This window comes from Panthera leo, chromosome D3, assembly GCF_018350215.1.
Source record: "Panthera leo isolate Ple1 chromosome D3, P.leo_Ple1_pat1.1, whole genome shotgun sequence".
In the NCBI taxonomy this organism is placed as follows: Eukaryota; Metazoa; Chordata; class Mammalia; order Carnivora; family Felidae; genus Panthera; species Panthera leo.
Window position 1 is genome coordinate 17,222,381 of NC_056690.1, and position 70,264 is coordinate 17,292,644.

Sequence of the window (70,264 nt, forward strand, 5' to 3'; positions counted from 1 at the left end):
CTTGGATGGTCACCGGGGTCAACTGAGGCCCTCAAGTCAAGTTCAGGGGGCTGAAGAGAGAGAGAGGGCGGGCCCCCTGCTCAGGCTCACGGACTTCTGGCCAGACCCACCTGCCCCCGCCATCTGGAAGGACAAGCGCCACGGCCCCTCCCAGGGAACCCGGGGGCCGCGGGGCCGGCTCATCTCCTATTTTCCCTTCCCACAGGGTAGCTCTGCCCCACCAGTTATTTTCTTGGCAGCTCAACACCAGAAGTTCATTCTGGTGCTAAAAATAGGCTGTGTTTAGACGCTGCGAGGCTCCGGCTGGAAACACGAACCGCAGTAACCAAATGCTGCCATTCCTGCAGAGGGGGGACGTCTTGCCCTCACGGCGGTGGGAACCCCCGCCAGCCCTGGGACGGAGGCAGGAGAGGAATCGGGTCATCCGCCACATTGAGTAGATGGGGAAACTGAGGCTCAGGGGGTTGTCATGCAAAATGGAGACGGATGGAGACTGATCGCTCATAGCACCAACTCCAGGCCTCTGGGGTGGGCATCTCACCGGACCCTCCCAGGGCCCCAGCAGGAAGACTGTGGTCGGCTCACAAGAGAAGAGTGGAGCTCACAGAGGCGCGGGCCCCTGCCCGGCTGAAGAGAGAGGGAGGGCGGGCCCCCTGCTCAGGCTCATGGATTTCTGTAAGGCTTCCTGTAAGTGACAGGACCGGGGACAGGATGCTGACGGGATTATGGCTTCCAACGTGTAACAGGCAAGTGGAGACGGGGAGGTGGAGGCCAACACGTGCCCCCTTCCCCGGGGGCATTGTCCATGTGCCATCTGTGGGCTGGGGAGAGCCATGGCTCTCACAGGTTGCTGGGAGGGAGGAGTTTGTGAGAACGTGTTTGTGAAGTCTTTGAATGCAGCGTCCGGCATATAGTAGGTGTTCAATAAATGGCCTTTTCATTTCATTTCCGCATTCGCTTTGGGGTTAGGATTTCTGTCTAGAGAGAGAGAAAGAAACAGAGAGAGGCTTGGGGATGGGGAGAGGATGACAGAGGGTGGTGAGAAGCAGAGAAGTCTCTGGGGTTCCCTTGGGGGGGGGCTGTGGCTCATCGGGGCCCCCTGAACTCCAGGACCACCCAGAGCTGTGAAACGAAAGGCACTCCCTTCACAGAGCCCTGAGTGTCATTCTCCAGTGTTCTGGTGACAGGGTTTAGGTTTAAGCCCCCAGGGGAGGTCAGTCCCCTGACTCTTCTCACTCATTTCCTGCACCTCTTGAGGACCTGCTGTGTGCCAGATGCTGGGGCTAACACGGAGAGAGAACAAACTGGACGCCCCCACACCCATGTTGCCCAGGTTCCAGGGTGTTCTCCCTCCGGGTGCCCTCCCTCCCAGCACTGGCAGGTGGCGTGGGTGGCTCAAGTCAGCACCGCCCCCCTGTCCCCTGGAGGAGCCCCCCTCCCCACAGTCCCTTCCCGGATGGGTCCCCTTCACTCCCCACACCACCAATGTCTCTGTCTCTTTCTGTTCCCTGCCAGCTTCTAATGAGCTCATTATCCTCTTAAAACCCATTTGGCACCCACTTAGAGAAAAGATGTGTTGAAATAGAAAAGAACAAGAAGGGAACAACAAAAAAGGACTAGACCCAGAAATATCCTCAGAGAGACAAAAAGCCACAGGGAACACAACAGCCAGAATCTCTGCCGTCTCCACGGCAGCAAATGAGCTGCTGCGGCAAATGCCTTTGAAGGCTGCTCACATGTGCCCTTGAGAGGAGTGGGGTTAGGGGGTGCTTTTCTTGAGCACCTACTGTGTGCCAGGCACTCTCCCTACATTTTTAAGTGCAGACCTCCCAGCAAATATATTTGGGGGGAGGTGTCTTGATTCTTACACCCACGTTACAGGTGAGGATCTTCATGAGAACAGGTGTCTTGACCCAGTCCCACAAGCAGGCGGGTGGAAGAGACGGGATCTGAACCCAGGTCAGTCCACCTCCAAAGCCCATGCCCTCGTCTGCTTCTGGAAGGGCTGGTGTCCTTCTGCCCATCCCCACGATGGCTGCTGGCTTTTTCTCATCCTGGCCCAGCTGCAGAAACATCTGGCGTGTGTGTGATCTCCACGGAATACCATGGGTCACCACCCACTGCCTGGTTTAAAGTATCAGTGTGACCTTGAAACTTCAGTGGTTCCGCACGCACGCAGATAGAACATAGTCCAGACTCCTGGACTTGGCATTCAAGTCCCCCCCCCCCCCCGCCCCCGCCGCCACCAACTATGTGGCCCTGGGCAAATTACTTAATCTCTCCGAGCCTCGTTTCTCTCCTCTGTAAAATGGTTACAGATCTCCCTCATAGAAATGTTACAAGGATTCAGAGTATGTATGTGTTCAGAGCAATGTCGGCTCTGTGAAGAGCTCAGTAAACATTAGCTATTAATTGCTGTTCTGTATCTTCTACGTACATCTCCTACAGGATTTAGCACGATCTAGTGCAGTGATTTCGTACAGTGGTGGTTTAAAGTTGCTGTCTCCCTCAGCAGACTCTGAATTCTCTGAAAGGGGGACTCTGGATTATTTATTTCGGTATCCCAAGCACACACAGTAGGCAAGCAATGCACATTTTTGGATGGATGGAAGAATGGGTAGGTGGATGGGTGGGTGAGAGCGGTGTGGTTGCATGGGCTGCAGCGGTCTGGATGGACGGGTAGGTGAACGGGTGGATTAATGAACAGATTAATGGTGGATGGATGGATGGACGGGCAGATGGATTGATGGATGGATGAAGGAATGGACAGTGGATGGATGGATAGATTGTGACTTGATGGGTGGGCAGGTGGACTGATGGATGGGTTAAAGCGGTGGACAGATAGACGGAGCGATGGAGAAATGGGTAGTTTGGCCCCACAAAAATTTGGAGCTGTTTTTTTTTTTTTTCACTTATCTATTCCAAGTGCCTAGCACAATAACTGCATAGTAGGTACTTAGCACTTAGTACCTGAATGAATGGGATGGCGTATGGACTACTGATGGCATCTCCCCTGAACCACAGTTAAACTCCCATGCCACTGCATTCCAGAGGGGCTGTTACCATTCAGATCAGCCATTGGCTGCCAGTTAGTCCTGTACATTGGCCAAGACTGTCACGAGGCCCCCTGCTGGTGATAACATGAAATCGCACCAGGAGTATTCGGTTTTCTAATTTGTATTCTGTTTTCCTCCTGGCTGATGATCCTTAACGTTTACTCATAAAGCGGTGCCCTCGGCCCTCCGTGCCCATCACCATGACTGGAGGGCACCTTGTTACACCTGTAGACTTCCCCTTCTACCAGAAATCTGGGCTGGAGAGGTCCAGAATCTTTGTAGTTAACCAGGTTCTCAGGTGATCATGCATCAGATGCTCTGTGGACCACACCCTGAGGGGCCCTGTCAGAGAGTGAGCAGTGTCCCTGGGAGGCTGTGGAGGTGGGTTGCTGCTTCCGGGCCTATCTCTGAATCCCCAAGTGACATCTAGTCCGTGTAGGACAAAAGCCGGGTCAAGAACGCAGTGGTTAAGAGCTGTGGTTTTGCATTTGGACTGTCCTGGGTTCAATTCCCAAGTCGACCGCTCACTGGCTGTGCGGCCTCAGGTTCCTCATCTGTGAAGTGGGGAAATTGTTCCTCCCCTAGGAACCCTGGGAAGACCATGTGAGCTAACGCATGTAGGGGGCTCGGCACAGAGCTGGGCGGACTGTAGGTGCTAAATAAATGCCGAGTGATGGCTATGTCGCTAAATCAGATTTCTTTTCCTTTTCTTCCTTGGGTAGAGGAGAGGGGCTATGGCTTTGATCTCTCCCACTGGAATGTGAGCCCCGTGAAGGAAGGGCTTGGTCTCTCTGCTTCACGGCTTTATGTCCGGCGCTTAGGACAGTACCTGCTACATAGTGGGGCTCGCTAAGCATTTGCTGGAACAACAGCAACAAAAAAGAATGAATTTGATCTGGTTCCGAATCAGCCAGGTCCAGCAGGCAATTCGGCAGGGACCCTAGGAAGTACTTTTTAGGCTTAAAATAATTCACATATCAGTGTACGTTTGACAAATATATAGGAAACGTGGGCCCTAAGAACTTGCGCTTGTCCGAGGTAAAGTGTGTCCGAAAATGAGGGCCCAGGAGGAGACAGGCCCCCAAATTCCCACTTTGGCTTACAGAAAAAGGCAGGTGTTCTAGAAGACCCGGGACTGGGCCTCCATCCAAGCACTTGCTGGGTGCTTCAGGCCATTGGTTCCCTCCCTTCCTGGGGGCTCTGCATTCGCGGTGAGAAGGCTTAAGAACGCTTTGAGCTCTGGCCTCCGTGAGGAGGCTTCTTAAGCCCGTGTCCGTGCTGTTTTGCAGGTGGCAGTCCTGAGCCCTAATGCTTGAGCAGATGGAAACCCGGCAGCCTCTGTTTCCACGAGGTGGATACACCGAGCGTGGCCCCCAGCTGGCAAAGGGGCCAGAAAATGGCCCTCGGTGAAAGAATCCAGCCCTGACAGGCCGGAAGAGCCAAGAAAAGGCGCAGAGTGAGCTGCAGTGCTGGTGACCGACAGAATCCCCCTGCGACTGCCATTATCCAAGTTCTTTGGGAGCTTTCTGACGTGAGGAACAAGATGTAGGAAAATGGGACTGACTCCTGGGTGTGGGGTCCCTTCTGTGGCTCCGGGAAGCTCACCTTGACCTCAGGAGGGCTCCATTCTCTTGGCATCAGCCAAGCATCACCTTTGCGGAAGGAATAAGACTGCAGACCCCCAGGGGTTCCATCCCGAAGGGAAGCTTCGGGAACGCAGCCCCCCTCCATCCCCTTCCTGAAACCCCACCCCCACCCCCCACCCCCCCGCCAGCCAAGCCCCAGCGAGCCAGTCCGGAATGATCCTGCTATGGCCAAGCTCTGGTTCAAATTCCAGCGGTACTTCCGCAGGAAGCCTGTGCGTTTCTTTACCTTCCTGGTGCTCTACCTGACGGCCGGGAGCCTGGTCTTCCTTCACTCTGGCTTCGTGGGCCAGCCCGCCATCTCCCAGAGCCAGGCCAGCCCCGCCGCGGGGGTCCAGGCCGAAGGCGCCGAGCTGCCCTTCTTGGGTGACCTGCATCTGGGCAGAGGCTTCCGGGACACGGGTGAAGCCTCGAACATTGCCCGCAGGTACGGACCCTGGTTCAAGGGCAAGGACGGGAGCGAGAGGGCCAAGCTGGGTGACTACGGTGGAGCCTGGAGCCGAGCCCTCAAGGGGAGGATCGTCCGGGAGAAGGAGGAGGAGCGAGGTAAGAGGGGCAGACAGGGAAGGTGGCCAAGGGGAAGGGAGGGGGTGAGAAGAATACAGTAACCGCCACCAGGTTTCGGTGTTGAATAGGAACCGGCTGCCATATAGTCACGGCTGTAGACGTGCCCGGGGGTTCGCTCTCATCCCCGTTTCAGAGGAGAAATTTGAAGCCCAGAGAAATTAAATAGCTTGCCCAAGGTCACACAGCTTATAAACAGCCAGGCGTGGACTTGAACCCTACATCTGCCAGAGTTCAAAGTCTGACATTTCCTCGCAGCCTTTTTTAGTCTTGTTAAATAAATACACGTGGACATTGAAACAGCATCTGCTGAGCACTTACGATGTGCCAGGTACTTAAGCACTTTAATGTGTATTGAATTGTTACCACAACTCTGTAGAAGGTGCTGTTATTCCCATTTTAAGGATGAGGGAACCGAGGCACCAAGAGCCCACGGTGACATAGCTAGTCAGTGGCATTGCCCGTGAGAAGGCTCAGGAACTCTGTGAGCTGTGGCTTCCACGGCATGCCGTGGCTCTGCTGTACCGTGTTGCCTGTCGGCCCATCTTGACCGATCTCTTGGTGATGGCAGTTGGAGGGCATCGTTGCCCTGGAGGTATTTCCTCGCATTTTCTTAGCCTTTCAGTCGAAAAAGGCTTTCTTCTGTGAGCGCGTTACCTTACTCGGTTTCCACTATACCTCATGAACAAGGGGTGTGACCCTCCACCCAGGTAACAGATGTGGAAACTGAGGCTTGGTGAAGGGAGACACTTGCCCAGGGCCGTACAGCTGGGGAGAGGCACATCTGGCCTGAACGCTTGGCCCCTGGACCGTCTTCCAGAGTCTGCCGACGTCCGCCCGACTGACCAGCATGCGGGGGAGGAGCCCGCAACCCTGCAGTTCTTGAGATGAACACACATGGCATGTTTTGGGAATCCAGGCCAGATGGTTTGGGAGGATCCAGCACCAATCAGGACAGAAGGAAAACCTCCCCAGCCTTTGTGTTCCCTGCCATATATCACACTTCTGCTGTGATTCAGCTCATGGAAAACCCCTTCTTCCGCCATGGAGGGAAGTGGGATTAGTGGCACGGACTCACACAGGGGAGCACGTTCCCCGGCTTCGGTCCCACCCTGTACTGGGCTCAGGAGCCATCCAGGGGACCCCACCTTCCCACGCTCGGGGATCTCCTAGAATTCTGCTTCTTTAAGAACCCGGCGTTCACAGGGAGGTGGAAGAGAGTGTGGGACGTGGCAGAACAGATTGGGGGACTTGGATTCATGTTCCACTTCTGTCCCAACCAGCCATGTGGCCCAGGCAAATAGTTTCACTTTCTCATGACTCAGTTTTGCTGTTTGCAAAATGGGGATAACGACCCCTCCCTTCTGGGCGTCTCCTGAGAGCTCACTGGGACACTGGTTAGGAAAGTACCCAGCACAGTGCTTGGCACGTTGTGGGTCTTGGAGGTGATCGGGAAGTCCTCGTGGATCTGCTGGCGGGAGGGACCCCATCTTCTCGGTCCAGGTGAGGTACGAGGTGCTACACAGAATGGAGAAATTGTGAAGTGGCTTCTCTTCACCCACCCAGCTGTATCTCTCCCTAGCCACTCTGAACTCCTAGTAGTTTACAAATCCCAAAGTTCGTCACAAGCCTGCACCTTAGGATATGCTCTTACCCCACCTAGGATAAATTCCAGAGCCCCCTGTTATGGCCACCGCTCCAAACTTATCTTGTAGGGCTCTGCATGCCACCCCACCCCCGCTGCCACCCGCACCACCACACCCTGCCCCACTGTCCTTCTTGCCATTCGCTGAATGTGCCAAGCCTGTTCCTACCATAGGGTCTTTGTATAACCAGTTTCTTCTATCTGGGATGCTCTTCTTCCGTATCCTTGCGTGGCTCCCTTCCTCCCTTCCTTTGGGTCCCCAGTCAAACCTCACCTTCCGAGAGAAGAGGCCTTCCTAACTAAAACAGCCCCACTTTGTACCTGGTCACAACCATATTTCCTGGTTTTATTTTTGTCACAGACCTTACCATCATCTGAAAGCGTCTTGTTTATGTGTTTCTTCCTTGTTTGTAGTCCGCCTCCCCTACCAGACTGTCAGTGCCATGAGGGCAGAAACGTTGCCTCTCCTATTTCCCCCAGTCTCTTCATTCAGCACCAGGGACAGCACCCGGCACAGAGCCAGTGCTCCATACTTGTCTCAATACTTGTGGAATGAAGGAATGATGGGATGGACACATGAATGAATGACCCTTCCTCTGTCTGGAGTGCCTCCAAGGGTCAACGCCACTCTTCCTTCTGCTCTCAGCTTAGCTCGCCTCCAGGAAATTGTCCCTGGCCCCCCACCTAGTATGGTCCCTATCAGGGCCATTAGGTGAATGGTGATCACCTGTGCTTTTGAGGTCCCGGATGGAGTGGGGATGGAGTGGTGCGTCGATAACCAACAACACTCACAACACCTCCCGTTTGTTGTGAGAATAAACTGTCACAGCCACTTCTACCAGAAATGACTGCCATTTCTTGAACACCTACTCTACGCCAGCTGCTGTCCTGTTTGCTCTTCATGTATTTGAATGGAAGGATCTATGGAAAATGCTTACCGCATCTCCTGGTTCATGATTCTAGGTCACTTAATAGTGACCTGGTAGTGAGTTACTATCAGTAGAAGTAATAATAGCTACTGTCTATTGAGTGATCATTATGGGCTGGACCATGTTGTAAGAGCTTCATTGCTTTAATTACCACCCAACTCAGAGAGTTAGACACTATTGTTATTTTCTTTCACAAATAGGAAAATTTTAAACTCAGAAACGCAGGCTACCCGGGTAGAAGTGAGGAACTGAGATCTGAAACAAGATTCATTTAATTCCAAAGCTTGCAGGCCGCCTCCTATGCCACGCTCACCCCTCTGCCCCTGGAAATCTTATGTATTTTTATAAAATGTAAAGAGAGAAGCAAGAGAAAATAAGAAAGATGCCCAGAGCCTAGAGCTCACAGCAGGCAGCCTTCGGAATCAGGCGGCGTTATTAAGAAAACACAAATCCAGCCTGTCCTTGATTAACTTATTCAGAGTTCAGCGAGGAAAGACAACGTATTAGATTAACGCTAATAAAAACGAACGCTTCTCTGACCTGACGCTGAACACATTTGGTTTTTCTCTGAAGCTGGCAAGGGCTCTGCTTGATGCAGTGATGCGGGACTTCAGCTGTAAACGATTCAGAGCCCATCACAGGCCAGGAGGGGCGGGAGGAGCTGCCTCCAGGCTAGAGGTGGGGCTGGGGCTGGGGCTGGGGCTGGGTGGGAAGTCCACTCTGAGGTGGAGCGACACCTACTATGTGCCATGCACCTTGCTGGGTCCTTGACCTCCCCCGGCCTTGGGAGAGCCTGTGCTTTAAGCAGCCAAATCAGGGTGCACCTTCCAATTCTGCAGCTTGCTGACTGTGCAGCTTTGGGCAGGTCACTTCACCTCTCTGAGCCTCAGTTTCCTCTTGGGGATAAGTCCATAAGAGTAGATGGCTGTCGTGATGATTGTGTAAGACAAATCGATTATGTGCTAAGTGCCAGGCACTCTCCCAAGTCCTTTGCATCTCTTATATCACATAATTTTCGTAGCAACCCAGTGAGGTCACTATTATTAACTCCATCTTGTAGGGAGGAAACTGAGGCACAGAGAGGTTAAGTAACTTGCCCAAGGTTGTTCAAGCTGGAGGAGGGGGTAAACTACTAATTGAACCCTGGTGATTTGAGTCTTACACCTGAACCTTAACCATCATATCACCTCACTTCTCGGGGCACAGGAAGCGCTCGGCTCAGAGGCTGGCACACAGTAAGCACTTAATACATGCCAGCTGTTGTCATCAATATCGTAATTCTGCAGAAGAAAATGCAGAAGCATACAGGTGATGTGGCCTGCCTGAGGTGACACAGCCAGTCACAGGCAGAGCCAGAAGCCAAATCCAGTTTGATTTTGAAGTCCGAACATGAAGGACTTGGGGGAGGGTCAGTCCGTATTCTTGGAAGGAACGTCCGGGCACTCGCTCCCCGTCTTCTCCAGCTGAAGATGCTGTTGCTGCAGGTGTCGAGGGTCTGGTCTACGTCAGGGACTGTGCATCCAGATCCTCAGCTTCACATCAAGCAGGAATTTGAGCCCCGTTCACAGATGGGGCTCAACAGAAACTCAGAGAGGTTAAGTGATTCAGTCAGTGTCACACAGCTGCTAAGAGGCAGAGGAGACTCCAGCCCAATTCTGTCTGAGTCTAAAGCTCTTACTCTTTTTAAAAAAATTTTTAAAATCTTTATTTGTTTTTGAGAGAGACAGAGTGCGAGAGGGGGAGGAGCAGAGAGAGAGAGGGAGACACAGAATGTGAAGCAGGCTCCAGGCTCCGAGCTGTCAGCACAGAGCCCAAGGCGGGGCTCGAACTCATGAACCACAAGTTCACGACCTGAGCCGAAGTCGGACGCTTAACCGACTGAGCCACCCAGGGGCCCCAGAAGCTCTTATTCTTAGCCACTGAGCTATATAATCTCTAACTCCGTCAATCCATCCATCCATCCTGTATTTATCACATGCCTACTATGTGCCCTGCCCAGTGCTAGGAGGTGGAGACACAGGAATGACCCAACACGGCTTTCCCCTCTAAGGAACATTCACAGCCCCTGGGGGAAGACAGGCAAGTAAAACCATAAGTTATATGTTCAAAAAATAATTTTTCCTAATTCTCAAAATCATCCATGTTCGTTGTAGAAGAATGAAAATGTATAGAAAGAGATCAAAATAAAAATGGCCCAGAGCCTCATCTACCAGCAGCACAATCAACACTGTTGGTGTCTTACCTTCCTGTCTCTCTCTTTTTTTTTTAAATGTTTATTTTTGAGAGAGAGAGAGAGAGAGAGAGAGAGAGAGAGAGAGAGAGAGTGGGGGAGGGGCAGAAAGAGAGAGACACACACAGAATCCGAAGCAGGTTCCAGGCTCCGAGCTGTCAGCACAGAGCCCGATGTGGGGCTCAAACCCACAAACTGCGAGATCGTGACCTGAGCTGAAGTCGGACACCTAACCGACTGAGCCACCCAGGTGCCCCTCTGTCTCTTTCTTTCATGTGCGTATTTCCAAAGCACATATTTTGTTTCTACATATATATAGCGTCGTATCTTGCCTTCCCCCCATGACAGCACCTTTTCACTGTGTTAAAAATTCTACGGTAAGTCTGTTTTTTCTAATTTGAAAAAGTAAATTTTCCAGTACCTGGAAAATGGTTCACAAAAGCGTTGTGGTAGGGTGGGACAGGGCATCTGGGATCCCAAGGGAGGGATCCCATTCAGTCATGGGGGTGTATCATGGCTGCCTTCCTGGAGGAGGAGATTATGGAGCTGAGTCTCTAGTATCTGTATGCTTTGACCAAAGGGAAAGATGCATCCCTTCTGCCCCACAGAAGCCCAGGCACGAGCAGAAAATTTCATTATCTGCGCCAGGAAACCCAGAAAGCACTGGAGTGGGTCATCTTGAAGGATGGAGAATCCAGGATGGCGGAGAAAAGAAGTCTTCCTTGAGTTTCTTGAGTTTCTTGCCGATCCTGGTGCTAAGGCTCCGTGAATAGATTAATCCTGTTTATAGTCCGTTTTAACAGTATCCCTTGTATTAGTGTTCCAGGGCTGTGGTAACAGAGTACCTCAGAGCAACAGAAATGTGTTCTCTCGCAGTTCTGGGGGCCAGAAGTTCAAAATCGAGATGGCAGCAGGGGCGTGCACTCTCGAAGACACCCAGGGAGAACCCGTTCCATGCCTTTCCCCTGGCTTCTGGCATCACCAGCAACTGTGGCCATTCCTTGGCTTGCTTCAGCAAAACTCCAGCCTCTGTCTCTATTTTCACATGCGTCCTCCTTGTGGCTCTGTCTTCAGATGGCCATCTTTTTATAAAGACACCAGTCACAGTGATTGCCCTGCCCCCACTCCGACATGCCCTCATACCTTAACAGATCGCATCCGCAGTGACCCTATTTCCAAATAAGGTCGCACACTGAGCTTCTGAGCTTAGGACTTCAACCTGTCTTTTTATCTACTGATTTTTGGTTGGTGGCGGCAGGTGGGGGGAGGGGGACACAGTTCAACCCATATCACCTCTTTCTTATTCCCACTTCCCAGGCAAGAGAACGGTACCTCCAAGAGCTTGAGTCACACCGCAAGGCCCCCGCAGTGTCAGGATTGGAACCCACATCCGGTTGACTCCAGGGCTGGCTGTCTTCTAGCACAGCGTAATGCCTCCTGTTTGTGAATCTACTCACAAACAGTAAATCAGAGAAATACAAAGCAGTGCATGTTTAGTTATCCTTCTAACAGATTACTTTTGTTGTTGAAGAGAGCAAAATTTCCTGAAAGGGCAGATAAATTGAAGCAAAAGAAAGAAAACGAAAGGAAAGGGGAAGGGAAGGAAGGGAAAGGGAAGGGAAAGGGAAGGGAAAGGGAAGGGAAGGAAAAGAAAAACCCCACAGTCGGGAGTGCTTTTTTCCAGATGCCTGTGCTCTCCCGGGCTCACCCCTCACTGGTTCCTGTGCTGGACATAAATGGGACAGCTGGGGACGACTCTGCCATTTCAGCGATATTTGGATAGCTGCGGAGATGAGTTGATAGATTGTGTGAACTCAGTCATTTATCCCCCCTCGAGTGGCCTGTGATTTTCTCCCTGTTTTGCATACCTAACCTCCCCCCACATCTCGGGGGAGATTCTGCCGCCACAGCAGGATTTGAAGGCAAGGTGCTGGCTGAAGCAGGTTGGCGACAAGTGCACTGATGAGGTCAGCAGGGTGACAGATGCCAAGGGTGGGGATGGCCGTTGTGTTGGCCACAGCCTGTGCAGAAGGGTCTGTGGGGGAAGGAGGAACCAGCCCTTGCCAAGGACGGGAAGGAAACTGATTCAGTGTCCATTTCCTGACCCGCGGAGCTCAGCCAGTTCATCAGGTCACAGCGTGTGACACGCCTGTGTTTCTCCAGGACGTTAAGGAGAGACTGTGTCTCTTTCCCCCCCTTCCTGTTGACAGATGAGGAAACGGAGAATTGTCTGTTCCTCTAAAAAGGCTTTGAGCACCTGTTGTGCGAGACATCGAACACTGATGTCTGGCCTGGAGGGGGGGACAGAGAGCGGGTGGTACAGCATTTAAAATCCCACGCTTTGAGGCAGATGGCCCTCAGGTCAGATCCCAGCCGGCTTCCGAGGGACCCTCTCTCTCCCACCCTCCCCTGGGCGCTCTCTCTGGTGGGGACAGAAGCGTCCTCCTCCCAAGCCGAGACTTGCTGTGGCACATGGGAAGGGGCGGCTTTGGCACAGACAGGCATGGGCGTAGACTTGGTCTAGACCCTCATGGCTGGGTGGATTCGGGCACCTTAGCTGGAGTATTGATACGTGAGTGCTACACTGGTGGCGAGGGACAAAAACCCGTCCTGAACCAGCTGAAGCTAAAGAAGGACACGCATTGTGTCTTGTCAACCAGCTGCAGAAGGGACTGGAGTTTCAAAGGAGCGATTTGTGCCCTTTCTCTCTCTCTGACTTTTCATCTCCGCTTGCCTCTGCCTTCCCTGCACCTCCCCAAACAGACAGGCTTTGGTGCCAGGGACCGCGGCTTCGTAGCTCTGGGCTTATGGGCTGCCGACGTCATAACCCAGGGGAAACAGATTGCTCTCTCCTGTCTCTGATCTGTGAGAATCCAAAGTGGGGGCCGCGTGCCCTTTCCCAGAGCAATCGATCAGTCACTGGCTGGTGGGAGGGACAATGTAATTGTCGGGTAAGGTCTATTAATAGAAAAACAGGAAGAGGGGGCCCTTTGAAGATGCAGTCAGTATCGTTACACTCCAGAGTGGACACGTGCCTGTACCTGCGCGTATACACGCTCACTGGTGTGACTGATTATAAAAATTCCATCTAGCACGATCCACTGCCCCACATACAGCCAAACGCCCCTGCCCTCGCCCTTAGCTGAGACCACCCTTAGCCACAGCACATCCAGCTTCAAGCCCGGCCTGTCTGGGGCTCTAGCATTTCTCTGAGTCAGCCCTCAGTGTGGCTTTTAGTGATCTTGGGCCAAAAGGAAGTGGACCCTCCCCCCGTGTGAAAGGGCTGGAGAAGAGACCTGGGCTTAAATTTCAGGCGAGACCCTTACAGGGTGTCAGCACCTGGGCAGATTCCATAGCTTCTAATTCTACTGAGCAAAGAGGAGGAACAGAAGTAAGGTCAATGGCGAGCAGTCAGAACATACCCCATGTGCCAAAACTCCAGACTCGCTTCTAAAGCAGGCAGGTGTGACGGTCATTGGAATTAGTTTCCTCATCTAGAAAATGAGTTCACAAGTGTGTGACAATATTAATTTTAAAAGATAGTGCTAAGCGAAGTAAGCTAGTCAGAGAAAGACACCATATGATTTCACTCATACGTGGCATTTGAGAAACGAAAGGTCAAAGGGAAAAAAAAGGAGAAGCAAACCAAGAAACCGACTCTTAACTACAGAGAATAAACGGATCGTACCAGAGGGGAGGTGGGTAGAGGGATGGGCGAAATAGGGGATTGGGGACCAAGAGGACACTTGTCACGATGAGCAGTAATGTACAGATTTGTTGAATCAGGGGCACCTGGGTGGCTCAGTCCGTTAAGCGTCCAACTCTTAATCTCGGCGTAGGTCTTGATCTTAGGGTTGTGGGTTCAAGTCCTGTGTTGGGCTCCCCACTGGGCATAAAGCCTACTTTTAAAAAAGGAGGTGGGGAACGCCACCCAGGTGGCTCAGTTGGTTAAGTGTCTGACTTAATTTCCGCTCAGGTCATGCCCTCACGGTTCTTGAGGCCAAGCCCCATGTTGGGCTCTTTGCGGACAGCGCAGAGCCTGCTTGGGATTCTCACTCTCCCCCTCTCTCTGCTCCTCTCCACTCGCGTGCTCTCTCTCTCTCTCAAAACAAATAAGTAAACTTAAAAAAAATTCTTTAGGGGTGCCTGGGTGGCTCAGTTGGTTGAGCGTCCGACTTCAGCTCAGGTCACGATCTCACGGTCTGTGAGTTCGAGCCCCACGTTGGGCTCTGGGCTGACGGCTCAGAGCCTGGAGCCTGTTTCGGATTCTGTGTCTCCCTCTCTCTCTCTGACCCTCCCCCGTTCATGCTCTGTCTCTCTCTGTCTCAAAAATAAATAAACGTTAAAAAAAAAATTTAAAAAAAATTCTTTAAAAAAAAATTGTTGAATCACTGTATTGTACACCCAAAACTCCTATAACACTGTAGGCTAACTGAACTGGAATTAAATTTTTAAAAACGTTTAAAAATTAAAAATGAGGAATGGCCCCTAGTAGAGAGAATATAGTAGGTGCTCAATACATGCTCCACCCACACACACACCATCTTTTGATCTGACAATAAAGACCTCATGCTCCCAAAAAACCTTTTTCCTCCTCCTCCTCTCCCTCCCTCTCTCCTGTCCCTTCCTCCTTCCTTCCCTCTTTTATCTTTTCTCTCCCTCCCCCAATCTCTTCCCTGCCCCCACCCCTTCTACATACATGGGACACTCTGCCCTTTAGTGAACTATTGACCTAAAGTTAGTGTGACACGCTCACGAGAGGGGCTGCCTCCCAGCTCAGGTGTGAACAGCACCCACACCCCAGTCCAGGGGCTGGGATTCCCATCTGTGACGGCAGGGACATACATTCTTGAACAAGCGCAGGGACAAGACGTGGGCTTCTCCAGAGCTGTCACCATCTGACGTCCCCGCTCCAGGGAGGCGAGCTTTCTCTTAAAGAGGGACTGTTCTTCAGTCAACCATATCACCTCTGTCTTAGAGAAGAAATTCAGAGTGATCAGGACGAGGCCCATCTCCAGCGGGGCTGACAAATTCTGCACTCAGCAGGGCCGCGCTGGGGGGCACGACTGCCCAGGAGCGAGCCCACCCCCACCCCCAGACTTTTCTGGGCCTCTGTTCAGTTGTCCAAGAGCATGAACGTGGCAGTGCTCCCCACTGTTCATGTGAGTCCTCGCCAGGATCTTTGGATTTCAGAAGATGGGAGCAGTGGTTCAGAACATCGGTACTGCAGCCCGATCGCCCAGGTCCACCCTGGCTCCGCGTGGGCGCCACCAGCTGTGCTTCCGTGGGCAAGTGACTTCACCTCCCTGGGCCTCAGTTTCCTCTTCTGTACAGAGTGGGAATAGCAGTACTTACCTTGGAGGAGGATCACTGTAAGGATTCAGTGAGACGGTAAGTAGAAACCACTTAGCAAAGCACATGTCTAGGTCATAATAATTATAAGAACATTTGGGGAAAGACTTGTATACACTGTGAAGTGTGGTCTTCATGTGAGAATTACTGTTTACCATGAAGTGCAGGAACCCAGTTACTACTTTAAGAAAACGTTGTGTATAGTTTCTATTTGTTTAAATTTTTTTTTTTAATGCTTATTCACTTTTGAGAGACAGAGAGCGAGCAGGGGAGGGGCGGAGAGAGAAGGAGACACAGAACCCGAAACAGGCTCCGGGCTCCGAGCTGTCAGCACAGAGCCCGATGCGGGGCTCAGACCCACGCATTGTGAGGCCATGACCTGAGCCGAAGTCGGACGCTTTACCGACCGAGCCGCCCAGGCGCCCCTGTTGTGTATGGTTTCTTACTGGTGGTTTTACATCATGTAAAGTCTTTCTTTGGATGAAAGCACTCACGTTGGCCCGCGTGTTGGCAAACTACGAAGCACGGCACGACACAGCGAATGGCCGGTTTCTTGTTCCACTCATCGTACCTTTGTGCCTATCGTGTGTCAGACGCTGTGGTAGAAACATTTACGCAGATCCTTCCGTTTCGACCTTACTGGGTTAGTATTCTCTAACCCGGTGCCTTTGAGATATCCCAGTCCACGTGTCCAGGGAAAAACAGACATTTTAAGGCAGCTTGTAGAAATGACAACATGCTCTCAGCCATGTCAAGCTCTTCAGAGCTGTCTTACTATGGGTCTCATCTGCGTGGCGCTTAGGGAATGACCTTGGCTTGGCTTCCCGCCTGCTTTGTTGTCACCAGTAGAGCCCAGGGGCTTGGTCTTAACCCTGGCTACCCAGAAGAGTCCCTTCCTCCTCTGCTGGCCTGCGCTGCCCTTATGAATCAGGGTCAGCCAGCACACATGACTTTTAGTCTCTCGTTTCTGCTTTTCTGCTCAGAGGGAGCGGCTGGTACCAAAAGGTCAAGAAAGCCACATAACCGGAGGGACGCTGGTTGCCCCTGGTTTGCGAAACCCTTTCTGCTTTGTCCCCAGCCAGACCTGATTTTTCTCCTCTCCCCAAAGCCAAGTACATCGGCTGTTACCTGGATGACACCCAGAGCCGGGCCCTGCGAGGCGTGTCCTTTTTCGACTACAAAAAGATGACCATCTTCCGTTGCCAGGACAACTGTGCAGAACGGTAGGGCTCCGACGTCCCAGGCTCCATTCATTTCAGACCCCTTCCTTCCGTGGTGTTCTTTCCTTTCCCGTGGAAGGGCACAGTGGAGGATGAGCCCGTGGCCCCGTGGAAAGAGTGATACGAGGGTGTGTGTATGTGCACGTTCACGTGTGAGTGTATATGCGCATGCACGCGTGCAGATGAGCAGGACTGTTCGGGAGGTGGTTTGTGGGAGTTTGTGATCGTGGAGCCGTGGGACGCTGTGGCCTGGGTGGGAGTTTGTATGTACAGCGTGCAGAGTCAGCGGGTCATGTTTGTAAGCTTAGTGCACACACGGAATGGTCTTTAAACACTAGCGGCTGTGTGTGCAGGAGACTTTGTGAATGTGTGTGCGAGGGTCCGGACTTGAGCCTGTGTGTGGGAAAAGCCCACAGGTGTGAATCTGAGTGGGCGGCTTGTAAGATGCCCACGGGAAGGGTGAGGTGGGAGCCTGGGGCTCAGGGGTGCGTAATCCCTTGTTCTTCCCCCAGGGAGAAACACAGTGTTTCCCAATTGAAGAAGAAAATGATGTTCTTGAGGAGAACACTCATTGGGGGAGGGAGCTGACTTTCCAAGGGTGGATGAGGCCCCAGAAGACTGGCAGGTGGCGATGGGACCCTCAGTCCAAGCCCGGGCCCCAGCATTGCCGCCTTGGACCTGGAATAGCTTTTTTTTTTTAATTTTTTTTTTTAACATTTATTTATTTTTGAGACAGAGAGAGCATGAACAGGGGAGGGTCAGAGAGAGAGGGAGACACAGAATCCGAAGCAGGCTCCAGGCTCTGAGCTGTCAGCACAGAGCCCGATGCAGGGCCTGAACCCACGGACCGCGAGATCATGACCTGAGCTGAAGTCGGACGCTTAACCGACTGAGCCACCCAGGCGCCCCGGACCTGGAATAGCTTTGAAGAGGCTGCTGCCATGCTCACTTTCAGACTCTAGCCGGCTGGCCCTGAGGTCACCAACTCTGGAGGACCTCAGCTACATGGCTGTCGTGGAAATGAGCAAGTGGGTGGCCGAGGGACTCCTCCCTGTGTCCTTCATGAGGAAACACTATCCCCTTTATAGTCATCTGCCTGAGCCCAGGGCTGTCTCCAGCTTGGGAAGGTCTCTGAGCCCTTGATGGTATCGATTCATTAATTTATTTGTCAGACCGTGGGGAGACCCAGGTGAATTCCACAGCATCCATGGCCCCATGGAGTCACAGCCTTGATGGGGAGACAGACATGTGGACAGAGAAGGGCAGTAGGGCGGGGTGAGGGTTCAGATGGAATGAATCGCAGACGAGAAATGCAGAAGAGGGCCCCCAGCCCGCCTGGGGTGTCAGGAAGGAGTCCCGGGAGGTGACAGCCAAGCATCAAAGGACGAGTCAGATGAACTCATTTAATCCCCTTCAGTTCAGCAAATGTTTATCGCTGCCCACGTGTGTGTGAGGTGTTGGAGGTAGCCCTGCCCTCGGGGGTGGGGGGGGCTCCCCAGCTAGTTGGGAAGACAGAGGCACGAGCAGGCTTGGGCAGTAGAAAACCAACAGCTTACACGTGGTGGGCATTTCCCTGTGCCAGGCACTGTTCTCGGCACTTTGCAGATATTATCAACTCCCATCCACCACGAGACCCCAAGAGGCAGGAATGTTGTGATCCACATTGCACGGATCGAGGAAACCAGGGTATGGAGACCTCAAGCGTGATGGGTGCTGGGCTGAGGGTGCCGTTTAAAGTACAGGGGGCCCGTGAAGGTTGAGGGAATGGAGGGCTCAGGAAGAGTTACAGAGGTGAGATCTTAAGCCAGGTTTTGAAGGATGAACAGGAGTTTTCTAGGTAGTCCTAGGAGGACAGAAATCACAGCACACTCAAAGATCAGAACTCCTGAAACATCCTAAATAGCCAGCATCCTTGCACAGGCAGTGGGGAGGGGGTGCACAGAAGGTCCAAGGGGAGTTGTCTAGAGGGGAAGCGGCAAGGCTGGCTGAAGCCTGCTGACACGGAGCCTTGAATGCCACCCGAAGCATCTGGCTTGGCCACAGGCAAGGGGGGAACCGCTGGGAGGCGTTCATCAGGAGAGTGGTGTCCATTCATTCGGCAAATACTTATTTAACATTTACCCGATGCCAGGCATTGAGAATGAGGCAGTAGGTAGCAGGGCGGGGGAGGGGAGGGGCAGGGAGGGTGGATCTAGGGCAGGGTCCTCAGCCCGGAGTGAACACGAACATCACCCAGAGTCTTGCAAAAACAGATTGCTGGGCCCCGTTCTCACTTTCTGATTCAGCGGGCTTGGGGTACAGCCCAAGAATTTGCATTTTTCATGAGTTCCAAGACTGTCCAGGCTCTGCGGGTCCTGGGACCATGGTTAGAGCATCGCTGCGCCGATTTTCACACTCAGCTGCACGTTAGGGTCACAGTGCCAATTAAATTAGACTGTCTCGAAATGGGAGCCAGGTGTGGCATTTAAAAAATGCTCCCTGGGTGATCCTAATGGCCGTCCATGTTAAAGAACCCCAGATAGGAGGGTCGGTAGGCTGAGCCAAGCCATCTGGAAGCTTATTTGCCTGCGGTGGAGGCCCCGGGGGGCGGGGGCTGGTTTAGAGAGTGGAGAGGTATGATCTGTTTTAATTCTGGAAAGATCCTCCCGGCAAGGGCAACAGGAGGTTTATCGGGATCAGTAGTCTGGGGCGCTCCCAGGGACACCCCAGTGGCCTGAAGGATGGCAAGGCTCACTCCGTTTCCCTTCCCAAATTAGTTATCTGTTGCTGGGCAACCAATGATCCCCAAATGTAGTGTCTTAAACCAACAAACGTTTATCATCTCACACCATTTTTGGGTGTCAGGAAATAATGGCCCGGGAGTGGGATTAGCCAGATGATTCTGCCTCAGTGTCCCCATGGGCTTGCTCTCAAGGGACTGCGGAGACCTGCGGCCTCTGAGGGCTTGGACAGGGCTGGAGAATCCCTTCCGGAGACAGGCACGCACCTGGCTGGTGGCCTGAGGCCTCGGGTCCTCACCACACGGACGTGTCCTTGGGGCCCGCTTGTGCGTCCTGACGTGGCAGGTGTCTCCTGTCCAAGGGAGGGGCGAGGAGGAAGCTCCCACCGGCTCTGGAGTTATAACACCCACTGGAAGTGGTTTTTTTTTCTTCTCCCTTGGAAATTGTTCCTTCTGTTAGTGGGTCCAGTTACATGAGAGGGGTCCGGGGTACCCCAGAGCAAAGGCTTCAGAGAGACGGGAAGACTAAGACGGGTGGAAGCAGGCTGGCCGAGCCCCAGGATTTCGGTGGGGTTCAGGCACCGAGACACCCGTTTGGTTTAAGCTGCTCTCCCTGCACCCGGCCAGGCGGGTGTGTGGAGCAGGCAAGGGCAGGTGCCACCCGGAGTCGCTGAGGCGTGTGGGGGCACGAGTCCGGGCGGGTCTGTCTCTCCAGCTGCCCGAGGGTGTCCAGAGTCATGACCTGAGCTGACCGTTCCCCTCCGGCCAGCCTTATGTGGCCAGCATTCTGCAGGCTGCTGCCAGAGGAGCCTTCCTGGTTCCGCCTCCGAGGCCAGAGGGGCTGATGAGGGCTTGTCCTAATCCTCTCCCTTCGCCCCTACCCGCTACAGCCAAGACAGGCCGTGGCGTCTCATCTGTTTACAGAATGAATGTCCAGAGAGTCCTTTTTAGGAAACGATCCCAAGGCCAAGGGGAAAATAAGTCAAAAACCCTGCAGTGCCTGGAGTTTTGTTTAGTTTTAGGAAAAGGAATGTTTTTCCTTGGCTGGATATGTGACCTTGGTTTTGCCATCTTCCAAGGGGATACGAGAGCCCCTGCCTCCTCCCTTCCTTCCAGCTTTTCTCAAGGGACATGGAGGCATCATTTTGGGGGATGTTTCCTGCAATAAAGGGGCTGGACTCTGGAGCACGGCTCTAGGCAGGGAGGAGCAAGGGAGTGGGTTGGGACAGAAGGACCCTGGGCTTGGAGGGGGGGTGTGTGTGTGCGCGTGTGTGTGAAGTGTGCCACGTGTGGAAGTGTATAAGGTGGGTGTCAGTAGGACACGGTGTGGCTATGGGGGGGGCGGTCCCTGGGGGTCCTTGTCCCCAGAGCCCTCCAGTTGCCCCAGGTCTCCACTTTGCTGGGTGAGCCTCCGTGTCCCCGGGGTCTGCATGGTGGTAGCTGCCCTGGACTGACAGCAGCCTTCCCCAGGGGTTACCTGTATGCCGGGCTGGAGTTCGGCGCGGAGTGCTACTGCGGCCACAAGATCCAGGCGACAAACGTGAGCGAGGCCGAGTGCGACATGGAGTGCAAGGGCGAGCGCGGCAGCGTGTGCGGCGGCGCCAACCGCCTGTCCGTCTTCCGGCTGCAGCTGGCCCAGGAGTCTGCGCGCAGGTGTACGTGAGTTGGCCCCGCCCCTCTCCGCAAGGCCGCCTGCTCCCTGCCCTGCGCCTGCTGGGGCTCCCCAGCACTCCCCGCAGCCCTGCGCCCGCCCCACCTTCCACCGCGGCCCTTGCCGAACGCTTTGATCCGTGGAATTCGGATGTTTCCGTGAGCTGTGTCCCCTCCCTCCCACCCAGAGCGGCCTCCTGTCTTCCCGCCTCCTCCCCTGTCTTCCTCCTTGACAGAGTGAGCTGGAGCCTGAGCTCGGCCTGCCTTCCTGATTTTCTGAAAGCGTATTGTCTCTAATGATGCAGACAGAGATAATGACAAAAGCAGACACTTGGTCCTTTTCTCAGTGCCTTATGTGGAGTAGCACATCCTCACGGTGACCCTGGAAACGGGCTCTATTATTCTCTAACTCCCAGTTTACAGTAAAGGAAACTGAGGGTCAGTGTCACATAAGCAGCAGAGGACTTAAACCAGTTACAGGGCTCACGTCTTTCATGCTCTGCTTCGGTCTTATTGGACGTGCTCTCCAGTTTCCACACGGAGGGAGGGAGGGGAGTGAGCATGGACCCTCTTCCGCAGACATTGTCCTGCGGTCCCCCTTCTGGAACAGGTAATGTCTGTCTAGCAGGAATCTGCTCTGTGCCAGGCACTGTCCCAAGCCCACGACAGGCCCGATTTCATCTCTCTTCCTTACAGCCTCCGTAAGTGGTTACCAGTGTTAATCATTCCCATTTTGCACTGAGGAAACTGAGGCTTATCGAGTTTAAGTAAACCTGCCCAAGGCCACACAGTCTATTTAAAGGTGATCCGCAAACCTATGAAGATTGCTGATGACCTTGACAGGAGATGGAGGGCTGGGTTTCTCCCGATTACCCTTCTGATGCAGTCCCTGAGGCAGGGACAGGAACCCGCAGCCACACCTCTGACCCCTGGGCCAGCGTTTCACATTTGAATGTGCCCGTGAACCCTATGGAGATGTTGTTACGGAGCACGTTCGGGTTCGGCCGGTCAGGGTGAGAGTTTGCATTTCTGAGGAGCTCCCAGGTGATGCTAGGCTGCTGGGCTAGGGGCCACACTTTGAATAATAAGGCCTCAGACCTCAGCAGAGGTGACGCTGCCTGCCCAGGACACAGGTGGGTTTGGCGGAACGTAGAGACAGGCTTTTCCCATGGGAATGCCATTGTTGATAAAAATTCGTGGCGGGTCTGCTTGGCCATGTGTTCCGTTTCCCAAATCCCGTGTGTTCGAAGCCCCACTCGGGCTTTTGCCGCGCAGTAGGGTGGCGCGTGTTTCCAGTTTGCATAGGTGCGGGTTGCTGCCGGCGGAAGCACCATCTGCCTCCCCATGGGGGCCTCAGTTCACCCCCGGGGCTGGAGTCCTGGCTGGCCGAGGTGGCGTGTGAAACCCAGGCGGGAGAATGGCCACACAGCGAGTCCCTCGTTTGGCCGCTAGCGTGACAAGGTTTTTTTTTTTTTTTTTTTTAATTTTTTTTAACTTTTTGTATTTATTTTTGAGACAGAGAGAGACAGAGCATGAACAGGGGAGGGGCAGAGAGAGAGGGAGACACAGAATCTGAAACAGGCTCCAGGCTCTGAGCTGTCAGCACAGAGCCCAACGTGGGGCTCGAACTCACGGACCGTGAGATCATGACCTGAGCTGAAGTCGGACGCTTAACCGCACACTGTCACAGGCCATCGAAGATGTTCAGTCCGTTGAAATATACAAGCCTCGGCACACAAAGACAGTAGATTCTGTACAAGGGGGTATGTTTTGCCCTTGTAGCAGTGGGGGGCCTGTGTGGGTGCTGCAGAGTAGCCCCTGAGGCTGGCGGGGATGTTCCTGCACCCCTCCGCTTGCCCACCTCGGCAGCAGAAAAGTTAGCCAGGATGGTGTTTTGTTTCCTCTGAGAAAGGAGTCTTTTATATTTATGTCCAAGAGGGGAACGTAGTCATGTCTGCTGAGGGTGGAGTCTAGGCTTCTCCAAGTCCACCACAGTTGTCCCGAATCATCACTGTACAAGATTTGAAGCTTGGGCACCTTCAGCTGGAGATTCCAGAAGAAAATTGAAGCCTTATTAACCTCAAGGCTGCTATGGCTGAGATAAGAACAGAAGTGGCTTGGATAAGGAGATGGATGGTTGACGATGTGCCAAATTGAGACTCTTGGTGGGCGCCCAGTTGATACCATGGTGTCTGGAGAGAACATGGAGACCATTCATTGAACCAAAACACTTGATGAGCATCCACGGGGATTAGGCATGGAGAGGATGAGTGGAGAATAAAGCACAGTCTCCACGGTTGGGGAGCTCATGGTCTAGTGGAGAAACAGATCTGGCACCAATGGGGTCTGTTCAAGCATGGGGGTGTATATATGGGGGAATGGCAGGGGCTCTGTCTTCAGGAGCCGAGGGAGCGACATTTGGGTAGGATCCCATTTTAAGGAGACTTCTGGATGAGAGGGAGAGCCATATATTCCAGCCATGAACAAAAAGTCCAGGGTCAGCAAAGGTCATGTGTTGAGTGCCCTATTGGAAGCACCTTCCTATATGCTGATGTCCCGTTTTACAGCTTTAGAAACTGAAACTCTGCACAGAAGAAGGCTGTTTGATTAGGGCCTTGAAAGATGCATGGGATTTTTTCCTGGTGTGGAAGAGGAGGATATCCAGACTGAAGTTGCCAAGGGGTGGGAGGGAAGTCTAGGCAAAGGGAATGGGGTGTGCAAAAGCCTAAAGGTAGCTTTAGGAAATGATGGGAAGGCACGATTTTTCCAAGGCCGCAGTGCTTCTTAGGGACTGAGCTTGGGCTGGAACCCAGCTCCCTGACTGCTAGTTTGGGTGCTCACTCCCTACAGTGCTGTAGACACCTTGACCTCTTGTAAGGGATTCTGGACCTCATATCCTCTCTTTTGGGAGAACTCCTTGGATCTAGCTTACCTCCTTCTTTCCCTGACCTCTGATCTCTCCTTCTGCCCCATTTGCGGACTCGAAGCAAAACAGAATTGCCAGTGTCCTTGTGACTGGGTCAGAACCCAGTGGCACCTTTGGTTTCCCATTCCTGGGCACGATTTATACACAAGTAAATCAGAAAGGGAGGCCTTCCGAGGTACTGGCACACGATAGTAGCGAGTATTATACCAGGCAGGGAAATGAGTAAACACACCAGGAAACAGGTATGGTGGAAACCGGATTCCCTTTGTAGAGTCATTAGTTGATACCAGCAATGTATCTTAACTGCGTTTCCCTGAGCAGTGGCACAGAATTCTTAATGATTAGAAAGATCCAAAGGAGGTTTCTTGTCTCCCAAGCACCACTGGTGGGGCATACACCTTGCATAGGGAGGCAGCCTACTTGTTTCCGAGGTGATGGAATGCTCTTACAGTAAGTAGTGAGAGCATTAAAAGGTTAGCAGAGCAAATGTCTGCAGGCACCCTGCTATTCTTCCTTGACACAGACTCTCAGGCACGTGGACTCTTTGCCCTTGTTACAAAAGAACCGAGAAATGGACTTCCTTCTTGGTTGGATTACATTTTTCACAGCAGTTTGCTAAATGTGTCAGCAAGTGTAGCTCTCCTCCCAGGGGCAGAGACCTGCCAGCGATTTGAGAACGTTACAGCTTTACAGGATGTTGCAAGAAATTTCATTTGCTTGAAAGATTCTTGCAAGATCTGTGTTAGAAGATTCCTTAGAACTACATTGAATGTGTTAGATACACGTTGGGCCCATTGGGTGGCTGTCCATGGTGCTGACCGTCCTTTCGTGCAGCCTAAAGCCCCCAAAACTGCAGGCAGGCCAGATTCTCCCAGGATTCAGCACCTTTTCGTCTTGCTTGCTTGCTTGTTTGTTTGTTTTCTGTCTTGGTGGAAGTATTATGAAGCTTACAGTACCATGGAAAAATAGATCCTTGACTTATGGCTCACACTTTACACAGTGTATTTTGTATACTGTTAGTCTTGGCAGTTTTTTGTCTTTGAAAGTTAGAAGGGGAATTTCGTGCAGTACTCGTGTTGTGCTCACTGATCCTCCATTCTGGTGGCTTCTGCCAAGGGGAGCCTCAGATGTTCGTGGAAAGTCACACTGGATGGATGGACCATGCCTAGCTCCTCTTTGCCAGTTCTGGGGGTCTCTCCTTCACTTTAATAGGTGCCCGGGACCCCTGAATTTTATAATTCATATGAATCTTCATGAGTTCTGCTGTGTAGGGTCGAGGAGATGACAGCTAGAAAAATTTCCTCCTTCTGCATCCTGAGGGGGGAGAATTGGTTTGCTCTTCGCCCCTAAGCAGAGTCCACAAAGGCTAGCGGGGCAGCGTAGGTTTTGAAATCAGGCAGACATCGCTTCTATCCCAGCTTTCTCACTTACTTGCCGTGTTGACTCTGGCCACGTTGTTTCCTCTCTGAGCCTCAAGCGCCTCATCTGTAAAATGGGGACAGTTCCAACCTTTAAAGATTGCTGTGACCACCAAGTGAGATGAAATCGAGAGAGCACATAGCCGTTGTGATGCCCCTTTCTTCCTAGAATGAAAACTCCTTAGTGTGCTTCACGTAGCACCCAATTCAAGCCGTTTGAATTTGCAACAGCCCTCGGGAGCCTTTGGTGCTGCCTAAAAATAGCTGGTTTGAATTCTTCTCGGACAGTTAGGCTCTTTGTGTAATTCAATCTCTCTCTGATTATAGGTGGCCGTTTGCAGCTCCCAGCTCCCTGCCTTTCCTCCTCGCTGGCATCTTTAATGCAGTAGAGCCTGGCCTAATTACCCAGGGGGTGGTGGCCTCTTTCAAACCAAGGGGAACTCTTCCACGCCTGTCTTTAAGCTGATGCCTGGTGACATTTACCTCATTTTTGTGAAGCCCCGGAACAAAGAGATGATAGGACTTCAGAGATACTTGCAGCTGGTTCCAGGCTGTTCTTCATCTGCCCCCAGCAAAGAGAGTTGATGAACAGTTGCTCTGTTCACCTCTTGCTAGTAAAAGCCTCAAGCTGCCGAGGTCATGCACCATCCCAGCTGGCCTGGCAATGAAGAGCTGACATTACCAGAATGTGGGGCATGGGCTTTTGTGACGCTGGGGCCCCTGCTGCGGGGCCGGAGAGGGTTTCTGGGAAATTCAGGTGGCTGGTATGGGGTCTCTGGAAACCCCGACCGTGTTAGGATTGGGCAGGCTTCCCACAGAACGGCAGAGGGGTGGGAAACCAAAATGGGGTGTCGGATAGGATTGGGGTCACATCCCAACTCTGCTCCCCGCTGGCTGTGTGACCTGGAAAAAAGCAGTTGAATCTCGTTACATCTCCGAGGCCTCTACCTGCAAAACAGGATAATAGTATGGTCCACCTCACAGGCTGCTGCAAGGATTGAGATACAGTGTGTACAAGATGTAGCACAGCTGATGTGATTACCATCCTGAGTGTGTAGTAACATTGGCCATGAGGAAGACATGACCCAGGGCTGCTGCTGTTGTCCAGGGGGACCATTCTCACAGAGTCTGGGCTGTGAAGAGCAGTGGCCCTGAACTCCACGTGGGGTTTCCCTGGGGGATTACTAGTGCTCCGAGATCCAAAGATATTTTAAGTTGGGTTCCCCCAGAGGCAAGGATGGGAACCTTGGTTTGCTTGGGAAGTGACCCCAGGATGCATCTCTGGGAGGGATGGAGAAGTGAGACAAGGAAGGGAAAGAGCCGAAACAAGGTCCGCTACAGGGCAGGGCACGCTGAGGACAGCCGAAGTTAATGCCACTGGGGAGCTCGGGGAGACGGCGGTGAACGTGCTTCAGAGGTGTCCCCCTGGAGGGGCAGGAAGCTGCAGCGTTTACCCTCCCGCACACCCCCATCACTGGCTGAGGGTGGCCCCTGGGGACATGGCCCAGCCTGTTTTCACCAGCCCTAAGGCAGAGTCCTGGGTATATATTGTGGGTCGCTGTCCATCTGTATCTGGACAGGGAGCGCCAGGGGCCCTGACATCGGGACATTGAGAGCGTCTGCTCTGTAAAGTCTAGCCACCCTTCACGCATCATGGACAAGCGGAGGAGAAAGGAGCAGGGAGGGCTACTGAGTCCTGGTTAGGTCTTAGGCACGTTAAATGCCATCACATGGGACCTCCACTCTCACCGTGCAGCGCAGATGTGATCCCTATTTACAGATGAGGAAACCGAGGCTTAGAAGGTGAAGACACCTGCCCAAAAGGACACTCAGCTTAGTAAGTACCTGACCCAGGTCTGTCTGAATTTATTTATGTAGTTAGTTATTTATTTAGTTAGTTTTGAGAGAGAGAGAGAGTGCATGCGATTGGGGGAGGGGTGGGGAGAGAGGGAGAAAGAGAGAATCCCAAGTGGGCTCCTCTGCCTGGAGCCCCGATGGCAGGGCTCAGACTTCCGAACCACGAGATCATGACCTGAGCCAAAATCGAGAGTCGGACGCTTAACTGACGGAGCCACCCAGGTGCCCCCGTTTGAATTTAAAACCAGTTCTCTTTCTGCTGGGCACCAGAGCTTTCTGCAAACGGGAAGGCATCTGTTCATGCTGTGGGAGTGCAAAATTCTATCACAGAAGAGTGTTAGGAAGGTCAAGGGATCCTGACTGGCCACCTCTCCTTGCTTTGCAGACCCAAGTAATGAGAAGGCCTCACCGCTGATGGGGAGGACCACTTGTCCATTTTACAGATGGAGGAAAGGAGGGGCGTGGGAGAATTAAATGTCTTCTCCATGTTCTGACCACCAAGCCATAATAGACAGCAACCTGCAGAGAGAAATGGACTGCAGAGTGCTCCCCCGATCCCTGAGAACCCCACCTTCCTGCCGGACATCAGGAAGCCCTCTGCGACCCTGCGGTTCCCCCCCCCCCAAAAGCGGAATGGGCAGGACTGTAGGAAAACCCCACATCCAACAGGCCAACTGCTCCTGGAACCACCTTCCCGCACCTGGTCCCCTCCTTACCACACCCTTGGACACACGTGGCCCAAAGAGAGACTCGAAGCAATGCCTCCTGATCCCACTCTGGCTCCTTGAAACCTCACCTTATTTGGTATTCAGGGCATTCAACTCAGCCCTCCTCTCTAAGCTGGTAGGGTCAGGGACTCATTAGCAGATGCTTAAATGTCAAAGGGAGACAACCTCCGTGGAACTGGGCTTACGGTCTTCCTTCCGCCTTCCCACTCTCTCAGTCTGGCGGCCTGCAGATGGCCTTCGTCCAGGCGTCCAGGCCAAAAGGAGGAAATCACCTGGAGAGATGGCAGGGAAGAGGTTCCTGCCCCCTTCCCACTGCTTTTCGGGTTAAGTCTTAGGGCAGGAGGCAAGGAGACCGGTCCACCGACCTTCACCTGCCCCTTCCACTCTACTTCCGGCTCGCCAGACTCAGGCGTATCCGTCTCAGAGTGAACCACCCAGTATTCGCATCTCCATTTTAAAGATGAGAACATCGAGGCTCCAAAAGGAGAGGAAACTTGCCCAAGGGCGAACACCGAGGAAGGGGGTAGCCGCCAACGGGCACTATGGGAAGAGCTGCCTGCGTGACAGGCACAGACTCCGAGGTCCAGGGAAGAGAAGTAGAGGTGGCACCAGAGCTCGTGTCTCCTGGCCGCTAGGCTTCCGCTCCTTAGCTAGGCGGCTCGTCCCGAGCCTGTCGGTTCCAGGAAAGTGCTATGGCCTTTTGGTGTGGTGCCAGACTGGTGCCTCTTCTGGAGCCCCTGGGTCAGGGCCGACCCCCTCAAGGCCACCTGCAGACGCATGCTGATGTAGCCCCATCAGCCAGAGCCCAAGAGCCAGGCCCCCCCAGCTGGGGGTGTTGAAAGCAGGGTGTTTGGCCAGGGGGGAGGTCCAGATGCACGCGTGTGGGCTCACGGGACCTTGAGTGATGCCCCGGTGACCTCAGCTACGCAAGGTCATATCTGCAAGAGGATGTAGGGGTGACTCCTAGCAGTGGTGACCCAAAGACCACCTTGGGCGGGGCGCCAGCTGTCACGTGCCCACGGGCAGACACACTCCTATGCAGAGACTCACGTCAGGTTCAGGGTTACACAGGACCGAAACAGATCCCAGCAGTGCCCCGGCTGCGCGCTCCAGGCATGGGGGTCCCTGTGCTCTCAGCACCCCGGGGAGATCCTTGTGATCTTGTCTCTTGTATGGTACAAGCATGAAGTGGCCTCGCACTGGGGAAACAGACATGCTTGCAGGATCTGAGGTCCTGGCTGTTCAGGGAATTTTTGAGAAATGCCCGACCCCTGGTGGCATCGAGCCTGTCTGGGGGGGAAGTTGGCTGCGGCTTAGCCCGGCCCTCCGCTAGGAGAGAGAGAGAGAGCCCTTCTCCACCCAAGCTACATGGTTGCCAGGCAACCCAGAGAGATCACCGAGGATTGCATCTCTGCCCCGTGGTAGAGGTCCCACGCACAACCACACGGTCACGTACAGATGCCCACCGTCAGGAGACAGCCTACACCCTCAGGGTCCTACATTCCCACGAAGACAGAGCCACGTGGCCGCATTGGTGGGCTCGGTGCTCAGCATTCACATGCCCAAACAGATCGGTTCTCTCGTTACCGCACGTGTCCACAAGATGCACACACTGCCTCCTTGTCACACACATTATGCACACACGTCCCACCTCCCAGACTACAACCAGGCCCACAGGTAATCTCGCAGTCAGCCCCTCCCGCCCCGCTGATGGGCAGACGGATGCACTCACCCCACGGGTGTCCATACACCGCCCCCCCACCCCCTGCTTCTGACACAACTCTTTTCCCCAGCACAGTCTCAGAAGGGTGGGGGTGGGGATCCATGAAGGAAGCACCCTTGAGGGCAAGAGATCGTGGGCTTCGGATCCCTACAGTGTACCCAGGACTGCCCCAGTCCCAAAGGGGCCACTCTTAGCCTCCACCCCAAAACTGATTCCCGTAGCAACCTTCACGGCCTCAGCCATGACCCGGGGGAGATGGTCTCTTGATTCGCGTCCTGGTGGGAAAGAGGAAGGTTAATTTGAATATGGGTTTAGAGACTCAGAGTCAAGACCTGGGCATTTTTTGGCGCTCCAAGAAATCCGACTCCAGTGTCCAGATGTCCCAGGGCGACAGCTTTGACTTTGTGAATGATTAAGTGGAGCGAGCGTGAAGGGCAGGATCCTGGGACAAAATAAATGGCCCAGTGTTTTGAAAATGCCGATTCAAGGCCCGGGGGTGGCTTCTAAAGAGAGACAGCCCAGAGAGTGTGAGAACTCTGAGCTCAGACATTCCTGGGTTGGAATCCAGAAGCTGCTACTTGTCACCTGTGTGGCCTTGGGCAAGTCACTGTCCCCCTCTGAGCCTCACTTTCCCCTTCTGTATAATGGGGAGAAAGAGACCTTCCTTGTAGGGAATAGGGGACCAAGTATATCAAGTGTTAGGGTGTGTGGGGTAAGAGCCCAACTCTTTTTTTTTTTTTTTTAATTTTTTTTTTTTCAACGTTTTTTATTTATTTTTGGGACAGAGAGAGACAGAGCATGAACGGGGGAGGGGCAGAGAGAGAGGGAGACACAGAATCGGAAACAGGCTCCAGGCTCCGAGCCATCAGCCCAGAGCCTGATGCGGGGCTCGAACTCACAGACCGCGAGATCGTGACCTGGCTGAAGTCGGACGCTTAACCGACTGCGCCACCCAGGCGCCCCAGAGCCCAACTCTTAATATCAGCTCAGGCCATGACCTCCCAGTTTGTGAGATCGAGCCCCACGTTGGGCTCTGTACTGACAGCATGGAGCCTGCTTGGGATTCTCTCTCTCCCCCTCTCTCTGCTCCTCCCCTGCTTGCGTGCACACGCTCTCCCTCTCTCTCAAAATAAGTAAACACTAAAACTTCTTTTAAGTATATCAAGTGTTTAGACATTGCCTGGCGCACAGCCTCCGATAATACCCTCCAGAGTGGAGGAGACGTGTCACTTAGATTCCAGTATCCCCTCTGCCTCTTTGAGTGGCACAGCTGACTTGGGTCGAGTGGTTTCAGCCCTCTGAGCCTCGTTTCTTCATCTGTCAAAATGGGGATCCTGAGATCACAGGCCGATGTGCGTGTTCAACAAGGCCACGCCTGGGAGCGCTCAGCCTGGTTCCCGGAGGATAGCACGCGACTGATAATTCAGGAGCCACAATCGTAATGGGGATACTCTGATATTACTATAAGCATCTCATTATCATAACAGCATCGTTATTATTGGAAGGAGCATGGACTTGGGAGACAGAGAAACCTGGCTTCCATTTCACTCCGTCATTTGATCGCTCTGTGCCACGGGAAGGCAGCTTCCTTGAGCCTCAGGCGGCTCGTCTGTGAAACGGGAGAGGCCCCAGCATCTACCCCATCTGGGTGCTGTGAGGGTTAAGTGGATCCCAGGCTCCCAGCAGGGAGCCTGGCATCAGTGGGGACTCAGTGAATGGTAGCAGAGTTGAAGAGAGAAGGCAAACTCCCTTGTTTCTAAAAGCAAGGCGGGGTCTCTCTGCCCTGTGACCCGAGTGGGCTGACAGCTAACTGAGTTTTCTGGGTAAGTGAGGGTCTGTGCACCTGCTTTGGGCTTCCCACCTCACTGCTGCGAGTCTTTGGCTCAAATGCCTGGCTCCCTCCCTGACCTCCCCTTGGGTAGCACATTCTCTGAGCATCATCGAATCTTCCTCGGGATGACTCATGAGTTTATGGGGCTTCCCTCTGAGCATCCTGGGCCACGGGATGGGAGACTGTCGCGTGTTCCCCACACAGGACACTGGTGGCCTTTGGGGGGTAGCAGTTCCTCATTTGGGGGCTGGAGGGCTGTCCTGTCCAGAAGAGCAATCTGCATAGTCTGTTCCCCACCCTGCCATGCATAAGGGGGGAAACTGAGGCCTGGAGGACCACAGGGCGAGTCAGCAGCATCCTGGCCACCCCCAGCCTCCACAGCCCCCACCACCTCCCTCCCCAGCCTGGAGCAGGAGCGAGGGCTCCAGGAAAGCAGGGAAGAGAGAACTGGATGGTGCGAGCCTGCGGCGCGCTCTGGAAATTAGCCATTTAACCAAATTCCAGATGTCTTCTCCGTTTGCTAGATTTGCCTCCGCGAGGAATGACTTCGGGCTACTGGGTGCCAGGTGGTAGAAGGAATCACTAGGGTGACAGCTGACATTTAAGCCGATCATTCCCGAACTCCCTCCCTCCCCCTCCTCCACCGTCTTTCTGCCTGGGGAGCGATTCCGTAGCCCTTTCCCTGCACGTGAATGTGAATAGATGTTTATATGCCAACGGGGAGGGCTGACACCCCGGAGAGACCCAGAGACAGACTATAGAGTGGGGGCATATATGTGTTTGCAACTTTAACTTGCTTCCCTTTTTCCGAAGGGCTGACATTTTGTTGCTGACAGCGATCCATAGTAAGTTTTTGCCAACGGTGGGGGCCTTAGGTTGGTCCCATGACCTCTTGGTCTAAGTCCTGCCACTGTCAGCTGCAAAATGAGAGTTTGCTCCCCGCCTTCCAGAGTTTTCCCCAAGGTGCAGTGAGGTGATGTTTGTGAAGTTCCCAGCACAGCAGCTCACACGTGGTAGGCACTCGGTAACTGACGTCTATTTTTGAGCCCCTGGTTTTGATCTGCACTATGGGAACGGTGTCCTTGGTTTTACGTGAAAGCCGTGTTCTGGAAAGGTTCACATAACTCAAACATGAGCACGGCTGACCTCAATTTTAAATGGGCATCATGGGGGCGCCCGGGTGGCTCAGTCGGTTAAGCGTCCGACTTTGGCCCAGGTCATGATCTCACGGTCCGTGGGTTCAAGCCCCGGGTCGGGCTGTGTGCTGACAGCTCAGAGCCCGGAGCCTGCTTCGGATTCTGTGTCTCCCTCTCTCTCTCTCCCCCTCCTCAACTCATGCTCGCTCTCTCTCACTCTCAAAAATAAACAAACAACAGCAAAAAATTAAATGGGCATCATGAACCTTTTGGGAAATTTGACAGGGGCATTTAAAAACTTTTAGATTTGTCTTAATGACATTGAAAAAATACATATTCACTGTAGAAAAAGAAAAGGGTTTTAAAAAGATGGAAATAAAAATTGCCTATGCTGCTACTCCATTCGTCAGCGTTCTCCAGGGAAACAGAACCTGTAGGAGTTTTATTTATATATACGTTAGGAGGCTTATTTAAGGCATTGGCTCATGCAGTTGTGGAAGCTGGCAAGCCCGACATTTTTAGGGCAGATCAGCAGGCTGGAGACTCAGCAGTTAATGCCACAGCTTTGAGGCAGAATTCCTTCTCTGGGAAACCTCAGGTTTTGCTTTTAAGGCCTTCAACTGATTGGATGAGGCCCACCCTTGTGCTCAAGGGAACTCTCCTGTAAGTCTTCCCAAAGTGAACTCATTATAAATGTTAGCCACATCTACAAAGGACCTTCCCAGCAGCACCTGGACATATGTTTGATCAAACACTGGGGCGTCATAGCCTCGCCAAGTTGACATAAACGACCATCATGCTTGCCGTTCAGAGATGACTGTGGCTGTCAACATGTTTGCGTAGGTCCCTCTAGAGATTAATGTTGAGGGTTCATTTTTTTATTAAAAAAAAGCACCTTTTTTTATGGGGGTGCCTGGGTGGCTCAGTCGGTTAAGCCTCCTACTTCAGCTCAGGTCATGATCTCATGGTTTGTGGGTTCGAGCGCTGCGTCGGGCTCTGTGCTGACAGCTCAGAGCCTGGAGCCTGCTTCGGACTCTGTGTCTCCCTCCCTGTCTCTTTCCCCCTCCCGCACTGTCTCTCTCTCTCTCAAACATAAATAAACGTTAAAAATAAATAAATAAATGAGCCTTTTTTAAATGTTTGTTTATTTTGAGAGAGCGAGAGAATCCCAAGCAGGCTCTGTGCTGTCAGGGTAGAGCCCGACGTGGGGCTCAGTCTCAGAATCTTGAGATCGTGAGCTGAGCCGAAGTCAAGACCCAGACGCTTAACCGCCTGAGCCACCCAGGCGCCCCTGAGAGATCACTTTTGTACAAAATTGATATTTGGTCATATGGGCAGTTTGATAGTCTCTGCTTATATTTAGCATCTTGAACTCATCTTTAGCTCTCTAAAGGAGCCTTGAATGCCGTTGTCATTATTGGCGGGGGCATGGAGTCCCATTGTGGTGGTGGTCTGTATTTTATTGCCCGGTGCTTCGTCGTTGGACACCCGGCTGTTCCCAGTCTTCCACGTGTTAATGCGAGTGAGTGCGGTGGGGAACGTCCTTATTTATACATCTGTGTGCCCCCCACAGTGGGTGCCACAGGGGCCCGCCCACGTCCCCTTTCCCTGCAGTGACTGCCAGCAGCCAGTGGTTCACGTCTGGTGCCCACTCGTGCGAAAATAAACCTTGGCCCCAGAGGAGCGGGCTCTCCCAGGACGTTGTGTCCCGCGGCCAATATCTGACGCGCGGCGGGGAAGGGGGGACACACGGCCAAGGCCGGGCCCCTTTCCTTGCAGTGGGACCGGCTGTGGCACGGCTTGTCATCCGTGCTTGGGTGGGACCCAGCCGAGGCGACATCCTTGCTCGGTTCCTGCCCTGCTTCTCCCCCGCCCCCCTCTCCTGAGAGCACACCTCAAGAAAACACTGTCTCGGGTCCTGCTCGTGGCAAACCGGGCCTCAGGCATCATCGCTGCCTGTTGCTTTGGGGTGACTGTGCGGCCTCCGAATTCCCTGTTGTGTGCCTGATCGGGTTATCTTAAAGGCGGTCCCTCCGGCAGATCAGTCCCTCGTAACCTGTAGGTGCTCAGCACTGGGTGGGCAGAGGATGATGGGAGGGAGAAGACAGCCCTGGGTACTTTGCTTCCCTCGATCCTCGAGCAGCTGTCTCCTGAGGGGATCACAAAAATCCTCCATGGCATGTATCATCCCCCTGAATAGGGGGTGACCGTTGTGGAGGATGAATAAGGCACAGGAACGCTGACAAAAGGGGACAATAGGGCCCCACAGGAACATCCGGGACCGTTGACAAAGATGCCAGGGTTGAGAAGACTTTGAATTATGTAGCCGATCCGTCTCCACTCTGGTACACTGTGTGACCTTGGGCAAGACTCTTGCCTTCTCTGGGCTTCGATTTAAAAGCACTTTTCGGGGCACTTGGCTGGCTCAGTCAGTTAAGCGTCTGACCCGTGATCTGGGCTCTGTCGTGATCTCACAGTTCGTGAGCTCGAGCCCCAAGTTGGAACTGTGAGCTGACAGCACGGGGCCTGCTTGGGATTCTCTCTCTCCCTGTCTCTGTGCCCCTCCCTCGCTCACAGGCACATGCTCTCTCACCCTCTCTCAAAATAGGCAAACATTAAAAAATACATAAAAGCACTTTTCTTTAGAAAGTGGTTTGCCAAGCTGAGATCTGATCACTGCTTTCCCCTCTGGCCCTCCAGATGGAAGCGCTGTCTTCCGAGGCTGCTTCCGCAGGCCCGACAACCTCTCCCTGGCCTTGCCCGTGACAGCCGCCATGCCGAACATGTCCGTGGACAAGTGCGTGGATCTCTGCACTGAGAAGGTGAGCCCGGGGTCCTGTTCACAAAGCTCCGGGGGGTGGGGTGCGGGGGGGGGGGCAGTGTGGAACAGCTGGAGGAAAGGGGGTGCTTGGCTGGAGAAGCCGCAGCTCGGGCAGGATGAGGGGGTCATCCCTCTGATGTGTGACACGGGAGAGAAATGCAACAGTTTCCTGTGGATCTAAGGGGTGGAAGTTACAGGAGGTCGATTTCTTTCCCCCTGAGGAAGCGGGTTTGTTCTAATCGTGGGGAATGCTCAGGCCTGAGGCTGACCTCCTAACTGGGCCTACAGGCATGAGTAGACGATTGTCAGGGAAAGGCAAGGGCAGCCCCACTCTGGGACAGAGTGAGCTCCCCGTCACCGGAGGCAAGCACGTCGAGTCAGGGCAGGTGTGGCATCCAGAACGTTGGGCGTTGGATTGAAGTTGGACTAGATGATCTGTGGGTCCTTTCTCAGCCCGAGATCCTCCCTCCCTGACCAGAGAGTGAACTTCACAAGGGTAGGGGGTGTGCCTTGAACACTGATGCCCCCCCCCCCATACCCAGAGCAGAGCTGGGCACAACACTGGCACTCAGTGATGTCTGAGGAACTCTGTCCTTCTTTCAAGGTGAGCTCATTGCACGAGCAGAAGCGCCCCTCCCCCACCACAGAAAGGTGGTTGCCCATGCCGAGAACCTACTTTGTGCCAGGCCCCATGCTCGGTGCTGGGGATGCACGGTCACCAAGATGGCGTGTCTGTCCTCAAAGATGCTGGCGGTTGTGGGGGGGGCCTGCCTCGTGGCTCCTGCTGGGTGCTCCAGCCTGGACCCCAACTCCCGAATGCCCCACCTGCACTGAATTGTCCTGCTTGGCCCAGCCCTCACGGGGGCCCCTGATCCATGAGGCACACCTCGCAGGAACGCAGAGGGCTGCCACTCACCGAGCACGGATCTCACGCTTCACCTCTCACGTCAAGGCTTAGACTCGAGAATTTTCACCCTCATTTCACGGATGACAAAAACCAAGGCCCGCACAGGGGAAGGCCCCTGCCACACCTACGCTCTGAATTTCTGAGCTACCCTAGAGACCTCCCCTCCCCCTCCCCAGAGAGGCTTCCAGAGCCTCTAGGCAGGCAACTTCAAGTCACCAAGCATTTCCTGAGTGCTTGCTCTGCTGCTCCTAAGAGACTTCCTGGCAAGTCAGGGGCCAAGTTCATAGGCTTAGGAGGTTTGACCAGCTTTTGATCCAACTTTCTCTCTCTCGGGTGGGCATGGATGCCCCTCTTCCATGGCATCCCCTCCAGGTGGACAGTCCTTGGTCCCCGAGGGCCCTGGAGCCTGCAGGTGGGACACCAACAGTGAGACAATGAGGTCCCAGGGCAAAGCAGCATGTAACAAAGGGTCAGACTGCACGTGGGATTGGGAATTGAGGGTATGTGGGTGGATAGGAAGCCCCCCCCCCTCCCCCGCAAACCTCCCTCTTCCAGTTTCTTCTGATCTCCTTAGGGGGTCACAGGAAAAAAAATCTCGGGGATTAAGTGACTGAGGGTACAGCACTGCCCGCGTCACGGGTGGAGGAGATCTAGGATATCGGGGGAGGCTCGCTGCGTATCACCTGTTAGAAAATGCCATCAGTCACGGCCCACGCAGACCCACCTGCGTACCAGCGTCTTTGTCTCTCCCTCCCTGTCTTTCTCTCTGTCTCTGCTAAGAGGTGAAGTCCCTATTCAATGTCTGTTAGAAAGAAACCGATCCTATGGTGCCACGCTTGCTGAATTGGTTTGTTACTAGATTATTCCTGGGACCCGCTATCGGGGAGGATTCAGGGCTGCGGATCTGGAGCAGAGGCCAGTCTGGCAAGGGGCAGCCCAGTCCCCTCCGAATCCAAGTCCCCCCCCCCCTCCCCCGCTTTGCCGCTCCTCGGGACAAATGAAGCAATTGGGAGCAGCTGTCGCCACGAAATCGTGGCTGCACGTGGCTGTCAGTATCCTGTTTGTCGTGAAAGAACGGGCTCACACAGCCTCTCCCAAGGCGTGGGTTTCGTGTCCCCCCCCTCGGCCCGGGGGACTTAACGGTGGCAGGGCGGGCGACGGTGAGAAGAACATTTCCTGGTAAGTTTTCCTTCCGGTCCTCCCGGAGAAAGCTTCCTCCTGGAGCTCAGGTGTCTCCAGTACTTTCCGCCTTCCGCTAGTCTCCGCCTTTGCAGGAAAAGCGGAGCCCACCCGGCTCAGGGCCTCGATGCAATTGAATCACACGGCTTTCCTTCTCTAGTGTTGGCAGCTACGGCGTGGACGCGGACGCCGGTGCTGGTTTTATTTGTCAGTTACCGCTTAATAAAGCCGCGTAGGAGGCGCGCAGGGCGGGGCAGAGCTGTAAGAGTGAAGTTGGCCGCGAAGGGGACGCTGGGAACGCCAGCCCTCCTCTGCATTGCGAGCCCGGTCAGTCCCGCGGTTTGCTGACCTCCTTCCTCCCCGTGTCCCGCTCCAGGAGTACCCGCTGGCGGCCCTTGCGGGCACCGCCTGCCACTGCGGGTTCCCCACCACGCGCTTCCCGCTTCACGAGCGGGAGGACGAGCAGCTCTGCGCCCAGAAGTGCAGCGCCGAGGAGTTCGAGAGCTGCGGGACCCCCCGTTACTTCATCGTGTACCAGACGCAGGTCCAAGGTAAGCCTGGGCTCCGCCAGCTGACCCCCGGATGCTGTCCAGGGGCTTCCCTCCCCGGAGATGCCCGGGTCAGCCCCTTTCATGCCGCTGGTGCTGCTCAGACCGGGGGGTAGGGGGCTGGGGAACTTGGCTTTAGCGACCCTGACGGGCAACGGAAGGAGGGCCTCAGGTGAGGGGGAGGGGGCGGTCTGCAGACCCTCATCTCTGTCCCGCATACTGAAGCCCCCCGCTTTGGTGGCTCTTCTCCTGCAGTGGAGGCAGTGAGCTTGAGTGTGACGTCCCCAGGGCTGGGCGTGGGGGACCTGGGGGACCAACACAGAGCCGCTGCAGGATCCTGGGCAAGCCACTTCCCCTTTCCGGGCCTCAGTTTCCCCATCGGTAAAATGAAGTTATAGAATGTGGACTTCCAAGAGCCCTTTGAATTCTAGGAGTCTGTTGAGGTATAAATTCTTCTTTCTCCGTCTCACACGTTCCACTTCTGCCCCCCTCCCTCCCTTTGCTGGTGGGACCCCCACTTCCTGTTCAGCTCCCCTCCCGCCCCTTGTGGCTGCCAGCCCGTGGCCGCGGTGCTGAGGATGCGTCTCCGGGACATTCTTTGCGCCAGAGTCTGTGTTGAGTCCTTAGTTCACGCTTTCTCTCTGAATCCCCTCAGCTCTCCTGGGAGGCGGGAATAATCATCACGGCCCCTTGACGGTAGGGAAACTGAGACTCAGAACAGTTCAGGGCCTTGCCTGAGGTCACGCCACTGAGAAAACTTCTAGATGAAAACCATCCCCCCTGACCGAGGCATCACGACGGGTGGGTGGCTCTTGGAGAGGTGCCTTGACAGGACACTCGGCCCAAGGGAGCCCCGTGAGGGGTTACCCCGATGTCTGAATATGCCGACCACCTACTATGCGCTGGTCCTGTGCGAAGCCTCAGCTCATTTCATGATGTAAAGCCTGCAGTGAGTCTGTGACCAGGGCAATATCATCCCCATTTTCCAGGTAGGAGAAGCAAGACCCGGGAGGTGAGAACTGGCCACAATTGTACATCTACAAGAGTGGTTTGTTTTCATGTTTCTGACTCCAGAGCCCCTGCTAGAAAGCCCTAGCCCCAGTGTAAAGAACACTCCCCATACCCCCTGAAGCCTGGAGACCCAGTAGAACACCATTGGGCTAGACTCCTCTTCATCTCCCAGGAACCGGGCCACCCCGTATGGTTGGGCAGGTTGGGCACTGCACAGGCACAACCTACAGGGAAGGTGGTGCCTGAAAGCCAGCCCGTGCTCTGCCCTCCGGATGGAAGTGCCTCTCTCTGCCCAGAGGAAGGAGAGAGCGCCTTTTCCTGATGTGCACAGAGGTGCCAAAAGCTAGTGGCAGCCCCAGCAAAATCTTGTCCCCTTTTCGGTCCCATGGGGTTACCAGGGGTGGCCATCGGTGGCTGCTTCCGTGGCACCTGAGGTCCTGCTAAGAGCCCAGGGAGCGGGAATCAGTTTAGCAAGTGTGGCTCTTGGCTTTGTTTACACTCCCGTGAGGGGGACGAGCCTTTGTTCGCCTGCAGGAAGTGTCTGTCAGTCTGTGCAGAACTGTGTCCCCTAGCCTAGCGGAGAGTTCTACATAGATTAATCATTCCATGACCACGAATGGCTTTGATGGGGACGGGGAACAGACATTGGAGCCTTTTCTTTTTTTAAAAAAAAATTTTTTTTTAATGTTTATTTATTTTTGAGACAGAGAGAGACAGAGCATGAATGGGGGAGGGGCAGAGAGAGAGGGAGACACAGAATCGGAAGCAGGCTCCAGGCTCTGAGCCATCAGCCCAGAGCCCGACGCGGGGCTCGAACTCACGAACCGTGAGATCGTGACCTGAGCTGAAGTCGGACGCTCAACCGACTGAGCCACCCAGGCGCCCCTGGAGCCTTTTCAATAGCAGATAAAGAGCCCCTCATTGATGACTTTGCTCCTTCCCTGTGCCGTGTCCCCAGGCCATTACTGGTCTCTAGTTTTTCCACGTCAGGCTTGCAGCTCCTCGACGCTGGCGAGGTTTGAGAGGCCTGTGGCTTATTAGGGCTGCCAAAAGCCTGGTCCGTCTCGGCTGCCATTTATTGAGCATTTACTATGTGCTAAACAGTCATGTTCCTGCCAGGAACTAGATGGTCATTGAACACCTGAGTGCCAGATACGGTCTAAGCCACTTACACCGAATTAACTCCTCTAATCCTCCACGATAGTCCAGTGACCGAGGCATTGCTATCATTACTCTTTTACAATTGATGCAACCTGGCACAGAGAGGTTGGGTAGCTTGGCCAGAGTCACACAGCTAGGACAGGGCAGAGCTGGGAGTCAAACCCAGGTGGTCTGGGTCCTGAGGCTCCACTCTTTTTTTTTTTTAATGTTTTCTTTTAAATTTATTTTTTATTTTTGACATTTGTTTATTTTGAGAGACAGAGACAGAGCACTAGTGGGGGAGGGGCGGAGAGAGAAGGAGACACAGAATCCGAAGCAGGCTCCAGGCTGTGAGCTGTCAGCACACAGCCCGACGCAGGGCTCGAACTCACAAACTGTGAGATCATGACCTGAGCCGAAGTCAGACGCTTAACCGACAGCCAACCGGGCGCCCCTGAGGCTCCACTCTTAACCACAGCTTCTCAGCATATATTGGAAATACTTCACACATCTTATCCATTTAATCCTGTAAGGTGACTAGCCGCATTTTACAGGTAAGGAAACAGGCTCAGAGAGGGGAAGAGACTCGTTCAGTATCACACAGCTCCCCCTTACCAGCCCTAGACTAAAGCCCAGGTCTGTCTGATTCCAGAGTTCTCTACAGTATTGCCTCCAGCATTTGTCTGATTGACGGAGCTTAAGCACCAAATAAACTTTCTTTTTAGGGCTGAAAACAACAGCCTTTATACCTCAGGGAGGGTCTTGGCCTCCCATTCAAGTATTTGAATGGAGCATTCTGTTTTCTGGAGAAATTGAGGGGCCAGATTTTTTTTTTCCCTCCCTCCCCGCATTTTATGATGGAAAAATGTCCAGCCTCCAGGAAATTAAAAAAAAAAAAAAAAAATGGAATCCTACCGTAAACACCCATAATGTGTCCCATAGATTTCACATTTGTCAACATTCTGTTACATTTATCCTCCACCTCCCATTTCGCCATCCTTGGTCCTTGCCTTCGTCATGCATTTCAAGGTCCGGTTGACCCTTGAACAAGTCAGGGGTTGGGGTGGTGCTGACACCCTGCACAGCCGAAAATCCACATGTCACTTCTGACTCCCCCCAAAACTTAACTACCAACGGCTTGCTCTTGATTGCAAGCCTCAATGCTCCATGTATCGTATGCTGTGTCACAGTAAATACGCTAGAGAAAAAAAAGCGTTAAGAAAATCTTCAGGAAGACACATTTATGGTAGCCTATTGTGTTTATTAAAAAATCTGCAGGTGAGTGGACCTTCACAGGTCAAACCCATGCTGTTTGAGGGTCAGCTGTTCAGTTGCAAACACTGTGACACTTCAGGGTCCGTATCCTTAATTTTAATTCAGTATTTGCTTACGGTTTTTGAAGTGACCTTTGCATAGCGTAGAATGCACACATTTTAAATGGGCTATTCAGTGACAAGTGGATAATTCACGCCCCTTTCAAAACGCAAGACCTGGGCCGCCTGGGTGGCTCAGTCACTCGAGCCTGTGACCTCAGCTTGGGTCACGATTTCAGTTTGTGGGTTCGAGCCCCGCGTCTGGCTCACTGCTGTTGGTGCAGAGGCCACTTCGGGTCCTCGGTGCCCCTCTCCAGCTCACGCTGTCTCTCAAAAATGAATAAATGTTTATTAAAACAAAATAGAAGACCTTCCCATACTCCGGAAAGTTATACACCTAGGCTGTTTTGCAGTATGTTTCCACGAAAACCATTCCCAGATACCCCCTTGGCTTCAACAAAGACCGGATTCTTCTTTTCCAGAGTCGGCTGTGCTCTGCACAGATTCGACCTGGGCAGTGGGGGAGGGGAACCGGCCCTCTGACTAGTAGTAGGAGCCACAGTTGATTGGCATCCCTATGTGGGAGAGCCCTGTGCTAACGGCACACGCCCTCATTTGACCCGCCCGAGGACACCATGGTTGTCAAGAGTCCCATTTTGCTGGTGAGGAAACTGAGGCTCAGATCCATCATTTTCCCCAGGCCACCCAGCAAGTCGCTGGAGGAATTGGAATTTCAGTTCGGGACTTCAAACTTTTCCCTCGAGGGGCCGTTACGAGACACCAGTGTGGCTCATAGATTTCAGTAATGGCAGGTCTGGCAGAACAGGAAAGACCATGTGGAACCTGGGGAGGAATTCTGGGAAGGACGGGATGGAGGGCGGTATCAGATGCTGAGCCGGGGGCGGTCACCGGTGCCTCGGGCGGGACAGGCTCCCTGCAGCAGCGGGTTGGAGCCCGGAACGGCGCTGCTGGGAACAGTAGGAGGAAGTGGATTGGAGAGTGTGGACAAGTCTGCCAGCAGTGGGGTGGAAACGGGGTGAGGACAGGGAGTGGCTCCTCGAAACAGAAGTGTTTAATCCTGGAGTGATCTGGGGGCACCTGGGTGGCTCAGTCGGTTGGGTGTCTGATTCTTGATTTCGGCTCCGGTCATGACTCCGTGGTCGTGGGATGGAGGCCCACATTGGGCTTAGTCCTGGGTGAGGAGCCTCCTTGGGTCGGTCTCTCTCTCTCTCTCTCTCTCTCTCTCTCTCTCTCTCTCCCCCTCCCCAGGAGTGGGAGGGAAGGATGAGAGGGTAGGAGTAGGATGTGGAGCAGCGTGGCGAGCTCGGGCAGGGGAGAGGGGGTTGTCCACAACCCGAACTGAGGATTGAGGTCGTTGGCCCAGAGTGCAGAGCAGGGCTGGAGCCCCAACTCTAGGATTCTCTCCTCTCCCCTTCCACTGCAGAGTCCCCTGTGCTGGCCTTCCCTCAGCTTCCCTTACATCCGTAGGGGCCAAAAGAAACCACCGCGGTGCCTTCTCAGCTCCGGGGCGGGCTGCAGTGGGAGGTGTTGAGGCTCTGACAACAGGGGCATTGGGAGGACTCTGGAAAGCCAGAGGATCAGAATGGTACCCACCTGCCCAACCCATGTACAGATGAGGAAGCTGAAGGCTAAAAAAAACCAACTACCCCCTGCGAGCACTTTGGCGCGTTAACATATTACATGTATCATGTCAGCCCGTACAAGATGCCTGCAAAGTAAATATTGTTACCCATCCATCCGCCGTGATATCCGTCCTTCTACCTGCCCATCTATGTGTCTGTCCATCCATCCGTTTAAGACACTGGTATCGTCCCTACTCTATGCCAAATGATACGGAAAGTGCTGGGGAGGCAGCAGAAAGCAATGTAGGCAGGGTCTCCAACTAAACAAATAGTCGTTCGAGTAACAGTTGAGATGAGCCATATGGGGGAGACGGACAGTGTTCGAGAATGATAGCCCAGGGAGTAGGGAAGGCAGGCGGTGCTGATTCAGCGGAGTGGAAGGAAAGCAGCAGTCTGCCTGGCAAAGGCAGGTGGGAGGGCAGCGAAGGCTCCTACCCAAGGTGCCGAGTCAGGAAGGAGCAGGGCACAGATAGGAAGTGCGGAGACCCCGAGGGCCGGCAGGCGGGGGTGGGGGGTGGGATGAGCCCCGGAGGACGAAGGAGCCAGGCCACCCGGGACTTGGAGGCCGAGATCAGAACCTTGGACTGGATCCCATGCAGGTGGATGCCGTATGAGGGTTTGCATCTAGAGGGAAGGACGGTGGAGTTGGGGGCGGTGTGAGAGAGCGACTCGCTGTTCCGGGGGGAAACTGAGGCAGGAGAGAAGACGCTTCCTTGTAGCTGATGTTCATTGAATCCCTGCTATGTGATCAACCCTTTTCATCCATGAGCTGATGTAACCCTCACGTCAATCCTGTGATGAGGGACCATTTTCTCCTTTTAAAGATGGGGAGGCAGGCCCGGAAGGAGTTCTGTCTTGTGCACTGGGTCGTATGGCTGGGAAGCGGGCCGGGATGGGGCTCAAGGCCCTGGTCCCTTCCGGACGGGCGCTGTCCGCCCCTGACCATGCCCTGCCTTTTGCAGACAACCGCTGCATGGACAGAAGGTTCCTCCCAGCCAAGTCCAAGCAGCTCATCGCTCTGGCCAGCTTCCCAGGCGCTGGCAACACGTGGGCTCGCCACCTCATCGAGCTGGCCACTGGCTTCTATACGGGCAGCTACTATTTTGACGGCTCTCTCTACAACAAAGGTGAGGAGGCAGAGGGGAGCAGAGAGGACCCACCGGGAGGGCATGGGAATACCCTTCCTGAGCACCTACTGTGCGCCACTCCACTCACCCGGGCACGTTCGCCAAGACCTACTGTGCGCTTGGCCCCCCTCCCTTCGCTTAGAGCCCACCGACATCGCCTGAGCAGCTTCTGTGCCATCAGGCACCTACTGCGCGCATGTGGTACCTTCCCTCCGTTGAGGTCGCCACAAACGTTCCTTGAGCACCTACTAGGTGCAGGTTCCTCACCACAGACCTTTATTGACCAGCAGTCCTGTGCTGTATACAGAGGTAACAAAACTAGGTTCGTTCTGGGGGTGCCTATGGAGCACCTGCTGTTGGTCAGGTGTCTTGTCTGCATTTCAGAGCCCACATCCTTACCTCTCCGTCATAGGCAAGAAAGCCCTGGGGGTTCGCACTGGGGAACTGAATGTCTTGGATGAAATACCCATGGGTCGTGAAGCCCCCTCCCAGACATGGCCGGGGGAATATCAGGGGACGTATGTGGGGCAGCCCTTGGCTGTGGGTCTTTATGTCTGTAAACCAGATGAAGACCACTTCCTGGCTGTGTGACTTTGAGCCAGCTTCTGTGCCTCTCTGGGCCTGTGTCATCGTGTGCAAATCAGAGCTAACAGTATGTACTTGGTGAGGTCATTGTGAAGGTTAGTGAGTTGGTATGTGTAACAGGCTTAGCACAGAGTAAGTGTTCAGTAAATGGAGGCTGTGAATACTATGGTCCAAGCACTGGCCGGACGCAGCTTGGTGTTGACAGAGAGCCATCCTTCCATTCCAGCTCCGGGAGAGCCAGGGGGCATCTGTCTGAGGGTAAGAAGCAGGAGGAAAGAAAGACAAGAAGGATGACAAGGGACGGGTTGAAGGATGGGCTTAGCAGCAGGTAGGGGGTCGGCCTTAGAATCCCGACTTTCTGTATATCGATCAGGCTTTAGTTTTGGCATAAGTGATCATTTATTGAGCACTTAATACGTATGAGGCTCCAAACTGGGTGTCTCGCTTGCTTATACCAGGATTTGAACCCAGGCCTGGCTTTCAACAGTATCTCTGCTCCTAACCACTAAGTTGAGCTGCCTTTATGGGAGCTGCTGGGAGGAACCCGGGGACAGACGGGACTCTCTCCGGTTTGCCCTGGAGAGCGGCAGGGGGGAAGCCGACTCCGAAAGCATCCCGTGGCTGACTCACATTCTAACCTTCCTGTGGCTGCAGCAGCAAGCCTATTTCTGGAATTCTAGAACGTTACAGATAGGAGGGTCCTTCAGGAGCATTTAGTCCAGGGATGCAAAGTGGTATCACCTCATGCGTCCATTCCAGTGAATCCGTGTGTTAAGAAGGATTCTGAGGTTCTGTTCTCTTTCAGAAACCAAAGTGCCTTAATCTAGTAGTGATGTCTGTTGACGGTGTAGGAGGAGGAACAGTGTGGCCACCTGCCAGGTATTTACCACCTCTGGTCTAATTCAACCTAACTTTGGACCACAGGAAACAATCTTAAAATGGAGTCAGGGGATTGAATTTTCAGACCGAACTCTTACCAGGTACAAGACCTTGGGCAACATTTCTTTGCCTCTCTGAGCCTCAGTCTCCTCATTTATACTGTAGGGATGTCCACACTGAACTCCTAGCGGTTTTGAAAGAAATATAACGAGACCGTGTGTGTGAGGCTATGTTGTAAAGTATACGTTATTTTTTAAGCGACCTGTAACTGGGACAGTCAACTATTAGGCAAAGGAAAGGGCTTGGCCTCTGACGACACATGAGAATCACCCGGGGAGCATTTCAAGTCTTGATGCCCAGGCTGCACCTGAGACCATTTCCATCAGGATCCTACGAGGGGAACAGGGTGTCAGTTTTTTAAAACCTCTCCAGGTGATTCGGGCACCGAGTGAGGCCCCTGGCTCCTAGACCGGGAGCCCAGTATTCTCACCTCTGGACCCACAGCATTCAAAAAATACTGTGTATTTTAGGGGCACTTGGGTGGCTCAGTCGGTTAAGCATCCAACTTCGGCTCAGGTCGGTTCATGAGTTCAAGCCCCACCTCGGTCTGTCTGCTGTCAGCATAGACCCCACTTCACATCCTCTGTCCCCCCCCTGCCCCTCCCTGTCCCCCCCCCCCCGGCCCCTCCCGTTTGTTCTCTCATTCTCTCTCTCTCAAAATAAGTAAATAAACTTAAAATACCGTGTATTTTACACTCGAGTCTTGGGGGAATATCAAGAGTTGGTAATTAGGGGGGCGAGGTGTGTATTAAAATTTTAAAAAGGAAAAGAGAGAGAGGGAGAACATACACCCTCCCTGGCCGGTCCTCAGGCTCACACCGTGTGCACGTTTCCTTAGGTCCCTCCGAGAGGGGCAGCTGAAGCTTTTTGAGCAGCTCCCCTTTCGTGAGGGGCTTCAAAATGCTTCCTGTGTCCTGAGCCCTTGCAGGGAACAGTGAGTTGGCCCTGGGAGTTGGGGGCTGGCAGTGGGGGGCAGGTGCATAGAGGACCCCCCCCCCATAGCATCAGTCGGTTCTGCTAACCCCACGTTCCTGCCACCACCACAGCATAAGGAAGTCCTCAGAGCTGGAGGGTCCTGGAGTGGGGGGGGGGGGTGGATTTGCCCCCACTGGGGGGCCAGTCTGCTGCCCCTTTCACACATCCAACCCCAGGTATGATGACTTCACAGGTGGAAAACACACCAGCCATTTGCACGCGGGTTTCCTCTCCCTGGGACCTCGGGCCCCACCCCCTTCCTAGCTCTTCTGCCTGGAAACCTGCTCCCCAAGCTGCGGGTCACATCCCCCTTTGCAGCGTCTCTGGCCGACTTCCCGTCTTCCTGCTTTTCTCCCTTGTATCCAGCGCTCTCCTTCCTTGTAGCGGGGCCCTTATTGTTGTAAATGTCATGTCACTGTTAATAATGCTGATCATTATGGGCCCGGCTCTGGGATGCGTGCTTACAGAGTTTGTGATTCAGTCTTGGGTGGGGGTTGTATGTGCAGAAGGTGGACAGGACTCACCTGAAAGGAGAGAAGGGAGTCCCGGGCAGAAGCCACGGGGGTGGGCGGACATGTGAGGAACAGCCGGAAGAGGAGACCGTGTGATTGGTGAATCAAATAGTCTGGTGGTGCTGGAAGGGGGGAGGGCCGGGGGGGTGGGGCACAGGAAGGGCAGCTGGGACCGGACAGGCAAAGCCCGTGCAAGCCCTCTGAGGACAGTGCACATTATCCTGGGGCCGCAGGCTCATGCAGGGAGTGGGGTGAAGAGGGGTTCTAGGGCAGGAGGGTCTGTGCTAAGATGTGCATGTGTGAAATACCTCTCTGGCCACAGAGTTTGGATGGGACGTTTCGGCTGCAGAGACAGTGGTGGGGAGAAGGGCACAGTGGAAGGGACATTTAAGAGGCCGTTGATTAGAAGGGATGGGCCCAGAGCGGGTTGTTTCTGTATGACAAATGGAGCCTCCACGGATTCTTGCTGGTTGGCAACTTTTGGAGTTTCCTCCTTCCTCCCTGCCTCTAACTAGCTGGATAACTGGGGGTCTGTCCCCTGCCCCTTGAACCTTCGATTTCCTCCTCTGGAACAAACTCGTGTGGGGTGGGGGACCCCCAGGGCCCTCCCACTTCTGATGGGCTGCCTGGAATTTTCTCTGTCCTTCACTTTCTCGGCAACCTCGTCTTCCTTCATCCTGGTAACAGTCTGCCCCCGCGAGGGACTGTTGAATAGAAGAGGGATGGAGGGAGAGAATGACTGACTGACTGGTAGATGGATTCTCCCCACCCAGAATCCACATGTCTATACCCCTTGAGTTCTGCCTTCTCTTCCTCTTACCCAGGGAGGTTGGCCATTTGCAAACTATGATTTTCTCTGTGTCCATCTCTTACTTGGTCTTTGTCTCCCTCTGATCTTTATCTCCTTATTTTGATGTCTGTTTCTCTCCCCCCCCCCCCCGCTTCTGTCCCCCTTCCTATCTCAGGGACCCCACAGCCCCAAGTGCAGGCTCCCGCTCTGTGGCCTGTCAGAACCCAGAGGTGGGAGGGGCTGGGTGACTGCCCAGATTGGGCAGGGCCCTTCTCTGCCCCTGGGGGCCCACAGGTGGGGCAGGGCATTGGGGAGGCAGCCTCTTGGCCCTGCTGACACAGGACCAGTTTTCTGAGAAGTGCCTCAAAATAAACCCCATCATCCCTGGAGGACTGCCAGCCTCCAGGGTGTCCGTGTCCAGAGCCAGGAGTAGGTCTTTCCTGCCCCAGTAAACTCCGGGGCCTGCAGGAATGTGGGTGGAGTCTCTGCCCTTCTCTGTGCCTCAGTTTCCTTCACTGCCAAATGTACCCACAACTCTAATAGTATTTCACACTGATGCAGTGGAGTTGCTGGGTCCTGTGTCCCACAGGGCGCCCCCTGGTGGTAGAGTTCCGCAATTCCGCTCTGGCCCCAGGCTTGCACCCGTGATTGCTCTGTCATTACCTACAGGTCCCTCCCTGGCGGACAGCTGAGCTAGGTCCTCAGGCATGCGGATCCCATATGGCTTCTCAAAGGCGCCTTCCTAGACGCAGAACTCCTCTGTCTGGGAGGCACTGTGCTAAGTGGAATTTTCTCCACCTCCCTACTTTTCCAGGGTACCCTGCAGCCTAACTTCTCAGGCAACCCGAGACCAAAGCAGGTCTTCTCTGGTGTTTAGTTTTTTTGTATCTTGACAAATATTGTGCGAGGTTGACTCCATCCCGTAGCAAAGTGAAATGTGACTGAGGGTCCCAGCAACCCCCGGGGGCTGATTTAAACTAGTCTCAGCCCTCGGCCACGTTGTAGTTTTTCTTCTCTGAGAACCCGTATGCGCTCTTGTGCAACCCCTGCGTCTGTGTTTCTGTTGCTGTGCCGGTGGTGACATAGATTTTGGCAGAGAGAGAATGAAATCATAGTCGGGTAGCCCCTCGTCCGCGTCATGAGGGGCTTTACCGATGTCATGTGTGACTGCACGCCGTGAAATCCTGTGTCCCGGGCTCGCGCTCGAGCTCCCAGACCCCATTCCTCAGTGGCCCATGACACTGTGCTGCCCGTGGGCCTCAAAGGCTGTGGGTTCATGTTTCCTTGTGGGCACGGGCCAGCGCCGATGTGCAAGGCTGGACTAATTCCTACAGCTTCACTGGGCAAGTCCCAGGACGGAATCTGGCTCAGGACATGACATTCCATTCCTGGCGTTGTTACCTTGTGACCCCGGGGTGGGGGTGGGGGGGTGCCAGACCTTTCTGAAGCCTGATCTCCAGGAACAGAAGTAGGTCCCATGCCGGCCTCATCTTAATCCACCTTAAAAGCCAAAGGCAGAGCCTCAGAAACCTTCGTGCGTGGGCCAGGAGAGAAAAAAATGAACTCTGAGGTTTGAGGAGGCAGGGTGGCTCCTCAGTCCGTGGCTTCGCCCCTAGACTTGTTCTCTTTGAGCTGCTGTTTATCGAAACACGTACAACTGTGTGCCGCAGTGGTTTCTCACAGCAGCCCTGTGAAAGAGAAGCTGCATGGTGCCATTTTATGGATGAGGACACGGAGGCCAAAGAAATAACATTGAGTTGGAAACACAGCCGGTATCCTGAAGGTGCCGGTACGGTACCATTTCTACGCGGCTTGCAAGATGCCATCTAAGCGACTTGGAGAACTCGGTCTCAGGAGCCTGGATGAGTTGGGTTTGAATGTTGACCCTGCCTCTCGCTGCCTGTATAGCCAAAGCACGTTCTTTGATCTCTCTCTCTGCCTGTTTCCTCATCTATAAAATCTCTTCCATTTCCCCAGCTTTCCCCCCCCGCCAAGTTTATTTTAAGAGAAAGCAGGGGAGGGGTAGCAAGAGGGAGAGAGACTCTCGAGCAGGCTCCGTACCTTCAGGCGCCCATCTCTGTCGAACTCGCAGACTTCGAGATCGTGACCCGAGCTGAAATCAAGAGTCAGAGGCTTCATCAGCTGAGCCACCCAGGCGCCCCATCCCCATTTTTTGAAATGAAAATCTGATCATGTCCCTTTCTCTTTTGCTTAAATCCTTTTAAGGGCTGCCTAACGTTTGGGGTCTCGTGCCGAACTCTTGGTCACAACCCCTACCGTCCTGTCTGGCTTTACACTCCCCTCTTTCTGCTCTCAGCAGTCACTCATGTGGCACCTTCCTTCCGACCCACCCCCGGGCCTTTGCATCTGCTGTTCCCACCACCTTTCCCTTCCTCTGTCGGGCTAGTAGATTCCTCCTTGGCTTTCACATGTCAGCCTAAGCACCTCTTCCTCCAGGAAACTTTGCCGGATGCCGCCTGACTAGGTCCGCGATCTTGGCTAGGCGGGCTGGGCTGCGCAGCTCCAGACCGTGGGTTATATCCGTGTCTGTTCCCTGAGTCTCTCACCATCTGGGACCAACAGCCTGCTAGTGCACGTCCCTCTCGCAGTGATGGAGGAGCATAGAAGAGTAAACAAGCATGTGGGGCACCTGCGGGCTTTGACGGAGACCCGCTTCTGTCCTCATCCCAGCGGCCAGAGCGCCTCACCGGCCATGCCTGGGGATGGGGAGTCCACCCAAAGAGGGCTCCCCCAGTGTGTCACCGTCAGGTGCCTCTTGTCGTGCCTCAGCGAGCATCCCATGCCTCTTCGGCAGCGCTGTGGTTCGTTACGTTTATTTCGGTCACGGTTTACAGAATCTGGCTCCCAACGACAGCGAGACGCACGGGTCTTTTTGCAGAGTCTATCCCCACCTCCCAGCACAATGCCTGGCACGTAGTAGGTGCTCAGTAAATACAGGAGGAAAGGAATGGGAGCGTGAATGAACGTGGGAGGATAACAGAGGCGGCCTGGGTGGGCAGGGTGTGGCGGGACTCCTCGCCTCCCCCGCTCACGGCCCTGTACCCCCCCCTCCCCTGCCCGTGGGAAGGGTTCAAAGGTGAGCGGGACCACTGGCGCAGCGGCAGGACCATCTGCATCAAGACGCACGAGAGCGGCCAGAAGGAGATCGAGGCCTTCGATGCCGCCATCCTGCTCATCCGTAACCCCTACAAGGCGCTCATGGCAGAGTTCAATCGCAAGTACGGCGGCCACATCGGCTTCGCTGCACATGCCCACTGGAAGGGCAAAGGTACGGGGGGAGGGAGGTGCGAGGCCGGGGTGCGGCAGGTTGGGGTGAGCGGCCGGTGCTGTCTGCCGCGAGGGATCCGGGCAGGCCCCCCGCGTTCCCCCTGCCCCCAGCGTCCCCTGCTGAGAGCCAGTGTGATGCCCTAGGGCAGCGGGCAAGGGCCTCGGCTTGGGCCCAGGAGCAACTCCCTGGGTTCAATGCCCATCTCTGCCACTTCCCTCCCCTGGACTTAAGTTTGTCCCATCTATAAAACGGGGGTAAGCATCGTGAGGCTCGAAGAATTTAACCCTTTAAAACCACTCTGTAAATGTGACTCGTTATGGAGATAGAAACCCTCACATGATTGATATGGGATGGATTGAAACCGTTTCAGGAGCCCTTTCCCCTGGGAGTCAGGAGACCTGAATTCAGCCCCGGGTCGGTGGCTGGTGGCCATGAGGTCACTTATGAGCTCCTAAGGACTCGCAGAGCAGCACTGCGGTGAACCACCCCTAACAACTCTGGGTTGTGAGGCTCCAAGAGGTTAAGTGACCTGCGCCCGGTCACACAGCTGGGAGGTGACCGCGTTGACCCCCCCCCCCAGCAGTGAATCTTAATATGATCTGCCTTTGACATTCACCTCTGGTACTTAGATGACAGCTGTGTGGATGAATGTCTCACAGGGAGGTGGCCCACGATAATGGAGAGAGCTTTACCGTCAGACCCAAGCTCTGTCCTCTTGAGTATCTTTAATCCCCCTGGCTCTCAGAATCAGCTGCTTCCACCTGCATCGCCATCGCGGTAACGAGAGTCTTGAAACCCCATTCGTTTGACCCTGCTTTTACAGCTGGGACAAGCTAAGCTCAGGGAGGTGAAGAGGCTTCTCCAGGATGCGGGAGAGCTGGGGTTTGACCCCAGAAAGTCTTGCTCCTGAGCCCCGGCCCTTCACCACCACAGTGGTAACGGAGGGGGCAAAACGTCGATGGAACGGTGGGGTTCGCAGGCCAGTAGGTGCTCTGTAAATGTGAGCTCTCTCCACCTTACCCAGCCTGCTCCAGCCTCAACACTGAGGGGTGCTTTCCACATCCCCCCCCCCGACTCCCCAAAACTGCTCTCCAGCCCTGGCCCCTCCCCAGAGAGGACCGGAACTTGACGGGATGGTGTGCACTGAGCAATCCGGCAGTTACACCCGCAGCAGTGACCTCGTTCATTAAGACTCTTGTGCCTGTCTGGCCAGCCGTGCCCTGGCTTCCCAGTTCAGTCAGGGGGTTCCTCTGCGCCTTCCCTTGCCTCACCACCACCCCCAGAGGGTGGAAGCGTAGGCGGGGACATTTGTGCCCTTGTTCCCCGAGAGGTCCTCTGATTTACTTACAGAACAATCGAAAATGAACACCACCCTGGGCCAGGCTGAGAAGTCTGCAGGCGCCCAGGACAGAGGGCCTGTCCTGAGCACAGACTTTGCTGGTCCAGCTGGAAAGGACCTGGGGCTGACCAAGCCCAGGGGTCCCCAGCCCCCACTGCACGTCAACATCCCTGGAGGAGTGTGGGGAAGTCCCAGTGCCCAGACAGCACCCGGACCATTGCTGTGGTGGATCCCAGGCATCGGTATTTTTTAAAGCGTCCAGGATACAGGCAGGACTGAGAACCACTGATTGTCTATTTATTAATGGGGAAACTGAGGCCCAGAGAGAGGCAGGGACCTGCCAAGGTCGTTAGGGCAGGAGTAGAATCCAGCTCTCTGGCTCCCAGGTATCCCGATGTCCCCAGGGACAAGGGAGGGGACTCACTTGGGAGGCTCGCATGGGGCCAGGCACTTTGCATGCTTCATGGCATTTAACCCTTCTAATTCCCGGAAGAGGGAAGAAAGGCTTTTGTGGTCAAGGTGGCATTCCATTGCACAGGCGAGGACACCATCCCAGGAAGGCTTATTCACCTCACTGGCCAAGGCCCCAGGGTTTGGCAGAGCTAGGGTTCAACCCCAGGCGTTAGCTACCGGGCTCTCTTACCTTGAGGGGTCTCTGACCTCCTGATGAGTTCACTGCTTCTTTCCTGGTTTAGCGCCTGGTCTCAGATTCAGACAGTTCCAGTTCCCAGGAGCCCCTTGCCTCTTTCCTGATCAAGGCAGCTAGGAGCTTGAAAACCAAAGATAAGGGAGGTGTCAGGACAGGCCCAACCACGAGGCTGCAGGGGATGGGAGAGAAGAGATTCCAGCAAATCTATCTCCTGTTGGGGGCCTGGGGTCCCAAGCTGAGTCCAGGATGGGAGGGGGGGGCTTCTCCACCACATCACCTCCCAGGCAGGCCTGACCCCGGTCTTAAGTGCTCTGAGAGCCTTCCCCCAAAGAACCATTTCTCTCTCTGCTTTAACGCCTGGCCCTTGGAGGGACTTGAGACCCTTGCTTTTAGGGTCCCTGCATCAGCAACATCAGTATCACTTGGGAACTGGTTAGAAAAACATTCTGCGGCCCCCACCACAGACCTGCAGAGTCACATTCCGGGCGGGCGCCTGGCAAATCTGGGTCTTACCCATCCCTCCAGATGTTTGATACACATTGATGCCCCAACGTGAGAACCACTGCCTTCATAAAAACCTCGCAGCTCAGAGTGTGGCCTGTGGATCAGTGGTGTCCATCACCTGGAAGCTTCTAAAAAGCTTTTCTCAAAAAGCACATCTCAGCCCTCCCCCACCCCCTGCCAGGGTCCCTGAATGGGAATCTGCATTTTAACAAGATTCTCTGGGAAGCTTCCTAGGCACTTGCAAGTTTGAGAACGCCTGGCTTAGAATGCCCTCCCCTAGCAGGTGACGGTCACCTCCCTAAGAGCAGAGCTCCCCTAGCTGCTGAGCACATCCGTCCCACCCTGCCTCTGCCCCCTTCCCCTTTAGAGCTGGGTCAAGGCCCTTGCAACCCTCCCCGCCCCCCCCCCCCCCATTTTGGGTTCCATAACATTAATTTTACAATCTCCCTGGAGTGGGTCCAAAGCAAAGTTTTATGTGCTATGATTACACAAGGTGAATCATCCTGATCTGTCTAATGAAACAGACTGTGTTTGATGATTCCATGGGGAATTAAGTGCAGTTAAGCTATTAATCAGGCCCCGGTTCTTCTCGACAAGAGGGAGCAAAGAGGGGCCCGAGGGGCCCTGCCAGGCGCACGTGTGGGACCATTCCGGCGGAACCAGCACTGGTGACCAACGGTCCGTGGCTCGGCTTGCCTTTATTACCCGCTTTGAAGGCAGCGATCAGTTACCGGGAATCCTGTGCTAATCGGGGCTTCTGTCTTCACCTTTTATCCTTCTTTCTGATGAAGTGGGTTAGGAACAGCCAGGATGGCCATCTTTGGGGTAGGCACACAGCTGTTGCCGAGGCAGCTGGGGTGTTGCCCGGAAGCTCTGATGCGACAGGTGGGGCACCTGGGGCACCAGCATCAAGGATGATCGTGACCGTAGCCAGCACTTATGGAGCACCTGCTGGATCCCAGGCCGGGTGCCAGGGTCTTTGCTGCGCTTACTCCATTCCCTCCGCCCAGCACGCCCAGGACGGAGGTCTTTGCGCAGTTGTTCTGCCGATGGGTAAACTGAGCCACCGGGAGACCGACCGAGCCCCTCAGCTACTCTAGGGAGGAAAGGGGTTGCGAATGCCGTCCGTCTGACTCCCAAGTTGTCCGTGAACAGACCCCGAGTCGTAGAACAACAGCCGAAGGTGAAGTGAGCCGTGGTAAACTAGGAGCTGATCCCGAAGGGTTTCCTAGGAGGGCAGGCGCCAGGCTCAGTCAGGGTTCAAATTCTGTCTTGGGTGATTACTGTGTGGCCTTGAGCCACTGGCTTCGTGTCTCTGAGCCTCCTTTTTCCTGCGTGTAAAATGGGCCCAAGTCTCACTCTCCAGGCTTCTTGGGAAAAGGGGAGGTGGCCGACACATAGTAGGTGCTCAGGCAACATACGGTCCCATCCCCCGGTGATCTCCAAGGATGCCATGCTGTCTCCGCCCACCTGCATTGAAGGCCAGGAGCCCCATTTGCAGGACTCTGACCACCGTGCAGGCGGGTCCTTCCTTCTCCTCGACGGCCACCGTGCAGCACCCCCTCCAGCAAATATTTGAGATGGTCAGAAGCGGCCAAGCCTAGAAATCCGATCTGCGTGTTACTAGGTGACTGAGTACCATCTCCGTCCACCTGGGCCTCTGCCATCAGAGCAGCAGGTGTCCTGAACCATCCGGGACGCCGTGAGGTGACTCAGGAGTGGAGAGATTCTTAAAAAGAAAAAAAAAACCCAAAAAACTATACACATGCTATATGTTCTTTTAATCACTCATACATCTGGTCTTAACCCATTACAACAGTGTGGGCCCAATTAGCCAGATACATTGTAAATAATTTATCGTCAGGATAAAATATATCCTTGTCACCAGGATATAGATTTCCCAAGCAGCGGTGGTGTTCCGGGGGGGCCACTGGGAGAGCCGGAGCCTCGCCACAGGTCTTGATGTGTTCTGCAAAGAAAGAGGAGCCCTTTATCACGTCACAGTTTGGCGGTTGGGAATTTCAATTTAGTTCAACAAGCATTTATTGAGCCCCTGCTGGGTGTAAGGCAGTGGGGGTGAGGCTCCTGGTGCCTGGGAAGGATTAGGACCTGGGATCAGACAGGCCTGGTCTGGAGGGTGCTGCCTGGGGCTGTGTGACCTCGGGCCAGTCACTTACCCTCTCTGAGCCTCAGTTTCCTCACTGGTGATACAAGTGAACAGTAGCCCTTTCCTTGCAGGGTAGTTTTTAGGATTAAATGAGATCATGGGCACCCATCACCCAGCAAAGGTTGAGGATTTAGTTATTAAGAACCAGTTGGGCTCCCCCAACCCAGCTTGGAAAACTCACCAGACTGTCGTTCAATAAACAAATCCCTCTGGAGGGGGCAGGGCGGTGGTGCTTCTGTGAGCAGCAGAGGGTCTGGCTTCAGCGTTTTGGGGCGCCTGCCCCCTCTGATTGTCCTAGTGGGGGTTTGGAATCCCCTTCTGCCTTCCCAGCATCCTCTGTGATCTCCTTCCACAGTTACCCAGATTCTTGTTCTGTCAGTTTCAGCAGCTCCAGGGCTGGCTGGTGTCTCTTTGAGGTCCTCTCTAGGGTTTCCCCAAGCCGTCACTCACATTCTCCTGTAGCCTGCCTTTCGAGTCAGACCATCCCCAAACACCTTCCCGTTGCTGGTGACAATCCACCCTGCCATTTTCCCATGGCCAGGTAACACACCACAAAACAAAACATAGTGTATGATGATACAAAGTAGAGAAACAACACGAAGGCAAAGATGACGATATAGAGCATCTGACTTCAACTCTACCCCCAGCCCAGTCCATCAGAGACCACATACGCGGGGGGTTCAAAGGGGGTTGCGGAGCCCAGAGCCAGGAGAGCCGGGGAAGGCAAGATCTCATCTCAGGATAATGACAGGAAGAGTATTGAGTCAACATCTATTGAGCACTTCCTGGGCCTGGGGCCCCATGCTCAAAACCTCCTATGCTTTAATCCGCTTGCGTATACAAAGGTCCTACTATCGTAGGACCTGGGAGTAGATAACCGTTACCAAAGAGGAGAATTGCTACTACACAGGGTAACTTGATGGTGAAAAGCCTAGACTTTGAAGCCAGACTGGTGTCCCATCCTGGCTCTACCGATGATTAGCTGTGTGTCCAAGAGCACCTGACTTAACCTCTCTGTGCCTCTTTTTTTTTTCCTGTTTAATGAAAACAAGCGTACCTGTCGCACAGAATCGTGAGGAATAAGTGAATGAGTAGCTCTATTCATACGCTTATTGTACGTGAATACAAATGCATATAGAAGGTACAGTAAATACACGTATTTATGGATAAGTCTGTGCCGGGCCTACAGTGAGCACCCAACGAGTGGTGGTGTTATCCCCAAAGACAAGGTGAAGAACCTTCCAGGCGGAAGCGGCGGCAAGGAGGGGGCAGGAATCAGGCCAGTTTGGGGATCCGAAGGACTGGGTAAGGGTGTCGCTGTCAGTCACTGCGTCCGCTGCCACCTGACCCTTGTCCCCAGAGCCCCTCCTCCCTCTGACCCGGCCCTGCCTCCTCTCTCCAGAGTGGCCGGAGTTTGTGCGGAACTACGCCCCGTGGTGGGCCACTCACACGCTGGACTGGCTCAAGTTCGGCAAGAAGGTGCTGGTGGTGCACTTCGAGGACCTGAAGCGGGACCTGTTCGTCCAGCTGGGCCGCATGGTCAGCCTGCTGGGCGTGGCCGTCAGGGAGGACCGGCTGCTGTGCGTGGAGAGCCAGAAGGACGGCAACTTCAAGCGCTCGGGGCTCCGGAAGCTCGAGTACGACCCCTACACGGCCGACATGCAGAAGGTCATCTCTGCCTACATCAAGATGGTGGACGCGGCCCTGAAGGGGAGGAACCTCACCGGCGTTCCCGACGACTACTACCCCAGATGATGCATCAGGCAGGGAAGGGGCCGGGAGTCCCGCCCGAGCGGGGGTCTCGAGACTCCTGGGGACGCCCCCCCCACCCCAACCCATCTGTCCTCTCTCTCTGGCTTGGGGACAATCCCCTTGGCCGCTGTCGGCCTTCAGTGACGTTCCTGCATGACCAAGAAGGCTCGAGGGAAGAGACTGGGCGCTCCCCACCCTTGGAGGCACAGGGGGCCCCTGGTTTGGAGACGTTCTAGCCATGTGGACCCTTTTCTGTCTCCTCTGCCCCTGCCCCCCCCCCCCGCCACTCTGGGCCCCACCTGTGGGAGGGAGGGCTCACGGTGGCCCCAGGACATGGGTGTCCCACTGCAGATGTCAAGGACCTCGATGACAGAGTGGAAGGGACTGTAGCAGGAGAAAGTGGCCCCAGACTCTCTTCCCTTCTGGGCTGAACATTCACGGCCTCCCCCTACCTTCTCCCCTTCACCCCCGGAATCACAGGCACCAACACTTATCCAGGCCGCTTCTGTTTGAAGAAGGGTCTCAGACAGCCCGGGTGGGGTGCGGAGGCCATGATGCTCACAGGACGTTAACGGGCACCACCGCGTGGGGCCGCTGTTGTCATGAGCCCACCTCTCGCCACAGTGCTCCTGAGAAGCCATCGGGTTGGTTGGCCACCTCTAGGGCCGGAATTCTGCCCTTTCTTCCCCTGCTGTAGCCAGAAGGTGACCTTGGGATCTTTGATCTCCCTTCTGGGGGTTCTCAGGCGCCAACAGTCACCCCACCAGGATGGCCACATGCAGAATCTTGAGTAACACAGCTCTCTGTTGTGGCGCCCAACACATTGATCCTACACTGCCCTCTGACCCCTACCAGTGGGTCCTTTGCTATCCAGATGAGAGAGCAAAGTGCTCCAAATCAGGTGGGACCATGACCCTACTACCTTCTCAGCCCATTGACCTCCCCTTGGTCATAGTCCAATGGGGCTGGCCTCCCTCAGAATGGGAATGGTTCTTCATTTCCATACAAGCACTGCCTCCTTGGTGGTTGAGACCTCAAACCAAAGGATTCTCAAGGACCTGGGTTGCTAATTATCTGTCTTTGAAAGCATCGATTCAGGACCCATCTTTCCCCCGCCTCGGATACCAGTGGCTTCACATCCAGCCCATACCTGTGCACCTGTCTCATTCCCTACCACGTAGATGAAAAAGCCATAGGTCACAGATCTTTGCTATTCTGTCTGGAGCAGCCCCCCCAGTCAGCCCCTTCGAAGGCTCGGACAGGTAAAAATGCTCGTTCCCAAATACCCAAGAGACTAGGGAGAAGGAGCGTGTAAAGAGATATATTTTTTTAAGAGGAATAGAACTAATACATTCTGCCCCTTGGCACTTGGCCACTTGAAGAGAAGGGCTTAGGGATTGAGCCTGTGTTTCTCTTCCCTGATTCCCTCAGCTGTGGGATTCGGGCCACCGCAGGGCCCAGCCAGGGGGCCCTGAATGTATTTTATACCATGTTTCTTCCCCCACCCCCCACCCAGGCTAATTTCTAGTCTTTTGAGAAGCAGTCGAGGGCGTGGCCTCCCCTCCCACTTAGAGATCAGCGCTCTCTGGGGTGACTCTTGGTCCAAGACCTGGGCCAGCTCTGCTGGTGGCCACTCAGGCCACAAGCCTCAGTCCGAAGATTCCTCAGGTCAACACCATCATTAAAAAGCGAGTTTTGTTGAGTATTCTACCTTGTCATGGAGTGTTGTGTAAGGCGATTTCACAAGTGGGCGTGTGTTTGTGTGTGTGTGTGTGTGAGAGAGAGAGAGAGAGGGAGGGAGGGTGTGGTATAAGTGTCCACGGAGTCTTGACCCAAGTCACCGACAGCACTCCACCTGGGTCATGGGCTAAACCCTGGCCCGCCTCCAAAATGGATGCTGATGTTACATCCAGACCGAGCCTGAATCTGCCCACTGCTTTGATTGTGGCCACAGACTGAGCCCCAGGCCTAGTCCTGGGTGGGTCTTTTGCTTGGTCACTCTGGGCCCTGACCTTGAACGCTGGCTGGGCCCTCATCTGACCTCAGACAGAGCCTTGACTCTGGTCCCAAGCTGAGCCCTGAAGCCATATGCCAATCTCCTTTCCCCTTTCTATGATCTGTTCCTCCCTGACCAGAAGGGAGGGAAGCCATGGAACCTGCAGCCCCACGCTTTCCTGGACTCTCCTCCTCAGATCTCACAGACTCTCTGCCATATTCTCCCACCACAGGTCACTGCAGGGCAGGGGGCAAGGGGGTTTCCCACCCCTTTAGGCCGGGGCAAGATGGCCAGTTAGGCAACCTCCTCTCTGGCCAATTTCTGCCCATTTGTATCACACTTCAGCAGTCCTCTTGAATCAAATCTGTAGGTCAGACCCAGAAGGAACGAAGGCAACATTCATTCATTCCCTCGTTTCTTCAACAAATATTTTACTGGGCATCTACGGTGGGCCAGGCACTCCTCTAGCTTCTAGAGGCTTAAAAAGGGACAAAAAAGACAAAAATCCTGGTCCCCGCAGTTTACATTTTACCAAGTACCCAGCAGATACTTGTAAGTAATCGGAAAGCTTTTAAGGAGGGGAATGGGGCAAAGAAGGAAAGTCCCTAGGTGGCTTGTGACTGACCCCAGGAGGGTATTCTCAACCCCAGTGGACTGGGGCGTTGCGTGCTGATGCCCAGTCACTAGCCAGAACTGGCCCACGTCCCACAGAGGTGATGGCAGAAACTGGCCAGTCAGGGCCTTCCCCGAAAAGTCCCTCTGCACATCCAGAGTGACGGCACCAGCGCATCGGAGGAAGGAAAGCTGGGGGTTCCAGTGGATGCCCAGCGCAGTGGCATGCCCAGCCCGGAAGCCAGGACCCCTGGCCCATCCTGCTGTCACCTCTAGAGACCAGGCAGCACCCGGCGTCTGCTGACGGCTGGGATTTCCCGAATTTTCCAGTAACCCAGGAGGTGGCTGCAAACGTGCTTCTGGGGCACAATGTGGGAGGGGGAGAAGGATGGGGAGGCCGAGGGGATGCTGGGGGGCAGGGCCCACGGGGAGCCCCAGGGGAGCCCCAGACCCCCTCGCTCTCGCATCGATTTCTTTCTGGCTATTTGTCTTTACATGCCCTCCGGCGCTCCATTTTCCTCTTTGTGCTTTTATTTCCTCCAGCTGCTCATTAAACTTTTGTCTTGCCCTCACCGCCCTTCCCCTCCCCTCGCCTCGCCTCGCCTCCGTTTCGTCCGGAGCGCCTTCTTGATTTCTGCTCTGTGCAAGCATCTCTCCATCTCTCGATCTCTGTCTCTCTGCCTGTCTCTTGCTCACCACCCCCCACCCCTGCTGTCCTCTCTTGCCGCCTCCTCATCTTCCTGGGGAGAGAGGGGAACACGCTGCTGGAGGCAGACACAGTGAGGCAACGCGCTACCCAGGCCGGTAACCAAGGAAGTGGTTTCCTTAGCAACAGAACTGCAGGCCTGGGTTCCACGGGGTGTCCCTTAGCTGTTACAGTAAGTACGGGGTGGGGGTGGGGCGCGGCAAGCCGGGAGAGGGGGGCGGGGCAGAGACCCCGCTGGAGTGATCCTCTTGAGACGGGACTGTGGTCCAGACCCCCTCAATGCCTGTCACTTTGGGGATACTCAAAACTAGAGGTGGAGGGCTGGGGAGGGGTGCAGAGAGAGGCACAAGGAGGAATCCGCAGGACGTGGTGACAGACTGGAAGTGGGGAGAGGCAGCAGCCAAGAAGGCAAAGGGGCCACCAAGGTTCTGCCGGGGCAGGTCCGGGTGCAGGTCCGGTGACAGACGGAGAACATGGGGCGGAGGAGCAGGTGCGGGAGGGAGAAAAGAAGGCAAGCTGACGTAGCCCCTCGTCCCCAAGCGAGTTGGGTGAGACCGGGGAGGGAAGGTGGAGACAGGCATAGAAATAATTCCCGAATTTCTCCCTGTAAATTGGTGACACCAATGGAACACCAGAGAAAAGGCGTGGTGGCCCCGAGGGTGAGAGGCTCACAGAAGGTCAGTCATTTGCTCGGGTGACACAAAAATCGGGGGCAACGCTGGGATTCGAACCTGGGAATGATCCAGAGACCGTCCAGAAGGTGGAAGACGGAGAGGGGGAGACTAGGGAGAGGCAGAGAAAGAGGCAGAAAGAGAGAAACAGAGGAACGGAGATTTAAATCATTGATTTGCCACTTTTTCCCACCAGGAGAACAAAAATATGTTCAATTTTTGAGAACTGAGGAAGGGGCGGGTGTAGACAATAGTGCCCAGCGGTGCAGTCGTGGTTGCAGCTATAAATATCTGTCCCCAAAGAAAACACCTGTCAAGATGCATTCACTTCCTGGGAGAGAAATTGTGTCCCCGGTCCAGGTTGATATTTCAGTGACTCGGGGGGGGGTGGGGGGTGACGAGGGCGAAGGGCAGATAGTTGATCAATGGAACACGGAAACCTCGCTCGGCTTTTCCCCAAATGCAATAAAACGGGCAGGCGAGGAGAGCCATAAATCTGGATGATAATATCCGTCCCCGCAAAAGCAACATGTTTATTTATCATGTTCGCACGTTTACTATTTCCCTTCAAATTTATAGTCGGCAATCTGCTGCCGTGCAGGGGGAGAAACATGGAAATGAGAACCGGCAGAACATCGGGGAGGAAGAAATGATAAAATATTTATCCCCCCACTCCACCCCCCACGCCCCGGCTGCCTTAAATCCAATTTCAAACAAAGGTGGCGATGTATCCGAGCAGGGCCGAGCGTCTCTGCCTCAGGCCTCTGACGGCTAATTGAAACGAACAGTCGTTATAGAATGGAATGTGGTGTAACAAAATGATTTCGGGGGGTCTTCTGGAGTCATGTGCTAAATAATTATGGGGAACGAACAGTCGGCCGGAAGCGAGAGAGAAGGTCCATCTTGGTGGGGACCACACTTGGGGGTGTTCTAAACAGGGAGGGGGTGGGGCGGCAATTCCGGGACCAAATTCTCTTCTGTGACCCAAGTTAGCGCCCAACCTCTAACCAGTTACCTGGGCTTCCAAAACTCGGAATGCCCAGGCCTGAGATCAGACTTTCAGAGTCAGATTTCCCCCAACGACGGAGCCCAGGAGTAGGTGGGAGGGACCCTCTGTGCTTGCCGAGAGGCAAAGGGGTGTCTACACCTGCCAGCCTGGGTAGTCACTGCAGCAGAAAGTGCATCGTGGTCGTTATCATCCGTGCATCCTGGCTTGGGGGTGTTCCACATCCGTGCACCACACTTGGGGGTGTTCTAAACAGGGAGGGGGTGGGGCGGCAATTCCGGGACCAAATTCTCTTCTGTGACCCAAGTTAGCGCCCAACCTCTAACCAGTTACCTGGGCTTCCAAAACTCGGAATGCCCAGGCCTGAGATCAGACTTTCAGAGTCAGATTTCCCCCAACGACGGAGCCCAGGAGTAGGTGGGAGGGACCCTCTGTGCTTGCCGAGAGGCAAAGGGGTGTCTACCCCTGCCAGCCTGGGCAGTCACTGCAGCAGAAAGTGCATCGTGGTCGTTATCATCCGTGCATCCTGGCTCTTTGGCATTATGATCTCTGTACCCCCCCGGAGCTAGCTCAGCGCCTGGCACATAGTAAGTGTGACGGAAGTGTGGGTGGACTGTTCTCAGGGAGTTAAGGAATACTCAAGGCTGATGCTTTGGGACTCAGAGAAGAGCCACAAATCATCGGCCAAAGCAGACCTGAGTTATTACTGCCTTAGCTGCGCTGGATTCTATCTGCAGCAATACTGAATTAATTACTGACCCCCTGCTTGAGTCCCCAAAGCCAGTGGCGTGGCATAGCCCACTCCTACGGACCCTTGAGAACCAACTGTGCACATCTCTTCTCATATTCACACTCCGTGATGTCGCACTGGGAGCTTGAAACTGGCAGTGGTGACAATATTTACACCGTGGATATTGGCAAATGCTCCAAATCAAGCAGGGTTGTCTTTTTTTTTTTTCTTTTTTGGCGGCGCGGGGGGTGGGGGGGGTGGGGGGTGGCCCCAAACACACAGGTGCACACTGTCCTCATGCTTCTTTTCTGTGCCTTTACTCCTACTGTCCCCTCTTCCTGGAAAGGCTTTATCTGGCTAACATCTTTGCCTCCTTAAGATCTGGCTCAGGCTCTTCCTCTTCCAGGCAGCCTCCCCTGGCTACAAAGACCAAATTCAGCTCCTCCTCTAACCCCCTGGATCACAGCATTGGACGTGGCCATTGTTATCACTTCAGTAATTTGGGATCTCCCCCCCCCCCCGCCCCCTTCTCTCTCTCACCAGGGTATGAACTCTATTTGGACAGAAACCATGCCTTCACCTCTGAACAAAGACTAGATAATGAACAAACATTTAGCCAATGGAAGAATGAATTGTTCAATCACATTTAACACTATCTACCAACCTCAGCTCTCACAAACTTTGCAGTGAATGGATAGAAGGATCTAGCTGCCTGGACAATGGCTGATAAGAAATGGAAATGAGAAACTACTCACAGCGACGAGAAGAGCTAATATTTATGGAGAACTAGTTATATTCTGGAGTACTAGTTATAGATATACTGTGCTAGAAGCTTCACACGTGTAACGTCCCTGAGTCATGACCAGGACCCTGGGAGGCTGAGACTCAGTCTCCCCCTTTTGCAATCAGGGAACTGAGGGTCAGGGAAGGTAAGTAGTTTGCCCAAGGTCGCACAGCTGGGAAATGACAGAACTGGACTTTGACATCAGGCGGTCGAGCTTCAGTGTCTGTATATTTAATCACTACCCTGCCTCCCAGGGGGAGAAATGAGCCCCAAGCCAAGAAGGAAGGGGCAGGTCTGGCAAGACAATAGGGAGAAGACAGGCCGAAGCACAGGAGATGAGAAAGGAAAAGAGACCCTGTGAAGGGTTGGCCTTTCCAGGGCTGAGGACCCGGGGGCGGGGGGGGGGGGGGGGGGGGGGGCGGCGCAAGGAAACGAGGCTGCCCCTGGGGAAGCAGGCAGGGAGCTGGTGTGCCAGACGGCTCTGGGTTCTAAGCAGCAAGGCTGATTTATAGATCCCCATGGCAACAGCTAGGCAATAATCTCTTACTCCACAGCTCAGTGATTCTCTAGAAATTCTTTCCTCCTCCCTTCACTGCCACTCTCCCCAGCCCCCAGAGGCAAGGTGACAGCTTCTTCCCCAGGAGGAATGGAGAAAGGATGAACCAAGATGCCTTTTTTTTTTTTTTTTTTTTTTTTTGGAAAATGGAGCAGGGACACTGGGATAGGGGGCAGAAGAAAAGAGAAAGAGGGGCTGAAAACCCCAAAGGCCCAGTCATCAGACTGGAAAGGGACTGCAGAAGGCAGTTCTCAGGCCACCTTAAAAATACCATGAAAATATGAATTACCTCCCTGGCAAGACGTGAGCATGCACGTGTACCCACGCACACAGAGTTCTGTGTGTAGTTTCGGGGAAGCGTGTAAATCCCTTGGGACCTGAAGTAGGAAATTAAAAAATCATCTAATCTAGTGGTTTCCAAATGAGGACAACGGAATCCTAGCTTTAATCAAAACCGAACGAGATACCTCCAATAGTGGGGTTCTCAGCAGGGGCGATCTTGCACCCCAGGGGTTATTTAACAATGAGCGGGGATAATTTTGGCTGTCGCAGTGGGGGGAGGGAGAGGTGCTACTGCCATCCACTGGGTAGAGTTCAGGAATGCTGTTCAACACCCCACAAAGCACAGAACGGCTCCTGCCATGACACAGAAGGACCTGACCGAAAATGTTATAGTGCCAAGGTTGACAGTCTCTGGGATAATGTCAAAAAAGGGTAGGGGTGCCTGGGTGGCTTAGTCGGTTAAGTGTCTGACTTCGGCTCAGGTCATGATCTCGTGGTCCGTGGGTTTAAGCCCTGTCAGCTCAGAGCCTGGAGCCTGCTTCGGATCCTGTGTCTTCCTCTCTTTCTGCCCCTCCCCCACTCATGCACTCACTCTCTCTCTCTCTCTATCAAAAATAAACATTAAAAAAATACTTTAAAGGGGAGCTATTCATTCATTCAGTGAACTGGGTGAGGTGTGGGATGCAGAGCTCCTCTGACATCGAACCTGACTCACGTTGGGACTCAGCTGTGTGACCTGAGGCCAGCTGCTACACATTCTGGGTTTTCATGTCTTCATCTCTAAAATGGAGATTATGAAATAGAACTACAGGGCTTGCTGTCCTGGGCACAGGACCATATCTACAGGGGAAGGAAAGAACAAGGGTATTATTCTCTTTATTAGCATGACTGTTATTAATGGTGTTGGGGAAGATCTCACAAATGAGGGAGTCGATTTGTTGTGTTTTTTTTTTTTTTAATTTATTTGAGAGACAGAGAGAATATGCAGGGGAGAGGCAGCAAGAGAGGGGGAGAGAGAATCCCAAGCAGGCTCCACACCGTCAGCGCAGAGCCCGATGAAAGGCTCCATCTCATGAACGGTGAGGTCATGATCTGCACCGAGATCAAGAGCTGGGTGCTCAACCGACTGAGTCACCCAGGCGCCCCGAGGGATTCAGTTTCTAGTAAGTAGGAGAAGCATCTCTCACTGGCTAACCTGAGGGACCAGAGACTGCTAGGGACAGAATGTGTCCTCCCAAAAGGTATACTCCGAATCTCCAGTGTGATGGTATTAGGATGGGCAGCCTTTAGAGGTAATTAGGATTAGATTAGGTCATGATGGGATTAAATGCCCTTATAAATGGAGAAAAAGACACTAAGTGACTCAACCTCCCTCCCTCTCTCCACGAAGGGAGGACCCAGCAAGAAGGCAGGAAGCGGGTCCTTTCTGGTCTCCGGAACCATGAGAAACCCATGTCTGTTGTTTAAGCCTCTCAGTCTGTGACGTTCTGTTATAGCAGCCTCAATGGACACGATTGGGGTCTTGTCGCACGGAGGGGTCTTGTCGCGTGGAGGGGTCTTGTCGCACCGAAAACTTAGCACAACAGTGTGCTCATGGGACGGTTTCCCCCTGGGTAGCTTGTAAGCTAGCCCCAAAGTGTAGGAACTTCTCCCATCAGTGTGAAGACACTGGTCATAAGGATTGTCTTGAAGAAGACAGACAACCCCCTTGTGGGCATGTCTGGTCTGGCAGTCTGTGTAAAACTCCACCTTGTAATTGCATACCTAAGCCTCCTACATTCACCAATCAGAATCCCAACATCCATCTCCAGAATGCTTCCTGATCTAAGAAATCTATGGTGCCTGCCTTTGCGTGGGGTCTCCTGAAAGCAGAAGCTGGGGTGAGGCTTTGCGTGCAGGTCCTTTCATCAAGGGGCGACCCCGGGGAGCAGAGAAAACAAGACAAGAAGAAGAAAAGGCCAATGTTACATGTTATGTGTATTATGTGTCTTGGCTGAGGGCCATGGGGGGGAGGGAAGGGGCCATTTCACCAGGACCTCCTGAGAAGTCTACAGAACGCCTCCCAGGACCATCTGCCCATCAGCTCTCCACCTTCACTGGTCAAGGGTTTTCAGCGGGGCTTCAGACTCCCTTGTGGGGGTCCACACAAGATGCAGCAGGAGTTCATGGCACTCGAGAGGCCTAGGACCAAAAGCAAAGTGTGTAGCACGCACTTGAGGCAAGGCAGGAAAGAGGATGTGAATAGGGGCCTTCACAGAACTGTCCACACCAGACGCAACTGATTGGAAGTGAGCACAGACAGAAGTGAGCAAACAAGTGTGCGGCACCATGGACATACAATTCCCTAGCTGCGTTCACATCTCACCTCCGCCAGTGATGAAACCGTCCTGGTTTTCCCTTCTATAAGGTAGAAGTCATGGTGCCTATCTCACCGAGCCGCTGGGGGGGATGGGATGAGCTTGTTTTTTAAAGCATACAGTAGGTGCTCAGCAAAGCGGAGCGGTCACCCTTCTGCCTGAGCGGCAGCCCTGACCTGAAAGTGGCTTTTCCTGCCTCCGCGACCTGCCTCACTTTCGTGAGCCTGGCTGACGTGATTTCTGCCATAGAATGAATTCCTAGGAAGTGAAATTGGGTCACCCGGAGGGACTCTGAGACAAAGGATGGAGGACAGGTTGGCAAGGGAGGGAGGGAGTTACCAAGAGGCTCTTTGGCGATTAATGTCACAATAATGATCTTCACGGAAGAGCTCATTTGACCCACCCCCAGCCCCTACCTGTGGGCTTGCTTCCTAGCAGGTTCCAGGGGACACTGGCTCAGCTAGACTGGGCAAAAATCTCCCTTTCTCCACTCTTCCAAGGAGAAAAACCACACGAGTAACCGCGAGTGAGTTATACGCATGCAGTCAATCCACACATGGAGCACAAAATAATATTCCTCTTTTCCATATAGAAATATACTCTCCCCCTTTTATTTTCTTAAAACACGGGGTTCTCATATCCCTTATTTAATTTTCACACTTTTATTAGAGACACGTAGAGAGAGGTAGTTCTCTGAGAAAAATATACCAGGACAGCATTACATGGTTGCTAACTTGGCACGGGGGGTGGGGGGCAATAGGAAGGATGGGGAACCGTGACTAACCGGGAATTCTGTATCCCACTGGCATTACCAAAAATCATGGAGCAAGCCGCTCGGAGAATCAGAGCCTCCACTCAAACAACCAAACTTTCAAACCCTGATGAAGTCAACTCTGGACAAAAATCAAAGCTTTGACACCTAACCCAAGACTTCCAACAACCAGGACAATGCTTTGTGAAGAGAATGACTTAAGGACTGAATGTTTGCATTTTAAGGAAATGACAGGGCTCAGGTCTCAGGCTGACCACTGGGATAGCCGAGTGGACGCTTCAGTGACCACACTTGACAAGGAATACAATCTCTGTGGGATAGGGGGTGGGGGAGTTTGGAAAAGTCACTAAACAGACAGGTGCAACCCCTGACCATCAACAGGTGCAAACCTCAGGGAAGGGGGGAAAATCTGATTTCCAGAGTTACCACAATACTCGAAATGCCCGGCTGTCCACAAAAAATTCACAAAGCATGCAAAGAAACAGGAAAGTACGGCCCATCATTCATTCATTCGCTTGGTCACTCGCTCCTTGGAAACTCATTGGCTTACAACCTACTTATCATCACACCCTTACTCACTCACTGGTGAGTTCTATTTATCCAACATATTCCCCTAATGTGTTTAGCCCTCCCTCAGATTCAGGCTGTCCCAAAAGTACTGAACCACAGAGTGGCTTTTTCAGCCACTCCTCCTTCATTCCAAACCTATTCATTCCACCCTCCCTAAATCATGGAACTAAACTTTGCTTCGGAAAGACTGCCTAAACAAGGCTCCACCCTCTCCAGATTTCAGTCACTCCCTCTGTAAAACCAGTGTGCTGAACTGGGTGATCCCCTAAGGATTCAGTCATCCCTGGAATGGGAATTCAAGGGGCATATGCAGGGCTTGGAATCACACATACTGACCCACTGGGGGAACATGCTCAGAGAGGGGAAGGGCCTTGCCAAAAGGCATACCGCATTTCACACCTACTTTCCCTGACATCAAAGCTGTGAATCAGAGATCTTTCATTCACCATGTGCCCTTTCTCTGCATGTTGTTGGCTGAATGAACTGAGGCCACTGTTTTCTTATGGACTGGTAGGAGACTGGCCTGGAAGATAACGTGCCCACTTCCTCACCTCGGTTGGCTTTCTTGGAAAGCCAGCCGTTCCATCCTTCTCTTGCCTCCCAGGGCTGTGGAAAGTGTTTAATAAACATGCCTTTAAAGCAAGCTAATATTAAAGAGCAATGTTTAAGTGCTAATTACTGTTATCATAGGCCACTTTCCACCTCATTAAATGCATGGATTTGGTAATTGTTAGCGAATTCCCAAGGAGAAACCAGACGCTCTTCAGGTGTTAGGGTTGCATCTTTCCCCAGCAATTGACTCCATTTCCAAGCCACAGGATGGTAGGTTGTTGGTCTCAGAGCCCAGTTGAGGGGTCCTGTAGAAAATGTGTAGGCTGTGCCTTCACCTTTCCAGGTTCAAGTCCCAGCTCTGCCACTTACTTCCCTGATGTGTGACGTTAGGAACGTTGTTTCATACCTTTAAGCATGTGTTTCCTAGATCTAGAAAAGAAGACAAATGTATGCAGAGCATCTGACTCATTAAAGGGGTTTAATTATTGTTGTCAATATTAATATTTTCTTTACCACGAGCTCGGTGGGTTTTTTTGGTCACTTTTATTGAAATATATTTTACATACAACAAAATTTGCCAATTTCACATATAGGAGTTGGTGAATTCTAATACTCATGAGATAATCATAGGACTACCCTCCCTTTCATGCTATAGAACATTACCATTTTCCTCAAAAAGCTCTGACATGCCCTTTGCAGTTGATTTCCTCCTTCCACTGTGCCCTCCCCCACTGGTTTGCTTTCTATCATTATAATTTTCCAGAATTTCATATAAATGGAATGATACAAGTCTCTCTTCTTTCAGCTAACTTCATACTTTTGAGATATTTCCATATTGTTGCATGATCAGTAT

General features: G+C 53.7%; 1 protein-coding gene across 2 annotated transcripts; it reads left to right on the top strand.

The window, feature by feature from the left end:
* The first annotated feature begins 4,840 nt into the window (after positions 1 to 4,840).
* WSCD2 (WSC domain containing 2) lies at positions 4,841 to 59,522 on the top strand. Of its 2 annotated transcripts, none has more exons than XM_042910668.1 (8): positions 4,841 to 5,245; positions 16,528 to 16,642; positions 20,829 to 21,013; positions 35,328 to 35,449; positions 37,911 to 38,085; positions 44,152 to 44,316; positions 51,206 to 51,356; positions 57,468 to 59,522. In XM_042910668.1, exons 1-8 carry the CDS (start codon positions 4,867 to 4,869, stop codon positions 58,051 to 58,053), a joined length of 1,878 nt encoding a protein of 625 aa, XP_042766602.1. In that variant the 5' UTR covers positions 4,841 to 4,866; the 3' UTR covers positions 58,054 to 59,522. The 2 variants fall into 2 exon arrangements, with proteins under 2 accessions (XP_042766602.1, XP_042766603.1); XM_042910669.1 differs by having other exon boundaries at positions 51,206 to 51,406; positions 57,468 to 57,900.
* Positions 59,523 to 70,264: the final 10,742 nt, after the last annotated feature.

Bases quoted from the DNA above. Each gene is read 5' to 3' on its own strand.
- WSCD2 (XM_042910668.1), top strand. From the start codon at position 4,867: ATGGCCAAGCTCTGGTTCAAATTCCAGCGGTACTTCCGCAGGAAGCCT. The intron at 21,014-35,327 runs GTACGTGAGTTG...CTGGCCCTCCAG, and splicing joins CCAGGAGTCTGCGCGCAGGT to ATGGAAGCGCTGTCTTCCGA. The intron at 44,317-51,205 runs GTGAGGAGGCAG...GCCCGTGGGAAG, and splicing joins CGGCTCTCTCTACAACAAAG to GGTTCAAAGGTGAGCGGGAC.